The sequence below is a fragment of the Alligator mississippiensis genome, chromosome 5, assembly GCF_030867095.1.
Source record: "Alligator mississippiensis isolate rAllMis1 chromosome 5, rAllMis1, whole genome shotgun sequence".
In the NCBI taxonomy this organism is placed as follows: domain Eukaryota; kingdom Metazoa; phylum Chordata; order Crocodylia; family Alligatoridae; genus Alligator; species Alligator mississippiensis.
In genome coordinates this window covers 167,372,679-167,444,767 of record NC_081828.1, presented here as the reverse complement: position 1 = coordinate 167,444,767, position 72,089 = coordinate 167,372,679, and the positions used below count along the sequence as shown (strand labels likewise).

Genomic DNA, 72,089 nt, shown 5'->3' with positions numbered 1-72,089 from the left:
AAACACAGATACAGTAATGATGTCTAATGTATTACAGAAACTGATCCCTATTACATACCAGACAGCTAGAAAGAGCAGCTCATGCTTGTCATTAGGCGTGTCTACACGTTCATTAATGTTCAGTGATTACTGCGCATTTAATTTAGTACTTGTATAACTGAGTACTAAATAAACGTGCAGTAACCAGAGTGCCTTTTTAGTGATGCTACTGTGCAGTAGCCTAAAAATACTACACAGTAGCGTATTAGCACTGTCTGTGCTGTGACAGACTACTGCACAGCGTTATTAGGCTACTGCGCATTTATTGTCTCATATAGATGCGCCGTCTGATTATTATTAATTAATTAATTACTGTATTTGTGACTGTATACTATATAGACAAAACAGAGGTTTTAGCCAATAATGTCCCTTATTAATTAGAGACAAGCTTAGAACTTTCTATGTGGATTGACCCTCCATTTGTTATTTAGGAAAAAGGTCAGGTTAAGTGGTTTTACCTGGGAAAGATAGTAGGAAAAGGGCTGTCTTTGCAGACCACAAGATTAGTCAGAGGGATTGTTTTCAGCAGTTGATGTATATTGTTTCTGGTACTCATCATCCAAAGAACTGAGGGAAAATCCTGAGGTTAATCTTGGAGCCTCAAGCTCTTATGCCAACACAGAAGAAGTCCTTTATCTACTCAAAGAATTCTCTCTCTCTTTACAACTGAATATTAGAAAATATGATCTATCTTTGAAATCACTAACTACAATTAATATATACAGTATGATTCACTATAGAACTAAGGAAATTAGTTTGATGCTTAAGCTATTAAATCTACATTCTTTAAACCCTTATCCAATCTTTACTCCTACCCATCAGAATGTGACCTATAAACAAGAATAGCTCATGATAGGTAACTAAGTATGAAGGGACCTTTATTATGGCATTATACTTCTATTGCTCCTGATTTCAATAGAATTCTTCACTGACCTTCAATTAAAATAAAAATTATATTGTCTAACATGACAATATATTGTAGTACATCATTTGCAAAATGTCTCTTCAGGCCAGTCTGCTTCCTCAATAATTAAATAGACACCTATTGGTTAATTGAATTTTCAATAAAATATTTTGATTCCAGTGATCATAATTCAATAATGAATAGTATTTTAATAGGATCTTATTTCAAATAAGTGTAAGTAGACAATAAATTCACATATAACAAATGACACTAAGTAACACTATAATTGTAATGTAATTGTACAATGATAAGCTTTCCCAAGATGAATGACTTTTCAGATGGTGAGTTAAAAAGGAACAGCTGATTCACACTGTATTATACGTTTCTGCTGGAATTCAGCAGTACTTCAGGGTTTTTGAACACAAATATGAACTCTCTTTAACAACGTTGTTGGTGGTACTAAATATCCAAACTAAAAATGATTATTGGGAGTGGGGATAATTTAAAAAAAGAAAATTTATTTGGAAAATTGTAATTTAATCAGAGCATGAAATAAGATTTTGAAAGTTACATTATTTACAAATACACATACATGTATGTAAGTGGGGAAGCGGGAGACCTGGAGCAAGAGGAAGCAGAATGGGACAAAAGAGGAGGTGCTCTCATGCTATCTGAGAAATCAGGGCAATTGACTAGTTACCTTAGGTGCCTCTTTATGAATGCATGAAGCCTGGGAAAAAAGCAGAAACAACTGAAAGTCGTTTCACAGTTATGAAACTATGATGTGATTGGAATAACAGAGACCTGGTGGGATAGCTCGCATGACAAGAGCACTGTCATGGATGGGTATAAACTGTTCAGGAAGGACAGGCAGGGGAGCAGAGGAGGAAGGGCTGCACTTTATGTAAAAGAGCCATATGATTGCTCAGAGCTCTGGTATGAAATTGGAAATAGGCCTGTTGAAAGTCTCAGGCTTAGGGTCAGAGGGGAGGGCAACAAGGGTGATATCATGGTGGGGGTCTGCAGTAGACCCCAAACCAGGAGCAATTGGTGGATGAGGCTTTCTCAAACAGTTAGCAGAAGTTTCCTGATCATAGGCCCTGGTTATCATGGGGGACTTCAGTCACCCTGACATTCGCTTGGAGGACAATACAGTAGTGCACAGGCAATGTAGGATGTTTTTGGAGAGTGTTGGGGACAACTTCATGGTTCAAGTGCTGGAGCAACCAACTAGGGGCCATGCTCTTCTTGACCTGCTGCTCACAAACAGGGATGAATTGGTGGAGAATGTAGTAGTGGATGGCAACTTGGGCAGTAGCAACCATGAGATGATTGAATTCAATATCTTGAGGAAAGGAAGGATGGAGAACAGCAGAGTAAGAACCCTGGACTTCAGAAAAGCAGATTTCAACTCACTCAGGGAACTCATGGGCAGGATCCCCTGAGAAGTCAATCTGAAGGGGAAAGGAGTCCAGGAGTACTGTACTTTCATGGATTTCATAGACATCATAGACATTAGGGCTGGAAGGGACCTTGCGAGATCATAATGTCCAGGCCCCTGCCCAAGGAGCAGGAAGTCAGCTGAGGTGAGATCATCCCAGCAAAATAAGCACTCAAGCATTTCTTAAAGGTATCCAGAGTAGCTGATTGCACCACTTCTGGAGGGAGTCTATTCCAGACTCTGGAGACTCAGATGGCAAAGAAGTTTTTCCTTATGTCCAGTCTAAAATGGTCTTCCAGCAGTCTGTGACCGTTAGACCTTGTCTTCCCTTGGGATGCCCTGGTGAACAGATATTCTCCCAGTTCCTGATGCACATCCCTTATATACTTATAGGCTACCACCAAGTCCCCCGAGCCTTTGCTTCTCCAGGCTGAAGAGACCCATGCCTCTCAGCCTCTCCTCATAAGGCCTGCTCTCTTGTTTTCTAATCATGTGCGTAGCTCTCCTCTGGACTCTCTCAAGCTTCTCCACATCCTTTCTAAAGTGTGGAGCCCAGAATTGGATGCAGAGCTCCAGATGTGGCCTCACCAAGGCGGAGTAAAGTAGGAGGATGACTTCTTGGGTCTTGCTTGAGATGCATCAGTAGATGAAAGCCAGAGTTTAAAAAAGCCTTACTGAGAGTGCAGGAACAAACCATTCCGATGTGAAGGAAAACTAGCAAGTATGGCAGAAGACCAGCTTGGCTTAGCAAGGAACTCTTTAGTAAACTAAACCACAAAAAGGAAGTTTATAATAAGTGGAAACTTGCCCAAATAACTAGGGAAGACCATTGCTCCTATAACTATAAGAGCATTGCTCAGGCATGCAGGGATGAAGTCAGAAAAGCCAAAGCATAATTGGAGTTGCAGCTAGCAAGGGATGTGAAGGGCAACAAGAAGGGTTTCTCCAAGTATGTCCATAGCAAGAGGAAGATCAGGGAAAGTATGGGGCCCTTACTGAATGGGGGAGGCAACCTTGTGACAGAGGGTGCAGAAAAGGCTGTACTGTAGTGATCACCTAAGTCCTCACAAGCCAGGTCAGCTCCCAAACTACTGCACTGGATAGCATAGTTTGGGGAGGAGGTGAGCAGCCCTCAGTGGTGAAAGAAAAGGTTAGGGACTACTTAGAAAAGTTGAACCTGTACAATTCCATAGGGCCAGATGGGATGCACCCAGGGGTGCTAAGGGAGTTGGCTGATGAGATTGCAGAACACTGGCCATAATCTTTGAAAACACATGGCTATCAGAAGAAGTCCCAGATTGGAAAAGGGCAAACCTAGTTCCTGTATTTAAGAAAGGGAAAAAAGAGTATCCAGGGAGCTACCAGTTAGCCTCACCTCAGTGCTGGGAAAAATCATGGATAAGATCTTCAAGGAATCCATTTCTAAGCACTTGAAGGAGAAAAAGGTGATTAGGAACAGTCAGCATGGATTCACCTAGGACAAGCCATGCCTGATGAACCTGATTGCCTTCTATGACGAGGTGACTGGCTTTGAGGATGTGGGGAGACCCGTAGATGTGGTATACCTTGATTTTAGCAAGACTTTTGATACGGTCTCCTACAACATTGTCTCAAGCAAGCTAAGGAAGTATGGGTTGGATAAAAGGACTGTAAGGTGGATAGAAAACTGGCTGGAGTATCAGGCTCAGGGCATAGTAATCAATGATTCAATGTCTAATTGGCAGCCAGTATCAAGTGGAGTGCCCTAGGGGTTGGTCCTGGGGCTGGTTTTGTTCAATGTCTTCATCAACGATGTGGAAAATGGCAGAGTGCACCCTCGGCAAGTTTGTAGATGACAGGAATGTTGGGGAGTAATAGATATGCTGGAGGGTAGGGCTAGGATTTAAAGTGACCTACAGAAATTGGAGGATTGGGCCAAAAGAAATCTCATGAGGTTCAACAAGGACAAGCGCAAAGTCCTGCACTTAGGATGGAACAATCCCATGCACCAGTACAGACTGGGGGCTGACTGGCTGGACAGCAGCTCTGCAGAAAAGGACCTGGGAGTTACACTGGACAATAAGCTCAATATGAGCCAACAGTGTGCCCTTGTGAAGAAGGCTAACGGTATACTAGGCTGCATTGGTAGGTGTGTTGCCAGTAGGTCAAGGGAAGTGATTATTCCTCTCTGTTCGGTGCTGGTGAGGCCACATCTGAATTACTGAGCTCAGTTTTGGGCCCCCCACTACAGAAAGGATGTGGACAAATTGGAAAGAGTCCAGTGAAGGGCAGCAAAAATGGTTCAGGGGCTGGGGCACATTATTTATGAGGAGAGTTTGAGGGAATTGGCTTATTTAGTCTGGAGAAGAGAAGACTGGGAGGGGATTTAATAGCAGCCTTCAATTACCTGAAGGGAGATTCAAAAGAGAATAGAACTAGACCAGGGGCAGGCAATTATTTCAGCTGGAGCACTGCTTAACGAGTTTTGGTGAGCTGTCAAGGGCTGTAGCCCCGCCCCTTGACAGTTGCCCTGCCCTCTGCTTGCCATATTGGGATGGGAAGTCTTGCCCCTAACCCCTGACCTTTGTCACAGGAAGTCTCTCCCCTTGCCCCACCCCCACATACTCCTTTTGGCAGGGGGGTTGCCATCTTAAAACCAGACCTAAAATCATACACTAAAAGTCAAACATGTACTATAACATATTTTAATTTTATTACAAAAAATATTTTGATTTGTGTTTGCATAGTATATATAGAGGTAATTGCATAATAACTCAAAAATAAAGTCTTACTCTTGTATATTATATGTGGCAGGGTGGGGAGCGGTTGGGGTGTGTATATTGTGGGACATGTGTGTGTGTATGGGAGGTGTGTATGGCAGGGGTTGTGTGTGTGCATGCGTGTGTGTGTCTGTGTGTGTTGGGTGGGTGTGGGGGGCTTGTGAGGAAGTATGGCTGTGTGTGTGGGGAGGCATAGGGTATGTTGGGGTGTGCGTATATGTCAGTTGAAGTTGTGGGGGCATAGCATGCCTGCAGCTCCCACACTTGCACCAGGGGAAGCCTCATGCTGGACTCTGCGGGAAAGCAGAGGACAGGGCTCCCTTCCCTCCCAGCAAAGTCCGGGAACCTGCGCGGCAGAGGGCAGGGAAGGCAGTTGGCTCCAGTGCAGGGTTTCCCTGGTGCACATGTGGGAGCTGCAGGCATGAAACACAGAGTCTTTATAATAGAGGTGGCCAGGCAGGCTCCGCTCCTTGCTCCCACATGCTGCACTAGCTGAAACTGTGCCTCACCGGGCACCAGCACCTGCGCCGGGCACAAGTGCTTCAAGCAACCCTGCCTGTTCTGCTGCTGGCAGCAGGTGCTGCGTGCCATATGAAAGAGTGTGTGGGGGGTCCGCACACCTCCCCACCCTTCCTCACACCCACATCCTGCCCAACCAAGCTCTGTACTCCCACTGCTTCCCTGGGCACAGGCTCTGCACTGTTGTCCATGCTTTCGCCCAGCTGCAGCTTGCCAGCCCCTGCCCCCACTCCCGCTGCTTCCCTACCTGTTGCCCAGAGTGAGCTGGATGCCTGGGAAGCCAAGCAGGTTCCCATGGAGGCAGCTGCAGCAGGGGCAGCAGCAGCTGCACCAGGAAACTGTGTGCTGGCAGGGCTGGGCCAGGAATATATATCTCAGTTCTCTGAAGTAATAATAACAATCTAATAAAATTGATTAATTTCTATTTGGGTTGCTTCCACAAACTAGTATACAGAACAATTTTGATCTAAAAGCTATAAAATAACGTATTATTTTACAAGGAAACAATATAATAATAATAATAATAATAATATATAGTCAATGGAAGAATATACCTCCATTTACAGAATAAACTACAAATGTAAAAAACCAAAAGAACAGACAAAATATTATCATAGTCTTGCTATGTTTAAAGAAAATGGGAGAGGTAAGTGTCTGGTGCTGAGAAACAGGGTCTTTCATCTTTGGGTAATCCATATGGATTTGGTCTAGATCAGTAGACAGGAAAAGTTTTTACCAACTGATAAGTGTTTATTGACCTATGTGAAGTGAATTGGTTGTCTCAGTCCATTTCTCATGGAATAAAAGGTCAAATCACAAAGTCACCAGCATATTTGGCAATAATACATTGAAAATCTTGGCAGGGAGTGTGAAATAGACATGTAACTGGGTAATTTGGCAGACTGAATACTTGAGCATACCTATTAAATCCATTTCTACCTATTAAAACTGAGGGAAAAATCCATCAGTTGATTACTTTTGGTTACCGTAGATGTTTTGACATGTTCACCCATATAGCAAAAGAACCCACCAGAGCATAAGGCACAGGGACAAGCTGACTTCATGCCATACCTAAGAGGACTTTTGTAATGCAGTATGTTCATGCTGGTGCTCCTGATGCTTCATCTTCTGTTACCTTTTAACTGTCTGTTGTGGGTGCCATTTTACATGCTTCACTAATGGTTTTCAAATGATTCTGTTGGATCTGTTGGCCTGATGCCAAGATAGGATAAATCGATTTTGATGCACAAATGGTTGAATAAATTATGCGGAAGGTTATTAAACATTATGGATTGCTATGGCACCTGAGTCTGAAAAGCCAGCTGGGCACATCATAGAAGACAGACAAGGAAATTAAGATTCTGTACACTATCTGTAACTCAAGATAGTACAATAAAAATTTGGGAATAATATGTGGGAACTCACAAAAGTTCAAGCGGGTTTTCTTGCATTGGCCAGATGACATTTTACAAAGAAAACAATAGTAGGAAATATGTGACAAGCATGCCTATTCCCTTGTGGAATAATAGATCTGTTATGCTTGCAAAGTCAGTGAGAGACTGTTAGCACAAACCATGCAAACACTGGTCACGTGCAGTTTGCCCTTCTCAAGGGCTTATATAAGTCCATACAAATGTTTTTTCACCATGGGTATATACATTTTTGTCCTTTTTTAGACTTAATCCCATTACTTAAATATTTCCAAACACCCCTACAAAATTATGCTGCTGAAGGGATATGTAACAGAAAGAGACCCTTCAAAAAAAGTCCCTACATAATCCATTTGTGTGTAGATAAGTTCCATGAACATTTATAAAGCTAGAATATGCTTTTTGTTTTGTTTTTTGGACAGTACAATTCTTTTTCAACAACAACTGAATATAAATTTTATGAGACTATAATCAATGGGTCTACTCAGACATGCTATTCTATTTAAGTGAGGGTAGCACAATCCGGCCACCTCTGCAAGGTGGCTGCCAGTCCTTGAGGTTCTAACCATGGGGTTTTAACCATACATAATAGTCTGGCCTTTTAAGCGGGAACATTCAGCCTTATTGAGGAATCCTAGCTATGGGGCTTTTAGATAATGAGAGTATATCCCACTGGGAGTTTAAAATCCCCAAAAAGAAAGCAGAAGGGTAGCGAACTGTGAAGGAAGAGTTATGAGCCAAAGGCAAACTGTGAGCTGAATAAGCTTGTAACCAAGGAGGACCAGGCCTCTGGGCTGCGGCCAGAACCAAAGGGCTTGCCTCCAAGGGCCTGGAACAGAGTAGAAGGATTTGAATTTGTTTATTTGTTCATTTATTTGCTGCTCAAAGACTACGTTTTAGTTGGAGGAGTGGTTGAGGAGTTCCTCAGGGAGCAGACCTGGCTGCAGAAACCTGTAGACTAAGCATCTTGTTTACACTATAACTTATTTTTCTTCTTACTATTATAATTATTATAATTATAATAATAATAATTATTATTATCTAGCCCTTCATTCAATCAGAAAAGATATGTGTGCTGTATCTGGTTCTGCATCTAGAGCTAGTTCTGATTTCTGATTCCTTTTCTTTTTTTTTTTTGCTCATCAATATTCAACCATATGGTTTTACATATGAAAGATGAAAACACAAAAAGGTGGAGAAATATGGGCCATTTCCCTCATAAAGCACTGGCAGTACTTATTGCTGCATGTGAGTCATAGTTCATTTATAATATTAAACTTATATCGTAACTAGCATAACTTATAGCCTTTCTGCAAGTTGCATGACAGAATGTAATTATCTTGCCCATTTGTCACCTAATGCAAAACAAATGCACTCTATATAAGTCATGAATAAAAAGAAACGGAAAGGTATGCATTTCATAATGAGTGCAACAAAACTGACAGTTGTCAATAGTCGTGCAGTGTATCAGAAATACTTCAGACATGAAAGATTGATTATGTTTTATTCATGCAAAATAATTCAATGCATAGACATTATCATCAGATAGCACACAGAGATGAAATTCTCCATGGAGAAACCAAATTGAAATATTTTATTAGTCAATTCATCATAAAAGATGGCAATTTTGGAGTATCAAGAATTCTTCACAAATAAACTTTGGATGGTTCTGAATACACCTTATTAGGGTGGACCAAGTTTGCACAATGGATTTTTAATCTTGTTGTTCAGTGCAGACATTGTTCAAAGAACCATTCAGGACTGTGCCTACACAACTTTAAAAGGGTTGCTGCTGCAGGCCAGTATATTACCGATCACATTATAGGCTACAGTATAAATTTGTATTATATCTTGTGGAGCAGCCCAGGAAAAATAGATTATGACTGGGGAATGATAGTCTCTTTCAGATCTTCGTAATACAAGAAAGAGAAGACATTATGATAGGTCACACAGACACTTTCCAACATGCTGGCATAATTACTTTAATAGGTGTTTTAGTGCTGGGTGGTTGCAAGGAATTGAGGCTCAGCACACATCCAGCACAGGATAGTGTAGGAGTTCTCTAAACCATGCTTTCTATGCTATGGTGAACTAGTACAAGGCAGGAGGAGGGCCCTGCAGGATACCCTCTATTTCCCAGAACAAACACAAATAAAATACAAAGGCTAGTCAAAAATCAGTCACATTATTGTATATGACTGCTGCATATTATTGTAGATTCTGCTACAGCTGAACATCTATTATTCTTTCCACTATGAATTGATTTTCTGGTGTTTATAGGCTGCCCATAAATGTAGACTCATCATATAGCTCAGCATCTAAAGTAGGTGGCAACAACCTAGGATGATCCCATTTTTAATTTTTTAAAGGTGAAAAGAAATCTAGGCATTTTTTAAGTTCTCCCTATAAATGACAGTTATGCGTTGTCTATTACAGGGAAAAAAAGATACAAGTACATGCTAAGATTTGTTGCTAAGCTACAACTAGATGCTAAGTTGGTACCTGCCCTCCTGGTGAAGAACAATCATAACTATCATATATATATATATATATATATATATATATATATATATATATATATGTGTGTGTGTGTGTGTGTGTGTGTGTGTAAAATACATAGCGGACAAAGTGATTTATTTCTTCAGATATCTAATATGTAACTATTAGTGCTTATCCTATCAATTCAGCAGCAGCAGCAGCCATCTGTCTTGGGATACCATGGGGATTGCGCCTTTACTAGGTTACCGAGGACTACCACAGTTTCTTTGAGTGGCCGAGGAGTCCAACGAGGGACAGGCAGACCCTCCAGCAAGTTGCACATACAAATTCAGTTGCACGTACATCAATTAAAACAACAAAATAAGCAAAGGATGGCCCAAAAATCAGTTTACTTCAACTCACACCTTTTGTAGCAGTTTTGGATAAAAGAGAAAATAGTAACATGCTGCAGTGTGCCTCGAAAGTTATAGAGCTTGGGCTCCAGAGAACGACCAGAGCTAGTACCACAACAGAAGAACCTTCAAAGAGAACATGCTGCAACTCTACTGAGGGAGGTCCAGCCTATTGATGGTAATATGTTACAGGGAAAGAGGCTATCTAAACCATATATAGGGTTCTTTAATTTAAAAAAGTATTTATTGGGCATACACCCAAGTTCATGTAGAAGTATGTACTATTGTTGATGTGTCAGGTATCTGGGAGGAATATTTCATGCAGGTACACTGGTGTACAGTATTATTTCAACATATTTCTTTGAAGCGTAGAATGTAAGTTAAAACTGGTGTCTGGTTACAACAGTTGATGGCTTAAATAGGTTCCTTCCCTATAGTAAACCTTATAATGAAGGATTTCAGAAGTGATTGTGAAGTGATTCTCAACCCGAATGCCACAAGATCCTAAGGGTGCCATGGGGTGTTACACAAAATTAGTACTGTTGGATGTGCAAGAATCTACAGGTGATTCACAAGATAAACTCAGAGGCTACGTCCCCAGGAGCAGGAACGTGTGGTTTGCGGTACCATAAAACACTCGTGGCACTTGTGCATGATTCTATTTGCCATGCTGCAAATACAGGAAAATTAGATACTTGGAAATTCTGGTACCTAAAAAACCTGCAGCAGAAACAAGTGGGGTGGCACATATGGCTGCAGCACGCGCCACCCGAAACCAGAGCCTGGCCTGCCAGATCCATGCTCTGACTGCCAGCCAGGCTCTGCGCACCCAGATCGCTGCTGCTGCAGCCCTGGAACACCCCCAGGATCCCAGGTAAGGTTGCTGGGCCAGCCCGGGTGCTGGCCCCAGCCTCCCTTACCCCAGCTGAGGCAATCTGCCAGGCACCAAGAGCATGCATGCAGGGGCATGCCCGGGGACACCTAGCAGCAGCACAAATATGCTTTGCCATTTGTCCCTGGGGAAACGCATGTTCCCGTTTGTGGAGACGCGGTCTAAGATTTCAAATAGAAATCTATATTATCCAAAGCAGAGCCCTTAGAAACAGAATGGCTTCATTGTTCTTCTGTTGTCCAAGAATGAGTGAAAGCAAAAAAATTATATTTTCAGAAAGGCACCCTTTAGTCTAGCAAAGGTGCCTTGAGTGTTTCTGAGTCTTGGATGCCCAACCTGAGGCGACCTAAATGTCTGATTTTCACAGGGTAGCTACCAAGGACCCAAAACAGGAAAGCATCCCAAATCAGCAATGGCTTCCTGGAATCTGTGCCGGTAGACTTAGTGCTAAATAGCAGGATGGACCCTGACAGCATAGTAAAAATTGGCTGCCCCCCACCCACACGCACGCACACTTGGGAGCGTGCTTAGATGGGTGGCTCTCAGCCCCAGTCTCCCGGGCCACAGGCCGCCCACGTGACAGCCTGTTAAAACATTTTTTAAACCTGCGCACAGACAGTAAGCTGTCGCGGTGCGGCCCACGTAACGCGTCGAGAGCTGCAAGCATGGCCCACTGCGCTAAGGTCTGGTTTGACTATCCCGAGTGTGACACACCACTGAGATGCCAGGCGAAAGGCCTGCCTTCCCTCTACCCCGGGGCAAGGAGGTCTGTGGGCAACACCTGACTGGACCCGCCGCCCAGCAGGGACAAGCCTAGGGTGGAAACAGCTTTGTGCCGCCATAAACACGCGCTGGAGGGCGCGGAGGCCAAGCAGCCAGACACCCGCCGCCCTCAGCACGTGGCAACCGCCCCAAGCGGGGGGCTAATCCCCATTCCGGTGCGGCGGAGGCGGGCGGGGCGTGAGCGGGGATGACGTCACCCAGGCCAGGCCTGCCCCGCCCGCCCCGCCCCTGCGCGGCTTCACCTCCGCGGCCACCCCCTCCCGCGCCTGCGCACTGTGACCGCGGAGCATCCGGGCCTCGCCGCTGCGTCCCAGCGGAGCCGGGCACGGCCGTGAGTCCCCTCGGCCCCGCGCCCTCTGTCCGGCCCCTCCCTCCGTCTGCGGTGGCGGCCCAGGTGAGCTCTTGTTTACGCCCGGGGCGGGAGAGGGCAGAAGCGGGGCAGCGGCAGGTGCTGCCCCAGAGCTCGGCCGGCGGGGGTGGGGGCGGGAAGGAGCCCGGGGCCCGGGAGCAGACAGGGCGGCTTGGTAGCAACTTGGGATCAAAATGAGGGCCGGAAGGTGTAGTCCAGCCCCCTGCTCAGAGCTGGGCCAGCCCCAACTAGATCATCCCAGCCACGGCTTGGTCTAGCCGGGTCTTGGCAGGATGGACTCCGCCACCTCTCTGAGTAACTTGTGCCAGGGCTTCACTACCCTTCTCGTGAGTGAGTTTTTCCTGAAATCCAACCTAAACCTCCCTTGCTGCAACTTGAGACCACTGCTCCCTGTTATGTCATTGGCCACAGCTGAGAACAGTCCAGCTCCGTCCTCTTCAGACCCAGCTTCAGGGAGCTGAAGGCTGCTATTAAATCCCCTGTCTTCTCTCCTCCAGACCAAATAAGCCCAGTTCCCTCAGCCTCCAGCTCCCTAACCATTGTTGTTACCCTCTGCTGGACTCTCTCTTCACGTGCGCTCAGTGCAGAAGGGGCTGTTGCTCCTGGTTTGGGCTGTACAGCTGCACCCACAGGTGTTTGGGAACTGGTGCCTCCCTTGGTGCAATCCTGTTGTCTTGCAAGACAGACAGATGTCTTCTAAGCTGCCAGATGCCCCCCTGCCTTCTGCCTGACTTCAGACTAACATGGCCGATGACTTCTTTATGTGGAAATTGCTGTTCTGTAGGGAAATGGTATGGGTGTGTTAGGCCTGGGGTGGCCAACCTGTGATATAAATAGCATAGGCAGCCTCTGTGTAGGGCAGTGTTTCCCAACCAGTGTGCCATCAGAAATGAAGAGGTGTGCCGTGGAATTTTTGCCATGGCAATGAGCTACAATAGATGTGAGCATGGGGAATGCCTTAACAAATGTGTCGCAGAAAATTTGTATTAATGTAAACGTGCCTTGGGCTGGAAAAGGTTAGGAGACACTAGTGTAGAGCATGTGACAGACCAGGGGTGGGTCAGGGTGGAAGTAGGAAGCAGAGCAGCAGATCAGACAGGGAAAGCAGGTCAGAGTGGCACTTGGGCAGGGTGTGGGGCTAACTTGTGGCATGCTTACCTAAGAGGTTGGCCCCCAGTGTCTTACACAGAATCAAGCTGTGTTCTTCCCATACTTTGTTGGCCAGGTCAAACCATGTTACTGTCTTAGACTCGTATGAAAATGAGGGTTTGTAGTAAAACTAGTCTGCCAAACCCTGTTGTTATCCTTTTAGAACAGCCTTTCAAACCACTGGAAAAATCGAGTTGCTGGATCCAGATAAGGCTAACTGTAGTAGAGTATTTTAAGAAGTATGGGAGTCTAGCAAATGGGACACTTGAAAAGGAGGGAGGAGGATTATCTGTTTCAGTTTTGGCCCTGGTGGTTTGGTTGGTTTTAGGTACTTCACTTAATTTCTTCTCATCCATATCTGGGTTTTTTAAATTAAATTAATATTTTAATTCTATTTTAAAGGGTTCTCTTGGTTAAGTTTTACCACTTTTTATCTTTTGATGTTTTATTGCTGAAACTAGCTTGCACATGTATATGTTGTAGTTGAATATGAGCAAGAGGGCTGAATGAGCTATTGACACTTGTAGCACAGCGGCATCAGGGATTGACCCCAGGATTTCTGTAAATAAAAGTATGAGCACCTGTACTAAAAATCTTGGATTCTGCAGATTAAAGGTTTTAGCAAACTCAAATCTTAAGTAAGTATGGGGGCGATGGAACCACACGTAATCCTGGGTTATGTTGCACAGTAACCACAATTTATTCAACTTTGACTTTCTGTTGGCAAGTTTGTTATAAACTTGCTTATTAACTAACTTGTTTGAAGATATTTCAGCCTGCAGATTGGCTGCCACTTTTTGCAGCCTGTTACTCACAATATGTTCCGTGCAATAAATTGTTCCATTATTGGTTGACTCCCAGACCTGCATAGAATATTTCAAAATGGGAAACATGTCTCCTTTTCAAGAATTTCTTGTAGCTGAAATCTTTTTGTCAGGTGTGCCACAAATTAGCTGCGTAGCCTTCCTGAGTGCCACTCTGATTCACTTCCTGTACCAGATCTGCTCCTCACTGCTGTGCTCCTTGCCTGATGGCTGCTCTGCTTTCTGCTTTCCGTCCCTGTCACATCTGCTGCTCTACTTTCTGCTCTCAGCTCTATTTGCTACTGTGTTCCCTACTGCCTCCCTCCTCTACCATGGGCCACACAGGAGGGGCTGCCTATGCCGCTTGTGACAGATATGCCACAAGGTGGTCACCTCTGTTTTAGAGCAACTAGCTAACGTGGAAGAAAAGTGAACCACAAAAAGCTGTCAAATATAGGAGTGTATTCTTTGAACCAGAAATGGATATAAATATTTCAAGCAATATATACAGTTCTCTACCTGTTCCCAGAAACTCAAGACTAAGACAGGGGTGGGCAAAATGGCAGATCCAGCTGGTGGCTAGACTGCTTTTCCCAGCAGACCCTGCCTACATTGCTGTGGCTGGTTGCCATGGAGACCCCAGGAGCAGCAGTGCCGTGACAGTTTGGGACTAGGGTTTCCATGGAGACTGGCCCCAACAGTAGTGGCAGAGCACATGGCTGGGATCTTGTGGTGGTGACAGCATGGTCTGAAGCCAGGCAAGAGCCTGGCAGAGGCATGCAGCCAGCAAATCGTGGCTCTGCCCCGGCTCCGGACCACAGTCACCATCGCAAGATCCCTGGAGCAGCTCCCCACCCAGCTGTGTGCCCTGCCAGTAGGGCTGTCCCTGGTGGGGGTGTGAATCAGGGCAACTGCCCCAGGCCCCGCACTTTGGGGGACCTCGTGGTCTGTGCCGCAAAGGGCCAGCCACGGCTGCCACGTGCTGCCGAGCACTGCTGGCTTTGCTGCTGCTGCCAAGTGCTGCTGGCTCCAGCCACTCCCCCCGACCGTGCCCCCCCCCCCCGCCAGGATCCTGCACACCCCTAGGGACAACTCTGCCTGCCAGTGCTGCTGCAGCCAGTTGCCATGAAAACTCTGGCCCTGTGCTATCACTGCCCTGCTGCTCCTTGGGTCTCCATGGTAACCAGCTGCAGTGACACAGGCAGGGGATGCTGCCAAATGGAGTCCACCACAGGCAGGACTTTGCCTGCGCCTGCTTTAAGAGGCAGCCTTAAAAATAGTTACTATGTAAATAATTGTAACAAATAGTTAATATAAGTTCTTTTATCCTGTAAGAGAACTTTTTCACTTGAGTTTAAGCAGCTTGCTTGTATATGCATACAAATATATAGTGTGAACTGCATTTTTAATAAATGTTGACAGTGCATTGCAGCCTTTTGGATGATAGAGTACAATCTCAAAACAAACCCCTGTGGGACCAGGAGAAAAGTTCCATGAGGGCATGGGTAACTGGTGCCTCTTGAGTCAGTGGCCAGTCATCAATTGGGGGGGAGGGGTCCCCCTGTGGCTGATTGTGCCGACCCAGAAGAACCCCCCTCCCCCTCGGGGTCAGCGCAACTGGCCATGGAGGGACCACGGGGATCGCTTCTACTGGCACCCCTGCTCCCCAGCTGGCGCTTTCAGGGTGGGGGCACAAGTGCTCTTGCCTGCCCCGCCCCCCCCCCCGCTCGTCACCTAAGGAGGGAACACTGGCTGTCAGGGGGTGCACATGCACCTGCTATGCGTCACCACTGCATGGGGGGTGTTTGTTATAATAACCAATTTGATATAATGAAAAAATGGTTTCTGCTACAATAAGGTTGTACTTTAGATTTTTTTTAAAGTATTTGTCAGAAGTGAATGCAACAGGAATTCATGCTAGTTCATAGCTTGCTCCTTTTTGTCTTTGCAAGAACATAAGTCTTCTACTCCAGGGAGTGGAGTTCCTTTTTATCTTAATTTTCTTTCTCATCTCGTTGGAAATTAATGGCCAGATCCTTTGGTTTCCAACTTCTTGCTGGCTATTTTGTATCCACCGTCTTTCAGGAGTATCTCCTGTGTTTGTCTCAGCTGCTTAAAGGATTTCTGGTCAACATAAGTGTGAAAATTAATGTGTTTCTTGTCACTTCTCTTGACAAAGATTTCAGGGACAGTTGTCCACTTCAGTCTACTGTTTTGGGAGATGACAAGAGAAGGAATGGATACACTGGACTTGTCAGCCAATTTGGAAAGTTCAGTGCATCCATGGGAACAGATTCAGTGAGGGTTTTTTGCAATCATAAGGGCAGACATTTCCATAAACCATTTAAATTAAGTGTTACATTCTATCAATTTCTATAGAAACTTTGGTGATTAGATCTTTTCAGTTTGAAATTGTTTCGTTAGTTCTTGCTACAAAGACTGAAGACAGAGCTTTTCATACATGAATTCTGTGCATAGTCTTTGTCTTAAATGTTTATCGCTGAAGCATCAATAACTATTTCCAGCTATCCAATCTGGATGAGGTGGTGTGTCCAGCAGTACTAATATTGAACCTGTTCAGAACTGGGATTTTGACTAATTGAATGTTTACTTGAAAAGCAGGCTGAGGAAGTCTGCAGGTAACACTGATGTGGTAGAGAGCCAAATCATATACTTGGTTGCCTATGGGTTGGAGCATATGTTTGGGACTGCATAGTTTACTCAACCCATACCTGTGTGAAACATTCAGTGACCTGAATGAAATATGTAGAACTTATAGGCAGTCTGACTTTTATGTAGCATCAAAATATGTAGTATTATTTGGACACCAATGAAAATTACCCATGAGTTCTGAAGGTATTTTACATGGATTGCAGAACTCTTGGCAAAGGTATGTAACATATTGCTTAAATTTGTTTTGGTGCCAGAGGACGAGAGGCTTGCCAGCATAACCTCAGTCTTTAAAAAGAGCTCCAGAGGTGATCCAGGGAACTACTGATGAGTCAGATTCTACTGATTTCTTGGGAACATAAGTCAATAATAATAATGATAGAAACAGAATTAGTTGGTCTCATGGATGAATATGATATGCTGGGGTAGAGTCCGTGTGATTTTTATAAAGCTCTGTAAAATGCCTTTCCAGTCTGCTGGAATTCTTTGTGAGTGTTAACAAGCACATTGATAACTGAGATCTGGTTGACTTAAAGTGTACAGTACTTGGATTTTGACATGGTCCCTCACCAGAAGCTGTTAAAGAAACTAAGCCATCCTCATGGGGAAACCAATTCAATGCACTGAAAAGTAATTAAATTCATTCAGCAGCCTTTTACATCCTGTGGTCTGGAACAACCTGGTTTTGATCCAGTGTGGGTAAGTGGCTTCAGCAGCACACCTGCAAGGAGGTGAGGTGGGGTGGGATACCTTGCACCTGTGCTAGGGCCAGGCAGCTGGGACCTGACTTACTGCTTCTTCCAGGCCCCTACCCCCACCCCCTTTGCTCTTGACCTGGGATACAAGCATAGCTTCCAGTTGAGTCCATCTTAGTGCCACTTCTCCCTAGCCTCCTCCCTCTTCTCAGTATGGTCACAGCTGGAAATTGCATGGCTGTGGTGCAGTTTCTCATTGGCTGGAAACTGTCTACACTGAAGCTTTGGGGAGGGGAATCTGGGAGAAGCAGTGGCAGCATGTACACAGCTGGAAACTTCTGGTTCTGGCACAGCCAGAGCCATCCCTGGGGGCAGGGGGTGGGGTGGGGAAATCAGGGCAACCGCCCCGGGCCCCACGCTTTGGGGATTCCTGCAGACAGTGCTGTACAGGCCCCAAGGGTGCCACCACTCTGCATGGCCGCCGCATGCCACCAGCTTCATGCTCCAGCTGCTTACTACCCCCTTCCCAACACAGGCTGATATGCCCTGGGCCCCGTACACACTTAGGGTTGGCTCTGGGCACAGCTCCTTACTGCTCAGCCCAGGCATGGGCCCAGACAAAGCCTTCTAGCTCTTCAGGCTGGATCCGGTGGCTCCATCGGATGTGGTTGGGTGATTCCCTGGGTTAAAGGGAGAAGAAAAGATTTGGACTAAATGGTAAGCTTTCACTACAAAGAAATGTTAACAGTGGGATAACAGTTCAGTTGTTGAACATATTCATGAATTATCTGGAAAAGGGAGTTAAGTAGCAAAAAGGGCAAAATTTGTAGATAATACTACAACTTTTTCTGAGCACTCAGATCCATAACTGATAGTGGAATTATTTAAAGATCTTTCAGAACTGAGTGGGCTGCCAATAAAATAGCAAGACAACATGGAGGGAATTAATGCTAACTATATGTATACAGTAATGGAATCTTAAATTGGTCATTACCATTCAGGAATGAGAACTTCAAGTTGTTGTGACTAATTAAAAACATTGGTGCAATATGCAGCAGTGGTCAGAAAAGCAAATATGTATAAAGAATCATTAGAAAAACAATTGTAAATAATTGAAAGATACAGTACCGTTATGCCATTATAAAGTCATAATGCACCTGTGTCTTGAGGACTGTGTGTAATTGTGGTCTTTTCAGCTCAAAAACAGATACAGTCTACTGTAAGAGAGCCTGGGGCTCTCTCTCACTTAAAGTGGAAGAGCAGCCCAGCCAGGGAGCTCTGCAGGCAGGCAGGGGGCAATGGGGGGGCACTGCTAATGGGATAATTAGCCAGCACCTGCATGTGGTCAGGTGACCTGATGCAGGCAGAACCAGGGGAGCATATAAGCTCAGGGCTGGGGCTAGCAGGGGCAGTCTCTACCTGGCTTCTACCAGAGAAGGAGCTGTTGCCCAGGATGCTGGGTTAGTGAGGGTTTATATTCTTGAAGGGGCAGAAGGCTGCTACATGTTGTTTATGTTGTATCCCAGGAGCTTGTGTTTATGCTGTGTTAACCCAGTGCCTTGCAGATAAAGCTATAGGGGAGGTGGATGCCTCATTAGTGTCTGGGTGGGAGGGGAGGCACTTGACTGCCTTGAGCCCTGCCAGGGATAGGCTCAGGGCTTCAACGCTTATTGAGTGCCGAGCAGTGCCAGAGAGAGGCATAGTCATAGAGGGACCAGGGGCCACCCAAGAGGGGTGCAGTCATAGAGGGCCAGGGGCCTGGTATATAGGAACCAGGGGCTCAGTGACTAAAAGGGACAAGGGAAGCTAGTGCCTCAAAGCCAGTTTCTATTTGGTGGAGCTAGGCTAGAAGGTCTAGCTTCATTAAAGAGGCAAAGGCTAAGGCCCCAACAGAGGGAATATACTAGTAACACCTGCAAGGCATGGTAAAGCCACACAATTGGCCTATAAGGCTGTTTGGAGCTACGTAATTGGCCCGTAAGGCTTTGGGTGCCCAGGCAGCCACAGTGGACTACAGAGGCCCAGCCTTGAGCAAATGCGATGGGCGGCCTAGCAAAGATTCATGGGCAGCCTCCCTTTTATATTTATTTATGTTACCTTCAAGGCATGGCAGGAAAAATATTAAGGTGCCCTAGAAGCGGAGCAGGGCACGGTCATAGTGCCACAAGGGGGTGTCACAGCTATACCTGGGACCACGATGTGTTACATATACTTAAACAGGTAAAGCAAAGGGCAGGAAGGAAGTTTGGAGGTATGGAATAACTTCTAAGAGCCTGAAAATGCCTGAACTTTCCAGCTTGGAAAGGAGATAACTGAGGGAAGATATGATAGAGATCTGCAAAATCATGAGGAGTATAGAGAAAGTGAATGGGAAAATACTGTTCACTGTCATTTTTACTGCAAGAACTAGGGGACTATAACTTGGCAACTATCTGGGAACCAACAGAAGGAAGCTGTGTTTGTACAAAAATATGTTACTTGAACTTGTTGCTACTGGTTTTGTAGAAACTAGTAGTATAACCAGGTTTGAAGAGGAGATTAGACAAGTTTATGGAAGTATAGGTTCATCATGGGCCATAAAACAACAGTTGGGAATGTAAGTTTCTGGCTTGGGGTATCTGGAACCGTATGATTGCTGGGGACTGGGAAGGTGTGACAGGTGATAGATGCCCCATTTCTCTTACTCCAAAGCACCTGCTACTTGCTGCTGATAGAGATTGAACCTTTAGCCTGATGCCGCGTGATTCATGTTCTTGTGTACAACCTTCTCATATTCAGCAGCACTTTGGGGAAATGACTGTTTACCCTTAAGGAATTCTGCCCTTTCTGCTTGTCTTTCACTTCTTTCTTTACTAGTGTCTTTTTTTTTCCTCTTCTTGGTTTTAATTTTTGCTTGTTTTTGTTTTGTTTAATTTCTTTCCCTGCAGCAGTTTTTCATGTACCACTTTTTTGTGGGCATCCCAGTACTTTTAACTGTTTCATTGCTAGGGGAAGAGGGTTGTTTGTTTTGGGTTTTTGTTTGTTTGTTTTAAGTTAAATGTGAATCCTTTAAAACATCCAATAGTATTTTAGAGCTGATGCCCTCCTGGTTAAAGATAGTTGTTTGGAAGGAGAATTGTATGTATTAGTGCTTCTGCTCTGTCTGCAAGTTTAGGCAGATATCACTACACCAGTTAGAATTGCAAGCCTGCCTTCCTGCCTGCAGAATGCTGAGATTCTGGGCAATCTGAATGTCTTGTGGCTGTGTATCTTTTAGGCTACATTCAATACATGGGCTACTCCTCTCTTCAAAGAGGAACGCTGTTTAATTCACCTTCTTAGATCTTTGTTGTGAATACTTTATTTTCTTCCATTCTTGGATTCCTGAAGTGCTATAAGTGTGCACAGTTGTTGGGCAAAAGTCAGTGGGAGATTTACCTAGGGTGGGTATTTGACTGATCAGATATTTTAAGCATCAGTTTATTAGAACAGTGGAGATAAAGGGAATTTAATCTTCAGGAGGTTAGATACTGATGCTAATTGCAAAAAAAATTAGTCAACTGTTATTGTGAAACAAAGTTATAAAAATGTTTTAAAGAATTTTATTTCAGTCAATATTGTAATTGTAGGTAATTTGTAAATATGAATGATATCCAAAATAGAACAGTTACTCTTTACCTTAGTTTTTATCCTGAGTCCCCTGAGTGACTCAGAGTTACAAAATTACAGAAAGAAAAAAAGAAAATAAGGAGAAATTGAACACACAGAAACTACAAAAGGGACAAGTCGAGTTTTAAAATGCAGTAAAAGGCAGCAGACCAATTTGTCAAACGTTTTGTTGTTTCTATGTAGAGATGCCTGCAGTCTCCGAAGATGGACCAGTAAGGAGATGCTTTTCTGTGTTTGCTGGTTTTGTGTTTTCCCTCAGCACAGAGTAGCTTAATGCAGGGAAGGAGAAGGAGACTGGAAGAGTTCCAGAGAGGAGCAGGGCAAGGGGATGCCTGCTCCTATATGGAGTGTGGGTGCATGTGTGTTGTCCCCTGACTCCAGCAGGACTGAGGGGCAAGAAACCTTCACTCCTGCCCTTTCTAACAGATGACACTGAAATTCAATAAAGGAAACGGTATGCTGTCACCTACACAATGGTGTTTTTGGTTTCATGGTATATTTGACAATTTTTGCCTGCTGTGCTGTCAATTGTCAAATCAGCTGATGTTATTGTACCGGTCAGTTGACTGGCTCTCCATAGTTTTGCCTGAGAAATGATTGCAAGATTAACAGGCGCTCATGTGTAAAACCAGTGAACTGTTATAATAGAATGTCCTTCCTGAAGCACACTTTGTTTCTCTACCATCAGGCATGGGGAAGTCTTTTTCTCACGTGCCACTACATACGTATAAAGAAGATGGCTCTGATGGAGGAACAGGATCAGAAAATGTGAGGAATGGGTTAGTTCACTCAGAATCCCATGCTGAAGATGGAAGAAGTGGGGATGTATCACAGTTTCCATATGTGGAATTTACAGGAAGAGACAGTGTCACCTGCCCTACTTGCCAGGGAACAGGACGAATTCCACGTGGTAGGTACCGTAGATAAAAGTAAATTAAAATTACACATAAATGTAACTAAAATCGCTGTAATTCTGTAATCAAAATTACTTCTGTGTTGTTTTCATGCTTGGCCCGTCTCTTGGGAATGAATCAACCTTTTATAAATTACCCTTTTAGTCTTTTTATCTAAGAAAATAAGTGAGGAACTTTTGGCTAGATCTATTCAGATTTCTGTGTCCTTAATACTCCATCTATGTGGGTATTCTACCCCTTAAGAAATTTTTTAAAATTTCTTAGCATGGTTCTGCATGGTTACTCTTTGTTTTCTATTGCAGTAAATATTCTAATATGGTTAACAACTGTAGTGTTGTTCCTTCCTCTCCAAACACATCAAACGATTTTGAAATGGTACAACTTTTTTTCAGTCACCGAGTAGTAAATTACTGGATAGCTTTGGAAAAATATATGATAACTGACCACTTTCATTATTAGTGTATTATTCATTACCTTTGTTACTGTATTTTGGGATGCACTTTGCCATTTCTGTTCTTCCTGGGGAAAGTGCCCTTTGTTTCTGTGCTGAAGCTCCTGGAAGTATTTTTGCCCTGTATCCCAAATAGAGTAGCTGATCAATAGAATGAAAGAGAGTAGGACTTCATTGTATGCTGATGCAGTCTTTTTTCACATGACATTTCTTGGAGGTACCAGTTTTTGTTTTTGCCCCAATACTAACATCATTTGTAGGCTAAGTCTGATAATTAGCATTTTTCTCTGCATGTCTCTCTAAACAGCTGGGTGTGTACTGCTTTGATATTGGCCACTAACAGTATGCATACATTATCTGTCATAATATAATTAATTATTTTAAGCCATGTTCATTGTTGCAGTGTCTCTCAGTGCCATTTAGAAAAACTCAGTTTTAATTCCTGAAATTGGCTGTTGTTTGTCTGATTTAAACAGACTAGTAGATGCTTATGTAACAGGTAGATTTTGCTGACACGGATGCCTATTAGTTCAGTAATAGGTTTGAGGGTTTGGTTTGTTTTGTCTTTTTTTTTTTTTTTTCTCCCCCCCCCCCCCCCCCCCCCCCCCCGTTTCCTGGCAACAGTAGGCATGCTTATGAAGGAAAAAATATTTCTTCTAATGCTAGTTATATAAGGTAACATGTAACAACAGCACATGATCTGAGAAAATCTACTGAGTATGAGTAATCAATTGAGCAGGTTTAAAAGAAACTGGGTTCCCCATGTGATTCTCCCCCCCCCCCCCCCCCCCCCCCCAAAAAAAAATTGTTTTATATTGATTTCAGCATGTCAGAAGTTAAGGTGCTAATTACCTTAACTAATATAAGGTAGGATGCTAGTAATTATGTGTTAGGTATCACGCTTTTTTGTTTTTCTTATAGGAGTTAAAAAAAAGGTCAGAATTGTTTTATCTAATTCTATTCTGGTGAAGTATGTATTACTCTTCTAAAATAACATTTTTGAATAAATCAGTGGAAGGTACTTCTAACAGATGTTATAAATACATCAAATGTAATGGTTCATTGAACTTTCACAAATTCAGCTTATTGCAGCAGGAATACTTTAGTATGAACTGGCAAACTTTCAGCTGAGACACGGATTTTTTGAGGTGGTGATATGTTTTATTGAACTAAATGTATAGTTAGAAAAAATCTTAGACAAACTTTCCCAACTCTGAGAAGTGGCAGTCACCTCTTGAATTTAAATAGCAGGACAATGTTCTTTGTAAATAAAAAGTCTGTTTAAAGGAATGGAGGGGGGCTCCAAAATAGGAGGAAAGAAATGTTATCAGGAGACAAGAAGTGAAGTAAAGCAAGAGGGAAGAAGCTGAAATGCAGAGGTAGATGAAGTCAATATCTCTATCTAGCCACTAGTTTTAGTGTCTGGTCAGCTAATGAATTTGGATGATTCATGCAATAAGTTATAATTGCAAGCCTGAGTGTATTCTGTGGTGTGGTTTTGTTTTTGTTTTGTTTTTTTTAGTTCTTTGGGTGGGTTTTTTAGGTATTTCACTTGCATAACTCCTACATAGTGCAGGCCATAAGTATGCATGTTGGTGAGAACCGTGATTAGAAATGTGGCTTTGGGGATGTGGTTATATTCTGGATTTTAAGGAACTCTGTCTTGTTTAAAAAGAAAAAAAAAAACAAAAACTTCCTCTTTTAGGTGACAAGTTCTATGCATGGTTTTGTTTGTTCGGGTTTTGTTGTTTTGTTCGGGTTTTTTTTTTTTTTTTGTTTTTTTTTAAGGATGGTTTCTATGAATCCCTAACCTCTCTTCAGGAGGATACTGCAATTGGAAATGAATCTGCTTACATTACCTTTTTTGTAAATCTTTGGGCAGATATAAAATGTTCTTGTGATGGGGGAGTAGGGGATTAGTGAGAGCAGTTTCTATCAAATCTTTTCCATGCTAGCTTTCAGAACATTTGTATGAGAGAATGTTGGTGTTGGGTCCTCCTCAAGTTCTTTTTAGTAGTTGGTGACAGAGAGTTGTCACTGATGTGTGGACAGTAGAAGATGACTGTAGTCCTTACTATATTGTTGTTGAGTCTTGGGAACTGTATAGTTTGTTTGTTTTTTCCTCTGAATGAAGAAAGTTTTGGTGGACTTCACTTTAGTTGAATTTCACTGTTGGCAGCTTTTTCCCCTGAATCAGGCAATGTAATAGTGCAGTATGTGACTCCATCCACTGGGGAATGTCTAATCAGAATTTTTCTTTTTAATCTTCTCTGTTGTGGTGGGTAGGCGGTCAGAGGTAGTCCTGGTTTGGCTGTGGAAGTATTCTCTGAGATGAAGTCAGCAGAAGGATTCTTTCAGTTCTCTGTATATTAGTACCTTGTCAGGCTGTTTCTCTCGGCAGGAGTCTAGATCTCTTGGGGAGTATGGGTATTTCAGAGTGCGGGTGTGGCATAGTGATAAGTTAATGATGTTGATATTCTAGGTGGTACTGTCTTGATTCACTCCTGTTGCTGGTATACTGGCTGTGAAGTGGCCCTTGTGATGGCCGATTCAACTTCTACTATTTCATCTTAGGATGGATGCCTGTGGTCATGCTTTTTTGATAGCAACTTTGTGTCTGCTTCATAGGAACGGTTTTACAGGTTTATATTTCTTAGTTTAGTAGTTAAAGTAGTAAGGGTGCACCCTTACAAGACTTTTTGGGCTGATGGCAATAGCCAATTTTTTAATGGGTTGTATTGGCCGATACCAATCCGATTGCTGATATGCATCCTGGCAGCTTGCAGAGCAGTGCCTAGCTGGTCAGTTGGGGGGGGGGGGGGCAGGGATAGGCACTGCCCAGCCAGGACAGGGCATGGGATGGAGCCTCCAGCAGTTCATCCAGCGGGGTAGGGGAAAGTGGCTTACACCACTGGCACATCCCAGGGGAGGCATGGGGTGCACATGCTTCCTGGATCTATGCACAGGACTAGGGCAGGCTGGGGCTGGGAGTGGCCCTGAGCTCTTTCTGATGGGGGTCTGAGCTGGGGCTGCGCTCGGGGTGAGCAGCAGCACTAGAGGGGGGGGCTTGGGCAGGGGACCTATGGTGAATTGTGGGGTGGCCACAGCCCACACCAGAACTTGCCATAGCTCTCCCCACCCCAAGGAACTCCCCTCCCATTGCCACCACCTGCCCCACGCACAGCCCCAGCCCAGTACCCCCACCAAGAAGAGCCAGCGCTGCTTCCAGTTCCAGCTTGTAGCATCATCCTGCCTTTGCCCTACACACAGATCTGGGGGGGCACATACCCCTCATGCCTCCCCTGGAGTGTGCCAGGGCAGGAGCCACCCCCAGAACCCCGGATGAACTGCTCATAGTTCTGTCCTGCACCCCACCCTAGCTGGGCAGCGCCTACCCCAGGCCCAGCCCCACTCCTTCTCAAATCATGGGGGGGCCTTGATCTGCCCCATTCCCACACCCCTTCCCTGCCCCTTTTTCCCCACAGACTTACCAGCTGGGCACTGTTCTCTAAGCTGCTGGGCTGCGTGCATGCACACAGCAATTATCGGCAACATTATCAGCCAATAAAATCTGAATGCCAGTTAACATCAATTTTGCTTTTATTGGTGCCAATATGATATGAACTGGTGTATCGGTGCACTGCTATCAAGTAGGTATGTCCTGCTTTAAGTGGATCCTTTTTTGGAGTAAGACAAGCAAAGGAGAGGGTTTCACAGTTTTTCTGAGTTCTCCTGCATAGTTGTGTTGGATAATAGGACCTCTGTATATTAGGGGGTTGGAGATAGTGCCACATGCAATTTACTGACAGACATGGTGGGGGGGAAAACCCAGAGCTTTAGTTTCAGCTTGACTCATCCATGCACCAAGCACAGTACATGCCCAAAATAAGAATTGCATCAGTTTAATTCGTCTCTCCAGTGTTGGTATAGCTTGCATGCTTCAGTGGGGCTTTTTGACACTTCTCTTGCATCAGCTTTTTGGGAAGAAAGATTCTGTAACAAGACACTTAAGAAAAAGTGTTGCTTCAACTTCCTGTATTTTCTTAATAAAATTCCAAGGGTCCAGTGTTGGATTACGCTACACTCTAATTGCTTGCTCTTTGTTTTGCTTTATAAGTGTGTCTAAGTGTACCTAAAGGTATTTGAGAAGTGTTCTTGTATATTTATAGGACAAGAAAACCAGCTTGTAGCACTAATTCCATACAGTGATCAGAGACTGAGGCCAAGGAGAACGTAAGTTACAGTAAGAATTTTAATATGTGAAAGGATGTTGAAGTTGTTTGTTTTGCTGATATGGTAAATGCAATCCAATATCATTTGGAGAAGTGAAGTTTAGTGAGGATTTACGTGACATGATGGACACATCCATAAGTTTTGGGGTTTTTTTGTTTTGTTTTGTTTTTTAAACGCACTCTACCTCCTTCAAAATAGAACATTTCTGCCTGTAGACAAAGGACTGGATGCATTGCTGACTTAAGTAGATGAGTCTTAGCTTTCTAAGATAGCTATTTAAATTATCTTATGAATTTAGCCCAGGGGTTTTCAACCTCTTTTGAGCAGTGTACCTCTGGTGGCTGGTCAAGGAATGCTGGGGGTGGGGGGGGCAGTGGCGGCAGCTGCACATGGAGCAGCAACACAGCGGTGGATGGCTGCTGCATGCAGGCTTCTCCCCCTGCATCTGGCCGGTTGGGTGTCACCTGTTAAGCCTGCAGAGGGGCGTTGCTGCCCTTGCCCCGCCCCAGCCCTGCTCCTGGGAGGTGGCGGTACGGGGTGGTGGTGCTCCATCCCCACGCGTACCCCCTGGGACCTTTCAAAGTACCCCCAGGGGTACACATAACCCCTGTTGACAACCGCTAATTTAGCCTGTTAATCAAGTAATTCATTTAAAAACATAGACTTTTTTTGGAAGACCATTTGGGCTCTTACTAAGCCATGATGTAGCTTTCCCAGCATAAGTGCCATTAAAGTTGTAGGGTAAGATAAGCAGGAGGGTGGAAGGGGGGAGAAGCAAGGAGGTCAGATGGGGTATTTTTGGTGAAAATAGGGTATTGGGCCTTGGTTCAGGAACCAATCCCCCATTTATAACGTTGCTTCTTATGAGAAAATTGGTTCCGAGTGGCAACGTTTCAACTTGAGACTCGGTTTTCAGGAACCAATTGCGTCATAAGTTGGAGGACTGCCTATATAACTGGGTAGGCTGGCTTTCAAGATTTTGGTTTTATACCTAGATCACTTTAAAAAAAAAAAAATTAAACAAAAAAATTTTAAAAAATCCCAGTGCATCCCCTTAGGATTTATTGTGACAATTCTTTCCATTTATTTCTTTTTCAGGAAACCAACTGAGAAAACATTGCTCTCAAACAGGCATATAAGCTAGTTAAGCACTTCCATTTAGTTTCAGCATTTTTTTCCTAGAAGAGGTGTTATACCAGGTCCATAGGAGTTGTCCTTCTGTGTATTGACATGCTTTTTTAATATTTGATTAGTGTAGTTACCTCTGATAGACTTATGGGAAGTTCTACTCGGCCTCCCACTCCCAGAATACTTAGTTAAGTTACTCTTAAATATATTTCACTTCAAAGTTAGACTAAGATGATGAAGAACAGGACATCCATCTGTTTGAGGCTTGATACTTGTGCACAAACTCTTCCCCAGGTTATACAACTAAAGGAATTAGTGAAAGGTTGAATCAGAATAATCATTTTGATTCTTAGCACTCTTATTGCCAAGAAAAAGGAGTAATTCTCATTGCTTTAATAATGGTATACTAATAAACTTAACCTTTTATTTCTCAGAAAGCTTTACGTGACGGCTTCTGTAATTGTATGCTTACTCCTGTCTGGGCTGGCTGTCTTCTTTTTATTCCCTCGGTCCATTGATGTGGAATATGTTGGTGTGAAGTCGGTATACGTCACTTACGAACCAAGTAGACGTATTATATATCTAAATATTACGGTAAGATCATCTGTTAACAAGCATTATTGTTGAAATGTGTTGTAAACAATTTTCCTCAAATGCATAAGTTAAGCAGTAAAAATGTATGTTATAACACTTCATTATGTAAATGTCATTTTAACAGTAAGCATTTTGAAAGCATATGTTGTAGTAGCAGCTTCACATGAAGTATAAAGATATTGCATGAAGTATAAAGATTGTGGTCAGGTTCTCTTTCTGTTTCATGTCATCATATCTCCTATGCCCATGTTTGTCAGATTTTCTTCAGGTCTGGATATTTGGCAGACAACACTGATTTTGCACCCTTACCTAATTGTAAAATCTGTAAGATTTTTCTCCTCCCCTTCAGGAAAATGTGCCTAAGATCTGACAATGATGTTAGTTTTCTAGAGTTCTCAGGGGCTGTAAATAAATAATCTGTTTGTCCTGGAGGGAAAAAGCCTTTTTTTGTACTGGGATCCTACAGATATACAAGTCCGTTGTTCTGCTTCAAGTCTTTCTTGAAGTCTGCAGGATAAAATGTGGTAATGCTTTTTTCCTGGTACATTGTGTGTGGTGGTAAAACTATTGTGGGGCCCCTTGCACATGTTATAGATATTACACAGTTAGCTGGTTAATTGTGCAATTAAGTGAAACCAGCTACATATACAAAGTATTTATGCCATAAAAAGGTCCAAGTTGGGTCTCAAAAATGTGTACTAACTCTATAGCTTTACAGCTTTAATTTGCATGTGTAGCAGAGTCTCCTCTGCAGGTTGGAGCCCTGTCAGCTGTCCCTTGCACCAGCAAGCTGCCAGCATTCATAGCTGGGAGCCCTCTTAACTGAGGGGCTGTGAGCTGCAGGGGATCCCCCACTCCTCCCACAGCTGGAAGATGCGGCAATCCCCCAGCCCTGGAAGTGCCCTGGCAATAAGGCACAATGGGACTTAATGCATAGTCCCACAGTCTCGCCTCCTGCCATGCAGGTAGAGCAATTGTGTGGCTCTTGCATTGGATCCCGTTGCCTTTAACTGCATTGTATGGGTACTCTGAGGTTCACCTGACTATGTTGTGTGTTCCTGTTGGCTACCTACTGGCAAAGGCTCAGCAATACAGCTTGGAAGCATGATATGTGTAAATGATTGTGCAGTGCCTGTTTTGGTCAGGGTCAAACCCCGGGACAATCAGCAGCATCAAATGAGGCTTCTATTGACAGCCTGAATTATTGCAGTTGTCAAAGTAGTTTTGGGGGGAAATGATCCATTACATTGAGTCTTTGATGTTCAGTATTAGAATGGCCGGGGCTCAAACATGTTGTTTGAGTCAGCGATCTGGAGAGACTCTTGCGAGGGGGCTAAAACTGGGTGTGTTATGCTGATGAATTTGCCCAAAGTGTTCTACATGCAATATATGCAATACAAATCCATGGCTTCATGTCCTTTGGGAAGTTGGTTCTATTTTCCTGTTTTTTTTCTTAAAGCCTTTACTAAATTCCTTGCTGAAAACCTAATGAATTCACTTCTGTTCCACATAAGATGAGTTTCTTTTAACTCTCCATGTAAATAAAAATAACTGAACAATCCAGAAGTATGCTAGTCCCTATCCCTGCTTAACACTCTCATCTTACTGTTTAAGGCAGGGGGAGAAGAAGGGAACAATTTTATTTTGGCTGGAGGGCCACTTAACAAGTTTTGGTGAGGTATCGAGGGATGCAAGGGTAGCCCTGCCCCTTGACAGGTGCCCTCCCCCAGTCATCTTGGGACCAGAAGTCCCACCCCCTGACCTTTGCCACCAGAAGTTCCTCCCCCTGCCTGGGAAGTACTCTTTTTGGAAGTGGGTGAGGTTGCTACCTTAAAACTGGAAAAAAAAAAAAATATACTAAAAAAAAAAAAAATGAAACATCTACTATAGCATATCTTAATTTTATTTAAAAACTTTTTTTTTTGTCTTGACATGTATGTTTGTATAGTGTATCTAGAGGTGATTGCATAATAACTCAAAATAGTCTTACCCACTTCCACACAATAGACAAGAGTAAGGGGGTGTATGTGGGGAGGGTGTTTTATTGCAGAGTATGTGAGGTAGGATATGGGTATGGGGGGTGGGGTGTATGTGGGTGGGGCGGGAAGGTGTGGGTATGGGGGGAGGTGGGACTTCGGGGTTATGGTGGGAGGATGTGGGTGTGTTCGGTGGTATGGTGGGGTATGCGGGAGGGTGTTGGTATGGTGGGGGGTGGGTCCTTGGAGCTGCATGTGTGATGGCAGCAAGTGGAGCCAGGCCTGCCACCGTGCCCCGCCCCCCCCCGTCCCCAGTATGCAGGGCCAGCCCTGCTCAGCCCTGTAACATGCAGCTTCCACTTAAGTCCCTGGTTGCACATGGTGGCAGCATGCAGGGCTAGCCCCACCAAGCTGAGTAGTGCTCATGTCTGAGTCCCCAGCTGCACTTGGTGACAGCATGCGGGGCCAGTTCCATCCAGCTCCATAGTGTGCAGCTCCTTCAACATGCCGGGCCAGCCTATCCTGGCCCTGTAGCGCACAGCTCCCTGCACTCAGTCCCCTTTCCCCCAGTGGCTGTTCCTGGACCAGTAGGGCCCTTACCTAAATTTCCATTCCTATAGAGAGGGAGGGCTGGGAAACAGCCACAGGGTGGCCAGGCAAAAGCTTCTGCTAGGCAGAGGCTTCTCGTCTCTAGTGCCCTCTACCTTGGGGCTGGGGGTGGGTCAGGCCAGGCTCTATTGGGGGTTGGTTGCTTAGCAGCTGGGGCCACACTTCCTGCATGGAGGCACCAGCTTTCAGAGGAGCAGCAGGGGTCAGGGCTTAGAGGGACCCCATGGGCTGGATGGGATTGCCTGGCGGGCCAGATTAAGATCTGAAGGCCATATTTTGCCTGTCCCTTGTTTGAGGCTCTATCTAGACTACAAAAATGAGGTGCAGTTGATAAAAATGTTTTGAAATATCGTTGTCTTTGCTTGCCTCAGGTATTTTAAATCATGTTTTCACAAAAGTATGTTAGCCAATGCATTTAGAAAATGTATGGTGAGCTGGATGGATAAAGCAAAAGTCAGCTTAAGCAGCTTCTCAGCTGTGATGCAAAGTAACCATTAGAACAAGGGTGGGCAGAATGGCTAATCTGGCCAGCATCTGGACTCCATTTCCCAGCTGCCCCTGCCTGCATGGCTTATGCCAGTCTCCATGGAGACCCCAGCTGCACCTGTATTGGAAAGCTCAGGCTGGGGTTACCATGGATACTAGCCCCAGCCATGCTGGCAAGGTGTGTGAAACAGCAGGACAAGGGTCTGCTCCAGAGCCACTGGGAATTTGGGATGTGGGCAGCTTGCTGCAGAGCCTGGGAAGAGCCGCAATCTGTAGCCTGCACGCTCTGGACAGGGGCACGCAAGTAGAGGTTCACAGCTCTGCCATGGCTTCTTGCTGTGGTGACAGCCTGGCTGAGACCTAGGGCAGAGCTGCGAACCCCTGCTTGCGCACCGCTGCCCAGAGCGTGAAGGTTACAGATCGCGGCTCTTCCCTGGCTCCACAGCAAGTTGCCCCCAGCCCAAATTCCCAATGGCTCTGGAGCAGGCCTGCCCTGCTCTGCCTCTCTCACCTTGCCAACACAGCTGGGGCTAGTCTCCATGGCAACCTGAGCCTTCCCATGCAAGTGCAGCTGGAGTCTTCATGGAAACCATCACAAGCCATGCAAGCTGGGACATGGAGTCTACGGCTGACCAGATCCAGCCCATGGGCTGGACTTTGTCCATCCCTGCTTTAGACACAAGGTTGTTTAGTTTACTTTGGTTGAGTCCTGCTGCCAAGAATGGGGGGATTCATGTTTTTTGTGTTGTTTTTTTTAATGGCTCTTTTCAAAAGCATAAGTAGGATGTTTTTCCCCCAGACACAGTTTATGAATACTTTTGATTTTAGTAGGCAAGAAAATGCCTGAAATCAACAAAAACTTATTAGTTTTAATGTTTTGTAACTAAGTACTTAAATTTGCTTAAGAAATCTGATCATTTTTAAATTGTCTTCTTTTTTCAGAATGCGCTAAACATAACAAACAACAATTATTATTCTGTTGAAGTGGCAAATATTACAGCCCAAGTTCAGTTCTCAAAAACAGTTATTGGGAAGGCACGGTTAAACAACATCACCAACATTGGTCCACTGGATATGAAACAGGTGAATGTGGATATGTTTTTGAGAGAGGATGTGTTTGGTCCTGAGTTTTCTAATCATTCAATACGATGTTTTTTGGTTTTATTTTCCAGATTGATTATATGGTACCCACAGTCATACAAGATGAAATGAGCTACATGTAGTAAGTGTTTGGCTTCTAAAATAAAACCTTTTTGTACAACTTTGTACTAAACAAGCTAGGTAGCGTGATAACTAAAAATGGCCTTATTGCACTGCTATATTTTGAGTGGCATTTCCTATACCTGGTTTTAGAAGTTCTGAAAATACTTGAGTAAAGCCATTTACTGAATTATGTAAAAAAAAAAAAAAAAAAAATTAGGAACTGCTGTACTAGAACAAACAAGTGATTTGATCCAATTCAATTTTGGGGCTCTGGTATCCACTATCTGTGGTTTTAATGTACTGCTTTTTAGTCGCTTTTTCTTATTAAAAGACTTCACGAGTAGCTTTTTGACTTGCAGGCTTTCTATCCCTCACTTTTTTTTGTTTGGACAGCAGATATACTTTGGGGATTACAGTTGAACCATAACTTATAAGTATCCGTTCTTCATAACTTCTAAGCAAACTTAGTTGGTCTCTATTTCGAATTAGAACTGCTCTGTAGGATCATCAGTGGCAGAAGAATGTATTGACAGTAAGCACGTCTACATGTGCATTAATGACAGTGGTTATAAGTTTAGTACCTGTAATAAAGGGTATTAACTAAATGCACAGCAGCACTGGTGCACACATTAGGTGACACAAATGTGCAGTAGACCAATTCTGCTGTGCATTAATGCATTAGCACACACTTTTGCCTGCTGTGCTAATGGGCAGCAGGCAGTTGACCTCACACTTGCATAATACTCATGTCAAGTATATTTTTTAATACAAAATTGTTTGGAAATATTAACGTTTTAAATAGTATTAAACCCTGTAAACAAGATGACTCGTAAGAGAATGAACTCAAGACTATCTCTTGCTTCAGTGGTATTATCGCGTTGACTAAGTTCTTTGTTGTTAGAAATTTGGATTTGGGGGAATTCCAACTCCTTTTACGTTTTGAAGTACTGAAAATGCCAAACATGAAATTATTTGAATAGTAGCTGCCTTTACTATCTGGTTTCTTCCTTTTTTGTGAAGAGAAAAAGGAAACAAAAACTGATAAATTTTCATTACCTTTTTCTGTGAATTTTTTTTTTTTTTCCTCCCCTGTCTTTGACTTGAGAATATATAACTAGACCGAGTCAGAAGAGAGAACTTTTAAAGGGAGCGAGGAATGTCTGCTTAGTAAACAGGTTTATTGGGTTTTGTTTGTTTTTTCTCTTTAACTTTTTTAAAATGCTGGGTTCTAGTAAGTGGTGTCTAAAAGAAGCATGCTGTGAAACAACTGCCTATTTAAGGGACAGAAGGAGAAAGATAAATGCCTTTTACAGATTCATAGTGTTGGTAGGAATCTCCAACATTCATCTAAAAACAGTCAGCAACCTTGGTGGTTGGCAACTGAAGTAACTGAGTTGCGGGGCAGAGAAATACAGTTGCTAGATCACAGCAATTGCTGTCTCTGCTTTCCCCTGTGGTGGCAAGGGGCAAATGCCCAGTGCCTTTTGAAAGTTCACCTGTGGACTGAATCAAATGACTGCAAATCTTAGGCTGCCAACCCCTCATTCATCTAATTTAGGGATTTTCAACCTTTTTGATGCAGTGTGCCTCCACAACTGGATGTTGGGGGCAGCCACCTCATGCAAGCTTCCCCCACGTCTGGCTGGGCTGGTAGTGCCTGCGCGACAGCATGGGATAGTTCATAGCAGCACTTCATCCACACCTGCCCATGTGTACCCCCTAAGGCCTTCTCAAGTACCTCCGGGGGTACACATACCCCCTGTTGAAAACTCCTGATCTAATTTAACTCCTTGTTTAAATGCTGGTGTTGCTGTTTCTAAAACTTTTGAGCTAGACTTTTAGCTAGACTGAAAATATAAGCCCCTTTCTAGTGTTATATATGTAAAGAAGATGACTATGTACTTTGGTCTATTTGCAGTAGTTATTTAAACAAGAACACTTAATATTTCATTATGGACTACTTTTATTTATAATGATAAAGACCAAGAATGGTGTAAATAACTTTTGATTGAAGATGGTTTTTATTTGTTTTTCACTGGTTAATCTCACTTCATTTGAAGCCTAATGAGTTCTGTTTTTCTTTTGTTTTAGTGATTTCTGTACCTTAATATCTATTAAAGTTCATAACATAGTAGTCATGATGCAGTAAGTATGAATAATTTTTCATGTAATCAAAAAAAAAAAAAGTTGCTTGCAGTGCCATTTATCTACTTTTTATTAAAGTAGAAGACTTAAGACTAAACATAAATTTTTTTTTTTTCAAATGCATGGTTATGTAAACTATTAATAATTGCTTTATTAGCTTTTACATTCAATCTTTTTTTTTTTTTTTGTATAGTTGTCTTGAAAAATATTTTATTGAAATCGGTGCTTCCTTTATCAGCAGGGAACCTGGTAGTATAGGGAAATTTTGAATGATGGTCCTAGAGATAAAGTTCCCAACCACGGTACTATTTAATCTATGAGTTATGGCCAAGTTTCCTCCCTTCTTTCCCCCCCCCCCCCCCCCCCCAAAAAAAAACCCCAAAAAACAAAAAAGCTGCTTTTATGGCAGTGGTTACCAACCTTTTTCCTGTGGGCCAGCATGGGAGCAAGATGGGAGGCAGAGACACATCAGCATCCCTCCTGGGGCTGTCCTGCCCCCCAGCTTTAACCCAGCATGCCCCGAAGCTGCTTGCCTGGGGAGCTCATGCCACGACCTGGCAGCTAACCCTTCATGGCCCAGTACCAGGTCACGGCCTAGTGGTTGGGAACCTGTTTTATGAGAAGCCTGAAACTATTTTTTTCCTGTTTTTGGGTGGGTGGTGGTGGGGGGGGGTTCTTACTCCGTTTATGCATAGTGAATGCCAGTTGCTTGTTTCAGCTGACAGCAGAGGGGTGACCAATACTGAGGATGGGGGTGACTTGTATGTAAAGATGTACATATTTTGTGCAAAGAAGTGAATTATATCTTCTGTGCTGCTCCTTGGGTTGAGTACTTCCTAAGTGTTTATTTTTCCTAACATTAAACACAAAACAAATCTTATATTTGGTTTTGAAGAATATCCTGTATTTGGTTTTTATAGGCTCTGGAAAATTAAATTTGAGAGCGCCAAATAATATACTACTTTTTTCTTTCTATTGTAAGAGTGACTGTGACGACATCTTACTTTGGCCATTCTGAGCAAATATCCCAGGAAAGGTACCAATATGTAGACTGTGGAGGAAACACAACTTACCAGCTGGGCCAGTCGGAATATCTAAACGTACTTCAGCCTCCACAATAGAAGTGGCAGTGTGGATAATGTGGAAAGAAGATGACTGTTCATCCTGCCAGAGTTCATCTAAGTAGAACTGATCAGATTTGTTACTTGAAGGGGCAGGAGACTGTGGATGGGAAGTTGATTAGCAATCCTGAATGCTTATTCACTTATGAAAGGAGATGGGGATAAGATGTAAAATGTATATAGCCACAATTAATGAACATTGTGTATCCCCTTCTGTTTACTTTTATAACATACTGGCATTTCTATCAAATTGTTTTGCTAGAAAAAAAATTATGAAATGTAAGTACAGCAGTTGTCCTCTTTATAGCACAGTCAATGTTCATTATCGACACTTTCATCTATCCAGTTAGCCGTATGCATATTTGAGAAGAAGGACATCTAGAAGTTAAATTTTACTCCAGTTGTTACACTTTAGTTCTCTCTTCTTTTTTTAACTCTTGAAAAATCTGACCTGTGATATTGTTTAGTTTTAAATAGTGAGTTTCTATGCAGTACTCCATAGATTTGGAGGCTGGAAAGTTGTATTTATCTTTTTGTTTGTTTTTGGTGGGCTTTGTTTTGGTTATTTTTGTTTTGTCTGTTTTTTGGTTTTGGAATTCCATTTCTTTAGCTGTATTTCCATTAGCTTGCTGCAGTACTTATGCGCACACACAGATCTCTTGGGTGGGATAAAAGTTTTACTTGAATGTGGACTATATTATAAAGCATATAGTTACTGCTTGTTCTACCAGGGTTTTGTTCGTTTGTTTTTTTCAAAGTAAAATCTATATTATGTGTTAAACAAAATTAAACTGCAAGCAAACAAGTTAATGAGTATTAAGTATATTGGGCACATGTCTTGAAGTGTAGATTCAATTAGCAGTATTTACTGGAACCTCCTTTGAGCTCCTTCACTTTGTCAGATTTAGAGTAATTCTCTGAGAACAAAGTAATGTATTTTTCCCTGCCCTCCCCGGCCCCTTTTAAAGTGTAGGTGACTATGTAAACAGGTTACAAGAATTCCAGTGTGGTTCCTTTCTGATGAAAAATGGTACCTTCTTGCTGAGTAAATGGCTTCTGTAAATCCTCGAATGTCGGGTTTAAAACATCACATTGTGAGAAGCATAATATAATTTCAGATCTTTAATGCCTTTTGATTGGGAGGTGGAGGAAGGCAGATTCTTTGGATCTCAAGTACCAGAACCTCTTTCTTTATTCCATTTCTTAGCTAGGAATGATGACTTCTAAATTTGGCTAATTAGTAACAGATCATGTTTCTTTTGAGGTCAGTATTTTGTAACGAACAGGTGTGAAGGTTTTTATGTCACCTTCTCTTCCAGTGTAGTTTCTTAAAAAATAATGACAGTCTAGTTAGTTGGCAATGAAGTGTTAAATCTTAAAGAAGGTAATTTAGGTAACCTCTTTCTGGTAATGTCTGAAGTTTGAAAACATTGTATCTCTTTTTATTTTTTCTGTTGCAAACCTTTTGTCATACATGGAGCTAAATGTGACAAATGTGTGTTTAAGAACATGTTTTAAATTAAACATTTTGATACATCAGTATTGATGCCCCTTGATCCTGCTAGGGGTTGTGAGAGACTTCAGTTGTACCTGCATAGGTCCCTTTTCCATTTTGGAGCCAAAATGATCAGTTCTGTAAATAGTGCTGGTTAGTTTTCATTGACAGAATCAATATGTTAAGGTGTACTTTTTTTTTTTAAGTGTCTTTTGGTTCTGGAGTGGTCAAGAAGAAAGAGTGAATCTTTACAATCATAAATAAAAAGTGTATTGCAGCCTAATGCAGTGAGATGTAATTTAAATGCCCTGATTGTGGCCATCAGCAAAGTAAAATCTGGTACAGGGATGGTTCCAGCATTGGTCTTTGTTTCCTCTGATCCAGGCTGGCTGTGTTTTTTGAGGCTGAGGACAGAGATATAGGAAGTCTAGCCAAGCTTATATTGCGAGCACCAGGGAATATTGTGAAATTAGATGCTGTGCCAGGTCAGTGCCATCAGAGGAGGTCCTTATCTGGAGTAGGAGAGAGAAGCCTTCAAGATCTGGTTATGACAGATGTAGTACTACAGGTCTTCCCTGCATATGGACCCACATTTTTTCCTGAATTTTTGAAGTAGGGAGAAAATGCCCTTTAAAATTAGGTGGGTTTAGGGTTAATATAAATTGCACCCTAAAATGGGTGAAAAACTGGGATCAAGTGTACAGAATACTGATTCATTTATATAGGAACAGTATTGAAAACTGACTAAATAGAGGGCTCTTATACTGCTACATACATACTTTTTGTCACTGCACTTGCAGTTCAGGAGTACAGAAAGAGGTCAATGAAGCCTGTCCCACAGCAGTCTGGTAAACATTTGAATTAACTGAGTAAGATTTCAGGTTTAATGAGATGCCTGGACTTCTTTTAAGTTTTACCTTTTTATGAACTGCTTGGTATTAGCTACTTTGGATATGTTGACTTATGGAAAATGCTGCTTTACTAATATGTATAACTTACTGAATTCATTTGTAACATCTCTGCATTCAGTAGAATAATCCAGTTAGGAATTTGTTGGTTTAAGTGGCCAAGAACTGTTCTTCAGTTGCCTAAGGACTTGATCCTACACCTTGATAGCTGAAAAGCCCTGCAAAATCGAAGGCTTGAAGTAGTGCAAGAAATTAAGACTGGAAAGCTGCTTTTTTTTTTTTAAAGTGTACTATAAGCTGTTTTGTCTCATCTTTTTATCTTTGCAAAAATGCTGGTAATGCAGTAATGTTCAGTGAAAGATTAAAGAGGGTTAATAGCAAAACCTGTCTTCAGTTTTATCTGAAAAGAGGATATAGAACAAATGAGGCATTTCTTTGTCTCCATTGAAATGTATTTCATTTGGAATGTATGGATTATATGGATCAACCTTGGACATATCGTTTAAGAAAAAAGGCTAATATGTAAACTATAAATTACAGGGTGTAACAATTGGTACTGGAGTTCTTTAAGTAAATGTGACTTGTGCACACGCATGTATCATAAATGGATTGACTTTTTTTTTTTAACCTATAATATTCAATTATGTTAACAAGTGCAAGGTCTTCTTAAGCAGAGCTGATTAGATTGAAGAACCACTGTTTAAATTATCCTTAGGCTATGCACATTTTTGGTTTTGTTTTTAATATTTCAAGAATAAATCTGACAAGGTAGATAGTGAGTAACTGCAATTCCCCACTCATCCTAAATATTCACAACACTAAATATTTATGTATTTTTTTCCTTAAATATATATTTATAATTTGGTATGTATTACTTCAGTGTTGCACTGTTATATAAGAAATCTGTTCCTGGTGTAGCTTGTCACTTGAATTTTCATAATTGCTCTGTAGCAGGTCTGTTGCACTTTAAAAATGGAAGTTCTCTTTGTTAAAAGTATGACTGTCGAGGTGAGGTACTGTAGTGACTTGAAAGGAAAATGTGTAATGTCTCTTTTTAATACTTTCAAATATGCATATTGTAGAGACAACTAATTTTAAGGAAACTATGTATGGTGCATTAAAAAGTACATAAGGTATTAGGCACTTTGATCCATGTCCCTCAGAATTACAGCAACCTGCCTTGCCCTGCACTCCTGGGCTGACCCAAAGCAGTGTGGGGTGAGGCAGGGGCATTTTGCTACAGCAGCAATGTTCCCAAGCCTTCCCCTGTGACTGCAGCCTGCTTCGCTCAGCACTGCTCTGGGTCAGCTGGACAGTAGAGGAAGAGGGGAGTCAGGAGTTTTTAGCTCAGGAAAGCTTCTGCATGTCTGGCTCCCAGCTGTCTTGCTTCCCCTTGCCCATTGTTTAATCTTCTAAGAGAAACTCTCCCAGGGGCAGTTTTAACCCTTGTTGTTCCATGGTTTGGGGGGGGGTCCTGGAACAGCCGTTTCTGCTGTGTGAGAAACAGCTTGAATGTCTATACCTTCTTGGTTTCTATTGAGAGAACAGCGATTCTCCTGGTCAGAAATTGAACATCTGTACCTAGCTTAAAAGATTATACATAATCCTTGCTCCTCAATTTCAGAAGTATGAGTTCCCTTTCCCTGCTTCTCCTTTAATTCCCCCCGCCCCACATCTTTTCTTCATCTTAAAACTGTAACAGGTCTCATAATTACTTTTCAAAAGTGTGGTGTGGAGATCAGTATTTTTTTTTTTTAAGTAACTATTTGCTATAAAGTATAATGTTAATTTTTTTAATGCACTTCTGAAGTGTGCATGACCTTAATATTAACATGACTGTACTACATTTGTAACTTCTGTTTTAGCAACTTTGAACATATGCATTAGTTGACTCTGATACAAATTGTCCTTGGAATTCTGAAGTGAATACATCCCTAAGTTGTGGTATGCTTAAGTATATATGACTTCTGTTTTTTTGGTGTTTAAAAATGGTGTGCACATTTGGCAATTTAAGCAATTAAGTTATACAGATGTTTTGATCTCTTAAAGTTGGACGAAAACGACTGAAGTTTGTAGTTATGACAACACTCCAAATAGAAGAGGCAAGATTTCAGTTGTTAAAATAATATGCTACTCTGAAAAATAATATGCTACTCTTATTTACAATGTGTGTAACATCTAAAAATGTACATTAATTTTGTGATAAGATCTTCTTTAAAATTAACTAATTGCAATCCCTTTTGTTGTATAAAAATTGCTGTTAACTTCAGTACAGCAAAGTCCTATTTTCCAGTTCATCATGTACAGTACAGTTGCAGGATCAGGTCCTGGATTGGAACTCATATTATTTTTGCTTAACACTTCATGACAGATGCCACAAGTTTGGCAATGTTATTAGATTTACCTTTACCTTTTTTTTTTTTTAAGTGACAATTAATGCAATTTACCAAAAGTAATTTGAAATGTACAAGATTTAACAAAAAACTGGAGGTGTGGGTTGGTTTGGGGTTTTTTTTTTTGTTTGTTTGCTTGTTTTTTAAAGCACATGGGTTTAATGTGAGCAAAGCTAGGACTAATCATCCAGGTTTCTTTTCTCTTTCTTCTTTGTTAAAGCTGATCTTGAACTTCTTTATTCTCCTCTAACTGAAAGGTAACCTACTTGCTGTGTTGTTCCCTACTTGCATGATCTTGCTTTGGCACATGGATGTTCCTACCAGTTGACTCCTGATGGGCTTTTCAGGCAGGAGCAGTTTCCAGCTAGTAAGGAAAAAGTGCAGGATAGAAATCAAATATAATGGATCTGTCAAAAACAAATGTACTTTGTACAATGTGCTAAAATGCAATCTGTTTTCCATGGTAGTAGCACCATAGTGTAAGCATACTGCCATTCTTATTGTTAGTGATGGGGAACAGGCCTTAAAATTTTAGAGATGGATGTCTTATTGGCACTAAGACTTTTACAGTTAAATACTAATTTAGGTAATTCATAACATAATCTTTCCTTTTGGTTTAGGGAGACATTTTTTCCACAAATTTAACCACTGTTGGTCATTGTAGAGAAAAAATATATAATTGCTTAAGATATAGAGATGCTAATGAGTGATAACTATTTTTGTAAATTAAGAATTGTAATTGTTGCTGTGGTAACTGTGTAGCAAACTTGTATCAGTTTAATACGCATGATAAATAAAATTTCCATATATCGAAAATGTATCCTGATATGCTTTTAGTATCCAGTGTGCTTCTTAAATGTTTGCATTCCATTCGGGTAACGAATGGAATGCAAAGGACTCTGTGAAGGTAGTTCTGTACAATTTTAAAAGGAATTGTTGGCACAAGAAGACATTATTAAAATATTTTTTTTAATGAGATTTGTAATTTGTAGCATTTTGAATTTAGAGGTTTCCACAAAAGAATTTGTCATATCTCTAGCTTTCATACAGTCTTAATGGCATAAATGTAAACTTATGACACTGAAATTCTAGTTTCTTGCTGACTACTTTTATTTTTAAGGGCTGTAACTTCTAAATTGCGTTGTTTCAAACCTTAGTAGTATAAACACAACAGCTGACACTGTTAACTTATTTTCTAAATGAAAATTTTAACAACCTAACAATGGAATCCTTTTATTTAAATATTTTAATATACTACCAGTATAAGTTTTTTGGATTTTTTTTTTTATACTTATGAACAGTAGTTTTTAAGGATTTGAAGTGACACACCACTTCCTTAATTCATAAACTGAACATGTTAAACTTTATTCCAGATGCTTTGAAAACCCCTCTCTCTTTCTTAGTGTTTTCACTCACCATTAGCCCAGATATAAACAGACTGATTTGTCACCTGTACAAGGGATGAAGGATGTGCTTATGTCTGGTCTTTTTAAAATAACTTCAAGCCAAGAGTGTCCAATCTAAAGGGCTAGCAAGTGAATGCTAAAACTGCTCTTAAGCTGGAAAGCTGATTTTAAAGTTTTGCATTTGTAATATGAGGTAGGTCAATAATATGTTTTGTTCGATTCAGCTAGTAGAGGGACCCGGGGTGGGGGGGAGTGGTAGTTTTGATCTCTGGATGCGAAGTATGGATCTTGTTCCACCCCCACACCTTTCCTTAAATGGGGATTGTTGCATTTTCTTCCATATTGTCTGGAGCAATATGGTTTAGTGAAATTATCTGTATTTTAGGTAATATTAATATAAAAACAAGGCACTAATCCAGGGTGTATATGGAAGTTGCTTTTTTTTTCACCATTTAAAGTACTTTTATTGCTGTGACTTAACAGAAGTGTGTGGCTTTACAGCACTTTAGAAGTGGGTATAGCACTTTCAAATAACCTTTGTTAAATGAGGTATTAAATTTGAAGTGCTATATTTTACAGCACTTTAGCAACCTACAATGCTTTAAGTAACTTCTGTACGCTGATCAGATTTCTGACCAGTGGAGAAGTCCCAGGAGACTGTACAGTGCCCCCTGCTTCCTAGCCTGGAAAGTCCATGGAGGCTCAGAGGCTCCCCCAGCAAACATTGCACTTCTGTCATTTTTAAGAGTACTGTAACTTTTATAGTCCTATAAAAAGTGCTATAAAACATGCATGGAGTATTTACGTACACACCCATAGATTATATATCATTAATGGAAGGCAAATGTGTTTGTATATAACGTTTGCAAATATACTTTGGATCCAGTGGGATAGACTTCTAGTAGCATTCCTTACTACTCCATTTTATTTTTTCTGTCCTGAAGCTCTCTGCATACAAACGAAACGTGGCCAACATTGTCCCCACTGAGCTGGCACATGTGAATTAAATAGTGGAATGGCTGGGTTGAGCGGGCTTACTGAGCAAAAGACTTAAGGGTGGGATTTCCAAAGTACTTAGGTGTCTGGTTCCCATGGCTTTAAATCAAAGTCACTTAATGCCAATTTAATGTGTATTGTTTGTTTATTGCATTTTTAATGGTTGAACAATCGATTAGTTATTTTTCTAAAGGAGAGGTTAAAAGTACAAATGTATATCAATTAATTCCAAGCTGTTTTTAAAATGTATTTTAAAATATAATTAACTCTTAAATCAATGCACCTTTCTCTCTGGTGAAAGCAGAATACTTACAAAGTTGATTAGGTGGATTAGCAGCCACATGGATCTTTTCAGGTTCTAGCTTTTGTTTTATAGAAGGTATTTGTTCAGTTCTGCCCACTTCCCCCATATTAATTGTTTCCTCCTGTGCTCCTACAGGTGGACTGGAGAGCAGCTAAGGGCTGTTCTTTCCAGGAACAACCTTTCTGGTGTTTTGTGAGGGTTATAAAATCGTATAGTCTGAAAGGGACCTCTAGAAGTCATCTGCTCAAGCCCCTGCCTGAGGCAGGACCATCCCAAGCAAATCTTTGTCTGACCTTATTAAATCTACACACACAACCATGAACTTAACCACCATGTATAGCTTCCTCACCTGCCACAGATATAACAGGGGAACAGTGGTTCCCACTACAGGAAAATGCTCCTGCTAATCAGCTGATGGCAAAGGGAGGTTATTCTGCTGCAGCAAGACCTGTCCTTCAATCTTTTATGCCATTCCCTTGCCTCGCTACATGGATGGCATTTCAATTGGAACTCAAACCAGAAATGCATCCCACAATGCTACAACTTCAGTGTTGGAAGTGCTGCAAGCACACAACTTGAACATAGAACATCCGAGTATTTATTACACTTCCATGATATTTCACCAGGTGTTCCTCCTGTCTAGGCAGACATTTTCAGAATCAAACTGAGGGTGACTACATCTGCAAACACTGCTGGCAGAAGTAATGGAAAAGACGAAAGAACTTTTCTCTTTCCTAAAACCAATATGTTTGAAGGGAGAAATAAGACAGAAGGTGTATTGACTGAGTAGAAACTGATCCAGAAAGATGCACTGAGCTAGAGCGATGGAGCCTGCTGAAGGAAAGGGAGCTTCAGTTGGAGGAACTATGGATGAAGCTTATGAATAGTGACCACAAAAACAGAATTTGAGCTGGAGATGGAGACACTGAGAAGTTCTAGTCTTCCTGAAACAGTAAATCTAAGGTCAGGATCAGCCCAACTCTTTGGGGTAGATGGATCCTAAACTACTGCCCCTACTTAATGAGGAAAGGAAGAAGGTAGGGGGTAAGCTGAACATTAGCTAATGTCCCCACTAGTTCCTAAGCCCAGTAGAAGACTTTGGGGCAGAGTGGTAGATCCCAGGAAATCTCTCAAGTGTTTAGTGGATCCACACTTGAAAACTCCATACCCTGAGTTGATGAGGAAGGAGAGTAGATCCCAGTCAAAAGACTTGGGTGCTAAGGGAGGTCATACTTAAGAGGCCAGGAATAATGGCAAGGTGTTTTTTGGAGTGGAAGGATTTAGAAGCCCAAGTCTAATATCCAGGAAGGGATAGTCAGAAAGGAGATTTGTGTCCCTGGCAAGACAACAGCCTTTCAACAGGGGGAAGTAGAAACTGCAAATAGCAGCTAGTGCTCTGTTGGCAATAGGGCTGGTACAGAAATCCCCTTAGAAGTGTGTGTGGACATGCAATACCCCAGAAAACTATTGGGGCAACCCACCATGACAAGGACTCCAAACATAGTTTGTGAAGAAGGAGGGAAACTCAGGTTACTGATGGCCAGCAACAAGCAAAGAGTTGGTGCTGACAGCTTCCAGCAAGCAGAAGCTGCAGGGTTAACCCTGCAGGCGGAGATCACTAATTCTCTGATTGAGGATGCTGTTTATGCAGTCTTGGATCAAGTGGTTTATGCAGGAGCAGAGAGTAAATCCCTCTCCAGACAGCTTGAAGCATATCTCTGAGTTCTGACCCAGAATCCTGAAAAGTTTTCTAGTGAAGGAGTGCAGGTAGCAGGAACCCAAGCAAAAATATGTAAGTAGAGGATACTCGGGGGAACCGCTTGGAGTGCAGAACTACTGCAGCAGGAACACAATTGCCCTATTGATGGACACATGAAGACTTTCCTAGTCTCAAAGGGCACTAGCAAACCTTAGGAGAGGATGTCTGTTTACAGTTGGACTTGGGACTCTGTATTCAGAGTGTTACTGTTTAAATTGAAGCTATTTTTGAGGGTTGTCAGTCAAGGGTTGGCTGTAGTGCATAATTATCTACATCAGAGACAACGCTGTCTACAGCAGTAGCCTAGAAGAGCACCCAAGTCACAGGATTGAAGTACCAGAAAAGCATGGGTAAAAGAGTTTACTTTTCAAAGTATTTTAAAAGTTTGTTGAAATGTCAATCTAGTTTAAATGTCAAAAAGTCTTATGTTTTGAGGGCAATCAAGGTACAATGCTTAGATTAAACAAGTGTTCCAGGTCCTCCAGTTGACTGCTGCAGTGAAGAGGTTGGTAAAGTTGACTTAGATACAGAAGGAGGTATCTCCTTGCCCTGTGTATTTTCTGAAACATTGGTAGCCTTGGGCCTCTAGGCATCACAGAACTATCAGGTCCCAAAAGCAGCAAAGGCTGTCCAGGCTGCATCACACTTTATATGCTTTTGTCACCCCAGGGGAGATGGAAGTCTAGGCCTGGCAGCAGGTGACAGAGGCTAGTCCTTCACTGATTTCCCCATACCATTATATTTAGTTTTATTGGGTGACTGTTAGTCCCTGTGGTGAACACTGTATTTTTGTAACAGTTTTGTTGTGTGTGTGCCTTCCTGCTCCTTAGAGGGTTATGGAGGAGAGAAAGAGTACTGTACTGCTAGAGAGGGTACAATGGTTCCAGGGAGCTCAGAGGGAACAGGAGTTGCACAGTAAAGACTTTGTTTGTTTGTTTGGATCAGAGTCATCTACTATGCTGTCTGGGATGTCAGCACTGATACCCTTCCCTCCTGCCTTGAAAAGGAAAACACTCTTCCTTCCCAGGAGCTGACCAAAGGAGGAGGCCTCTGAGGTGAGGGTACCAAGATTTGTGGGACAAAGAAGAGTCAGGGTCTTGACCCAGAGGCTCGCCCCTCAAGAGGGCATGCTAGGACCTTACAGAAGAGGGAGAGCAGATGTGACTTTTTCTTAGGGAGCTCCAAGGCAGAGCTTCCCCTGAAAGGGGTGTGCTCCATGATAAATGAGCCTAGGTATCTGGTTACAATATGCACAAAAACTGTGTGGGTAGTAATCACAATTTTCCTGCAATCAAAAAAAATGGCCAGAATCTTAGCTCAGTTGTACACAGCAATGCATGTACTCTCCACATAACAAATTTCACCTCTATTGAAGAGAGGGTTTTAGTGGGAATATTTAAGTAGTGGTTTGAAGATGGTATATTTTTCTCTTCAGCTGTAATACATTTTAAATTAGATGGAATTTATAACTTGTCCTGTTTTCACCCTTTGTAGTACAGGTGTTTGAAGTCAAGCTACAAGTTGAAAACTATGTGATAAGTATATCCCAGATGAACATGCTTATATTTATACCCATTTAGGTTTAGATCCCAAAATATATCTTGCAGTAGAAAAGACAGAATATACTTCAGATGTTTACAAAGGCCATCTTGAATCTCAATGTTGTTTCATCCAATGTGCTTTTTATGGTACTGACGTTAAATGTACTTGACATAAATAGCTGAGTATCAAGATGAATAATATGTTATCATGTGCTGTCTGTTTCCTTGTGATTTTGACTAACTTATTCAGTTCCTCCTTCAAATAAAAGTCATGCTGCAAGACCATTCTGGGTATGGCAGAAAAATCACAGAAGTGCATAAACAGTATACCAGCCAGTACCATTCTCTCCCTTCTCTCTCCTTTTCTTATTGCCCTTCATAAATTCCCATTTCTCTCTCAAATCTTCCTGTAGTTAGGGAAGAAGAATCTAAGGCCTATCATAGCAGATCTCCAACAGAGTTCATGCAGTCAGCTTGTCTAAAAAACTCTTGGTTAGGATGATGATGATTGCCAGTATAAAACTGCATGCTGTCATTTCAATGACTGCCTTCTAGTATAGAAAGAATGTGCTTCTGTTGGCATACTCAAAATGAATTCTGAATATTTCATTTTATTTATGAACTATGCTCACAGCATCCCTTCCATTTGACCAAAAGTGGGCCACAAATCTACATTCCTTTTTCCGGTAACTGATTTAACCAGTGCTTCCTGCTTGATTTTAATACAAAGTATTTGCTGTCAGTTCAGTTCTATAGTAACAGGTGGTGTTCTGCATGTTACCAGGACAAATTTCCACAGGGGAACCACTTCTTTTACGTGAAAGTAGAATGTCTAGTACAAGAAGACCCCAAACTGGCTTGGCATATGGTGAGAATTAATACCAATAATAATGGTAGTCATCTAATTAATATATAGATATATACTTAAAAAAAAGTATGAAATAGATATTGCCTTTGGAGAATATTATGGACAGACGAATGCTATAAAGACCTGGTAAAACCACAACTCCCTTAAACTGTAAGTTCCTAATAGTAGTTGGTGAACATCTTTCACATTGAAAACATCCAAGTGGTTAGATACTACCTAATGGAAGCCTCTTGGACTGAGAAATCACCTTGCAGGTCTGGACAAAACTTCTCCTCGGAAGTTTCTAATGTTGACCCATAAATAGGTTTGACTTTTATCCTACTTTACTTTTTTGTTGCCTGTTAAAAAACAGGAAATGTGGGGGCATGGAAAAAAATACTTTAAAGTCAAGAAAATACCGCCTTTAAAAAAAAAAAAATATTCAATTGATTTTATTCTGGCTAATTTAAATACCTGACACTCTTTGTCAGAATAGTAGGATTTAAAAAGTCATTTAGCCTGCAGGAAGAGCGCTGGGGTGAGATGACCCCAGCCAGGTGCTTGTCCAGTCTCCTCTTGAAGACCCCCAAGGAAAGGGAGAGCACCACCTCCCTTGGAAGCCCATTTCAAATTCTGGCAACCCTTCCTGTGAAGAAGTTCTTCCTAATGTCCAACCTAAATCTACTCTGTCAATTTGTGGCCATTGTTCCTAGTTACTCCAGGGGGTGACCTAGTAAATAGAGTATCTCCTATTCCCTGCTGTCCTCCCCTTATGAATTTATAGGCAGCCACAAGATCACCTCTCAGCATTCTCTTGCAAAGGATGAAGAGATCGAGGTCCCTCAGTCCCTCCCCATAGGGCCTTGCTTTCAGGCCTCTGACCATATGATTGGCCTCCTCTGAAATCTCTCAAGATTCTCTACATCCCTCTTGAAGTGTGGCACCCAAAACTGGATGCAGTACTTCAACTATGAAAAACTGTGGCCTGACCAGTGCTGCACTGAGGGGAAGCATCACCTCCCTGGACCTGTTCATCATTCATCTGCTAATGCATGACAAAGTGTGGTAAGCCTTGTTGATCACTGTCATGTTGAAGGCTCATGTTCATCTTGGAGTCGAGATGACTCCAAGATCCCTTTCTACTGCTGTGCTGCTGAGGTCATCCCCCAGCCTGTAAGTGTGTCGGTGGTTCTTTTTGCCCAGGTGCAGCACTTTGCATTTGTCTTTGTTGAATTGCATCCTATTTCATTCTGGCCATTTTTCCAACCTGTCCAGATCTGCCTAGATCCATTCCCTACCCTCTGGTGTGTTAGCTTTGCATAGCCCTAAAAGTTTCGGATCGTGATTCGTATTCGGAGATGATTTGGATGATTCAGAGACTGAATACGAATCTGAATCAAATCGCTGGAAGCTTTAGGCTTTCTGAATCAATTCATAGCTTCTGAATTGATTCGGAAAATATTTGGTGATTTGGCCATAGGGTATAATGGGGAATCAATGAAATATCTATAACTTTGTTGTCTTTTGGCTGATTTAGATGAACCTTTCAGGGATGGTAGCCTCTGCTGAGAGCATGACGCGTGCCAAGTTTCAAGGTGATAGGTGCGGGGGTTTCTGGGAAACTGCCCCTTAAAGTCCTGAAAGCAAAACCTATGTCACATGTGTGTTAAGCCACAGGGGGGTGAAAACTTCAGGGGTGGCAGCTCTTGCTGAGGCCACAAAGCCTGCCAAATTTCAAGGAAATAGGCACAGGGGTTTGGGGAAACTGCCCCTCAAGCTGCGGACAAGCAAAACTCATAACGTGGGTGACACCATTTGTTAAGGCACAGCAGGGTGAAAGCTGCAGGCCTGCTAGGTCCTGCTGCAGCCACGTGTCACAACCCAGTTAATCAGTGCCCATGCCACTAGCAAGAGATACCATTCAAGTAGTCGACTAAGGGTTAAAAAAAACAAAACTCCTGAAACAAATCCTGGCGGAGAGCTGTATATAATTTATGCCCATGTCACAAACAAGAAACGAGACTTAAGACTGGTCAGGGTGAAAGGGGATAGCCCTGCCATAAATCCCTGCAATTGGTCAAGAAACAAGCGTAAGCCCCTCATCATAACCTCATATGTAACAGGCAGAAAACCTAACCCACTACCTTGTAACCTGATAGCAACCTGAGAGCACAAAGAACTGCTGCTTGCCAGAAAATTAAAGATTCCACATAACGGTTCATCATTAGGTATCTCCGTCAGACACCTCTGTCTATAAATAGTTTAGCAGTTTCCGCCCAAGGTGGAGAACCCCGGAGAAATCTCTGAGGAGAGACCTGAGTCCATCACCAGAGTATCTTGACAGCCTGATTGCTGTCAATCGCTCCCCGTCATCATTAATTTTGACGTAATAAAGCCCTGCAGGCTCGATAGTCCGTTCTCGGCACGCTTTGTTCGTCATCGCTTGATATCGTAACCTGACCTTGTTCGCTCAACTGTAATCGATGCAACTATAATGGAATAAAGGCTCAGCCTGCGTCGCATGTCACTATCTGGGCGACGTAAGTAAGCAATCTCCTGTAACCAACACGTGTCTGTGCCTGGTTAATTTCACCCCATCCATCACTACCTGCCTGTCAGGTGAAAGTTTTACTGCTCCGGTGGTGGGGGGGTCAGAAAGCAGCTGCTGGCGCTGCTCTGATCTCCAACATGGTGTCACGAACAGGATCAAGGGGAAATGTGATGGAGGTGGAATTAATTAAGAACTGTCCCTGGCGCAGTGGGGGGCGCCGCACGGATAACGCGGATTAATAATGGGCCCACATCGCTTATCACCATGTGGGCGGAGCGGAGACGGGGTGCATCAGCGGCTACTTCTCGCTGAGAGGGGAAGAGGGGGTCACCAAGGAGTGGGCAACAGACTTAACCCCTGGGGCGTTTGGCTGCATTATGGGTGGCAACCGGGTTCTATACAGGCCACGGGAGGAAACAAAAACAATCTCTCTGGCTCGAGTAAAACCGGCAGGCACAATAAATGCAACTCCTGCCCAAGAATACGCCCGCTGTATACGCCATGTGTGGGAGGGCAGGGAGCCGACGCTGGCTGAGAAGTTTAATTGCCCAACTCTGGCGCTCGGATCGCGTGGCCGTGAACTCCTAACCTAACTCTGCGAAAGTTTGGAAACCGAGGGCCGCACTGCAACAAAATGGGTGGGGCCCAAAGTGGGACAAAGGAAAGATAATAAATGTGCTATTCTGTGCCTTTACAGGTGTGTTGCGGGAAAATGCGGACTTGGAGGACCAGGTAGCCACGGCTGGGAAAGCGGCCGCGAACGCAGCAACAAAAGAAATTCCTGAGCCACTGCCCGAGAATGGCATCAGCGAAAAGAAGGGCGGAACCACAGAAGAACAGGCGGGACTCCACCTAGCAAGCCCACCCCCTGAGGTGATGTTGCTCCCAACAGCCCCACCTCCGTACCACAGGGAGGGGGCGAGTGAAAATTTATATCCAACCCTCCCACCAGATACAGTAACAACTACAGCAGCTGCTCACCCTGTAGCAATAACCAAGCAAGTAACCAACCCGCAGGGTGTAACCACCACCACCACCCTTGACGACATCGAAGCATGCGTGGAGACTTATGGAGGAGAGGACACCATCACCCTTCGCCGCCTCCTCAACCTGCTCGCTACTCAGCCAGCAGAGAATCTTTTAAGTCAACTTCCACGACTACAAGCCCTTGTGGAGTCAGTAGCTACAAACCCAGCTGGCATATCAAGCCACCTTGTTGCATACCCGGTCGGGCACCAAGGGCCAAGACATTCCCAATTCGACTCACGAAAGGAATTGAGACTGCCACCCCAGAGGACGCCGGAGAAAAGAGCCATGTTTGAGTTCCTCCTAAACCACTCTGTGCTTACCAAGCAACGGCTACGCGTCCTAAGAGATGCGGGACGACAACAACTGGCACATATACTAGGCTACCAACTTCGACCAATCCCGCCAACCGGTCCGGGCCCCAGAGGCACCCACACCTAGCAGCGCACTCTGGATAACACCGCAGCCTGCCCCAACAAGCAACTACTCGAAGGGGGCATCAACATCTTGAGAATCCCCAGTCTCAGAGCGCTCGAACTAAAAGAACAAGTGTTACAAGCTCTTCCAATCTCCGTTTCAAAAATGGATCAGCACAGACCCACACTTCGCAACACGTCTACATGGCGCTACAAGCCAATGCCAACGAAGGGGCCCCTGCGAGAAGCCCTTGTCACCCTTCTACAGCGACTCGAACAACAGGGATGCATAAAACTAGTGGCTGCCAGTACTCCACACTCCAAACAAACTAATTGTCATGAACCCAGTTACTGCTCTCGTTTTATTTTTTTCAGGTCCGGCAGTGAGCGCGACGGCCATATACAACAGCAGCCCATCACAAGAGCCACCAGAACATCGGGCTGCTCCAACCTGGCACGCACCAGACCACCATGGGGTCGTCTATCGTGCTGATCCTGTTGGGTGCTGTTGTCACCTCGGTGCCTTCTCCGGACCCTGGACCCTCCAACTCGATCCTGTCTCTCCTATCGGTTTGGGCCAATATCACTGGATCTGATAAAGAGTCGGGACTCACTGCATGCCTACGCCTTCCTCTTTGGGAGGACTTTTCTTGGCTAATGTATTTGTTAACACCCGTAATTACTTTGTTGTTACCCATTTGTTGTATGGGTATTCCCAATGTGTCCCTTCCTCTAGAACACCAAATCACGTCGATGCGAAAAATTGCAGCAAGAGCCAACAACGTCGCAGGACTAGGAAAGGGATGGTTAGCCGACCTTTTCGGCTGGATGGGATGGGATACATCATCTTGGTTAATGCATTTACTAACTCCGCTTATTACCTTGTGCTTGCCATTAATTGCGATAGCCGTAGTTGTGTGTTTAGGTTGTTGTATCTTGCAGCTCATAAAGAAACGACTAATGACGCTTTCTGCTTTTGTATACACCTGCTTGCCATTAGAGGACTCCAATGACGACGAGAATGAGCTATAGCCAAAAGTAAGTGGTCACTTGCTGTGCCATGGGCAAGGGGGCATGTCACAACCCAGCCAATCAGTGCCCATGCCACTAGCAAGAGATACCATTCAAGTAGTCAACTAAGGGTTAAAAAAAAACAACAAAAAAAAGAAACTCCTGAAACAAAATCCTGGTGGAGACCTGTATATAATTTATGCCCACGTCACAAACAAGAAACGAGACTTAAGACTGGTCAGGGTGAAAGGGGATAGCACTGCCATAAATCCCTGCAATTGGTCAAGAAACAAGCGTAAGCCCCTCATCATAACCTCATATGTAACAGGCAGAAAACCTAACCCACTACCTTGTAACCTGATAGCAACCTGAGAGCACAAAGAACTGCTGCTTGCCAGAAAATTAAAGATTCCACACAACGGTTCATCATTAGGTATCTCTGTCAGACACCTCTGTCTATAAATAGTTTAGCAGTTTCCGCCCAAGGCGGAGAACCCCGGAGAAATCTCTGAGGAGAGACCTGAGTCCATCACCAGAGTAGCTTGACAGCCTGATCGCTGTCAATCGCTACTGTCATCGTTAATTTTGATGTAATAAAGCCCTGCAGGCTCGATAGTCCGTTCTCGGCGCGCTTCGTTCGTCATCGCTTGATATCGTAACCCGACCTTGTTCGCTCAACTGTAATCGGTGCAACTATAACGGAACAAAGGCTCAGCCTGCGTCGCACGTCACTATCTGGGCGACGTAAGTAAACAATCTCCTGTAACCAACACGCGTCTGTGCCTGGTTAATTTCACCCCATCCATCACTACCTGCCTGTCAGGTGAAAGTTTTACTGCTCCGGTGGCGGGGGGGGGTCAGAAAGCAGCTGCTGGCGCTGCTCTGATCTCCAACACCACGAAACCTGCCAGCTTTCAAGGACATAAATATAGGGGCTTCTGGGCTCTGGGGCCCTGCACCTTTTGTTGTTGACAGGCAAACCTCGTGTCGTAGGTGCTTGTGCAACTGACTGTATCTGTCTTGTGAGGTGGAGGGGGGAACTACTGCAGGCCTGGCTGCTAGGCTACTGTGTTACCAGTTACTAATCAATCATGATTCACGCAGGGACCAGCTCAATACACAGTACCTAGCTACTAGATAATGAGTTAACGAGCAAGGATTAACACCTACAAAACCACAGACTAAGGAGAGGAAAGAATCAATACAGAGGATCAACTGCCCCAATAGAGACAGTCAGTTGCACAAGCACCCGTGTCACAAATTTGCCTGTAAGGAGCTAGGGGTGCAGGGCCCCAGAACCCCCCTGCACTTATCTCCTTAACAGCTGCAGCAGGGCTTAGCAGCCAGGCCTGCAGTAGTTTCCCCCCCTGCCCCCAGTGCCCCAAGACAGACACAGTTGCACAAGTGCCCATGTCACGAGTTTTGTGGGTCAGCAGCTAGCGGTGCAGGGCCCCAGAACCCAGAAGCCCTGCACCTATCTTCTTGACAGCTGGCAGGCTTCATGGCTGCAGCAGGGGCTAGCAGGCCTGCAGCTTTCACCCGGCTGCACCTTAACGCACACAGTGTCACCCATGTCATGAATTTTGCTTCTCTGCAGCTTGAGATACAGTTTTCCCCAAACCGCTGCACCCATCTCCTTGAAACTTGGCAGGCTTTATGGCCTCTGCAAGGGCTAGGATCCCTGCAGTTTTGACCCTCCTGTGGCTTAATACATACGTGACATGAGTTTTTTTGCTTTCAAGGATTTGAGGTGCAGTTTCCCCACAAACCCCTGAACCTATCTCCTTGAAAATGTGGTAGGCTTCATGCTCTCAGCAGATGGTACCACCCCTGAACGTTTCATCCAAATCAGACAAAAAACAAAGTTACAGATATTTCATTGATTTCCCCATTATACCCTATGGCCAAATCTCCGAATCAAGGTAGAAAACTGATTTGGAGCTCCGAATCTAATCGAATCGCTGGCATCTGAATCGGCCTAATCTGAACCCGAATCGAAAAGTTCCCTCCTTGCACAGGCCTATTAACTTTGCCCCATAATTTGGTATCATCTGCGAATTTGGACAGGGTGCTCTCTATTCCCTCGTCCAAGTCACTGATGAAGACCTTGAATAGCACCAGTCCAAAGACTAAGCCTTGTGGGACTCCACTGCCCACATCTTTCCCAATCGATATCGACCCATCGACCACCACTCTCTGGGTGTGACCCCCTAAGCCAATTAGCCACCCACCTGACCATGTAATCATCTACGTCACAGCCTGTCAGTTATATTTACAAGAACAAAATGAGATGCTGTATCAAAGGCCTTCTTAAAGTCTACCTCGACTCCTGAGTCTAAGCATTTTGTGACATGGTCATAAAAAGGAACAAGATTAGTCAGGCAGGATCTACCTGCAATGAATCAGTGCTGATTTCCTTTCAGCATTATTTCTGCTGCTGGGCTCCCACAAACGTGATCCTTAATGATTTTTTTTCAGAGTTTTCCCAAAGATAGAGGTGAGACTAACTGGTCTATCATTTTCCAGTTCCTCCTTCCTCCCCTTCTTGAAAATAGGGAGCACATTGGCACTCTATCAGTCATCTGGGACCTAACCAGAGCACCGTGAGTGCTTGAACCGCCGTGCCAGTGGTTCTGCTATGACACTGGCCAATTCCTTCAGCACCCTTGGATGAAGTTCATTCAGGCCCACCAATTTGAACACATCCAGCCCCTCCAACTTTCCCTTCACTAAGTTGCACTAATGGTTGGTGGGTTGGTGCCCCTTCTGTGTCTATCTGTGATGCAATTGGGAGATTTGTCTTGGTCTGTGTTTAGGAATAGAGATGAAAAGATCTCACTGAAGAGCTCTGCTTTGTGTGTGTCTTCCCCCCCTCCCATCACCAATTGCCCCAGTTTGTCCTGATTCGTGGTAGAGGTGATACCTTTTATTAGATCAACTAGATTTTTTTTAAACAAAAAATCTTTAATTGCAAGCTTTTGGTCACAAACACCCTTCTTCAGGCACAGGAGAAAAGATTTTAAAAGTTATCTTGGGTAGTAATGAAAGTTCATATTTCATAGGAGAGTTGAAGGTGTGGTAAAACCTCCTGTTTTGGAACAGCTCATCATTTTAGATGCAGATTAGGCTCAGAGAAAGATGGAATAGTCTGTTTACCTCAAAGTTGTTTAGTGGTAAGGAGAAAAATTCCACACTCACTATTCCTAGGTAAAGAAGTTTGTCCCCACCAGCCTATCCTGGTCACAGGTTCTGTTTAATACCAAAGTGTTAAGGAAACTACACATTCCACTTGCTCTTTAGTATTAGAATGACTGAAAATGGACAAGTGTGTGTGTGTGTGTCTCTGTCTGTGTGTCTGTCTTACCAAACAGAGCACAGATATGCTTCCAATATCATGTAGTGCTCCTTTCTTTCAATAGATGGTGCCATATACTTATTACATGCATTAATGCTAGCAACATTATTAATAAATGAGGGTAGTTTACATTAACTTGTTCTCTTATCCAGCAGAATGTTACATAATGTTAACAAGTTTATAGAATATTTCTTTCTTTTTTTTTTCAGGTAACCAAGAGTACTTTTTTGTTTGGAATAAGGTATGAAATACATTTGTAGATACTGAAATTACCCTCCTCATCTGTGTTGTTCTTGCTATGGTTCATCTACAATTGACAGATGGCTCTCACAACTAATCAAAAAGGTGTGTTGACAGCATTATCGATTTTTTTAAAAAAATATTAATACATTAATAATGTTACATTAAAAAATGAAGTGCTTCATGCTTCTCAGAAAAATACATTGATGCACCTAACTTCTTTATTCTTCCTCTAAATTTTCAGAATAGTAGTAGCTGATTTTGCAGTTAAGTGTCCCCATATTCATAAGTCTATTTTAAATTATAAAAAATCTGAGTGTGTTTCAACAGCTAATACTGGTGTGGTATTTCTATCTAAAGTGCTTTTTTTTTTTTATCTGAAAAGTTAAATTCTGTGCCAAAGGGCTGTAGGGATTTGTATCTGTGTCTGACTCAAGTTGTGAAATTTGCTCAGTTTGGGGGCAAAATTAGTTCCTTTTTTTCCCTTTCACACAGTGGTAGCCCTGCAAACCAAGCCCTGAGAGTCAAATCTAGTTCATTCTTGTTCATCACCAGGAATCATGACCAAACCAAGATGTATCAGTCTTTACTTGTACAACAGAAGTTTAAAGAGCAAATATGAGCCTTGCATTCTGCCCTAAAGAGATCAACAGAGGCTGGCATTAAGAGTTTCAAACAGTTTTCATGGCTTATGAAGCTTATTGTATAGCAGTATTATTGGCAATTGCATTATCTCACCATATAACTAGAGCTACTTTTTGGTACCTTTTCCCTGAATCTGATTCATGAGAATAAGGTAGATTTTAGTCCTTTTAAGTTTTATCAGCATGGCAGTTGATTTCCATTCTGATCATTCAACCTGTGATTTATTTTCCTCTGTGGCATGATCTTGCAGTTTGTGCATCAGTTGCTGTTCTGTAAAACAGGGGTAATAACACTTTCTTTTTCTCTTGTGTACTGTATTTAACTCTCTAGTTTTTGGGGTTTTTTAAGGAACATTTTTATGTATTCCAAGCCAAATCAGCCCAATTAATTCCAAAATTGAGTCATTCAAGAACCATATGTGGCCCTACTACTGGAAAACATCCTTCACGCCCCCTGGGACTTCAGATGTTTGTTAAGTCTTGCGGGACAACACTTTGTATTACTATGTGTAAAGCCTCCTATCAGAGGGCCAGTTTCTGTAGGCTGCTCTGCATGCTCATGCAGATGGAATTTCTGTTGAGCCTCTTTCACTGTATGGGAAGGTAGGCTGTATTATGTAGACATTATAATGACCTTTTCTATGACTTAAATAGCACAATGATGTTCCATAAAATACCTAGTTTATTTTTAGGGTATGAAAACAATAGGAAGGAGGAATAAACTTGCTCTGGGACAAGTATTGCTTTGGGATAAGTGAGGCCAGTAACAACAGGTACCGCATTAGCATAAACATTAAGTTGATACATGCGCATCATCTCCAGCAGATGCTGCATGCCAGATAGTTATTGCATATCAAGAGTGCACACTTCACCTAGGTTGAGGATTTGTCTGGATATCTTCTCAAAATACCACAGTTTCTATGACACACAACAATCTTGGAAAACTTACAAATTGAAAATGTGGACAGAAGCCTTGTGTTCCAGAGACTAAGAACATACCCCCTGCCACAAAAGTTTGCAGACAGTAGGATGCATGCCCAGATAGCCATTTGATTTATAATTAAATTATCATGAATGCAGACAAGGTTTTTTAATCCTGTGGATGTTGCTCAATCCTAATAAAATTATTTTATGGCAAGCATATGAAGTTTTTAAGGGTTTTGGCTTTTTTTTTTTTTTTAAGATTAAGAAATTAAAACAGGGCTTAGAGATTTACGTTTAAGCCCATTGTTTAAGAGTCAAAAGCAAGATTCAGCAGTTTCTAGTTTTCATTTCTGTTTTCAAAACTTTAGGCAACACTTCAGAATTGCAGTGGATTTCTGGAGGCAAACTTGATTTCCGTACTTTGTATATTGAGACAAACTATAGAATTAGGGTGTTGCTAACTCCATAGAGAATTTTGTTCAAATGTGTTTTGTAGACCGAATTTGGGACAGTTTGTTCAGTATATCACTACCAGCAACATTGTCTGTAAAAGATGATAAAAAAGGTAGCTTTAAAAATGCCAAAAAAATATATTCTTTTTTAAATACAATTTCTGTATTCAGATATTTTGACTGAGTTTTTTTCCAGGGGTATATTTGTAATTTTTCGTGCTGGTCCTTAGCCGGACGCTCTGATTTTCCTGGCCTGCTTGCACTATCAGCTGCCTTTCGGGTTGACGGTTTGGCCAATGGCATTGATCCTTAAAGCTACCAAGTGTTCTCACCTGCCATGTCTTTGATGAAAAATAGTTAAGGGAGGAAGATCTATCTCTACTCCTCTTCGGCTTCTTATAGGTCACACGTAGCATCATTGGGCCTGGAGGTCTGCCTCCCCTACACCCCGCCCAGCGCCAACATGATGGTGCATTGTCCCTTTGGGATTGGATTTGAAACAAAACCTATCTTGCTCATGTACCCCTTTTGCTGAAGGGGAAGCACCGAATCTATCATTCTCTATGTTCAGCTATGAAGTCCATACATGGTCTTTCTAGACCTTCTGGGTTCAGTCAACCCTGATTCACTTCTCAGGCACATCGGGGCTGAGACACACTACTAAGTGCACTCTCAAACCCTCTCTCACTCACCGTTTTGTCCTTTTATCTATTTTTTGTCCTTCAGTTTCATTATTGCTCCAGCTCTGGCCTTCTTCAGCAGGCATCCAAGTCTGTTCCACCGGTAAGTACTCCGACTCCTCCAAGTCAGCTCTGTGGCATTGCCTTTCAGAATTAGGATTCCACCATTTGCCCCTGAGGGGGCAAACGGCCTCACAGTGCAGTTTTTGCCGGTGTGGGAAACTCGCTTCCAGTCCTCCCCCCTCCCCCCTTGGTACTCCTCCATGTTGGTTTTCATAGATTCATAGATGTTAGGGTCGGAAGGGACCTCAATAGATCATCGAGTCCGAGCCCCTGCATAGGCAGGAAAGAGCGCTGGGTCTAGATGACCCCAGCTAGATGCTTATGTAACCTCCTCTTGAAGACCCCCAGGGTAGGGGAGAGCACCACCTCCCTTGGGAGCCCGTTCCAGACCTTGGCCACTCGAACTGTGAAGAAGTTCTTCCTAATGTCCAGTCTAAATCTGCTCTCTGCTAGCTTGTGGCCATTATTTCTTGTAACCCCCGGGGGCGCCTTGGTGAATAAATACTCACCAATTCCCTTCTGTGCCTCCGTGATGAACTTATAGGCAGCCACAAGGTCACCTCTCAACCTTCTCTTGCGGAGGCTGAAAAGGTCCAGGTTCTGTAGTCTCTCCTCGTAGGGCTTGGTCTGCAAGCCCTTAACCATACAAGTGGCCCTTCTCTGGACCTTCTCCAGGTTATCCTCATCCCTCTTGAATTGCGGTGCCCAGAATTGCACGCAGTACTCCAACTGCGGTCTGACCAGCGCCCGATAGAGGAGAAGTATCACCTCCTTGGACCTATTCGTCATGCATCTGCTGATGCACAATAAAGTGCCGTTGGCTTCTCTGATGGCTTCGTCACACTGCCGACTCATGTTCATCTTGGAGTCCACTAGGACTCCAAGATCCTTTTCCACTTCCATGCCACCCAGCAGGTCATTCCCTAGGCTGTAGGTGTGCTGGACATTTTTCCTCCCTAGGTGCAGCACTTTGCATTTCTCCTTGTTGAACTGCATCCTGTTGTTTTCTGCCCACTTATCTAACCTGTCCAAGTCTGCTTGCAGCTGTTCCCTGCCCTCTGGCATGTCCACTTCTCCCCATAGCTTTGTGTCATCTGCAAACTTGGACAGAGTACATTTCACTCCCTCGTCCAAGTCGCTGATGAAGACATTAAAGAGTATCGGTCCAAGGACCGAGCCCTGTGGGACCCCACTGCCCACACCCTTCCAGGTCGAAGCTGACCCATCCACCATGACTCTCTGGGTGCGACCCTCCAGCCAATTCACCATCCACCGGACTGTGTAGTCATCCAAGTCACAGCCTCTTAACTTGTTCACCAGTATGGGGTGGGATACCGTATCGAAGGCCTTCCTGAAGTCTAAGTATACGACATCCACCCCTCCTCCTGTGTCCAGGCGTTTCGTAACCTGGTCATAAAAAGAGACTAGATTGGTCAGGCACGATCTGCCTGCTACGAACCCGTGCTGCTTTCCCATCAGCATAATTTGTCCTGCCGGGTTCTCGCAAATGTGAGCCTTGATAATTTTTTCAAAGACTTTGCCAAGGGTGGAGGTGAGACTTACTGGCCTATAGTTGCCTGGGTCTTCCTTCCTCCCCTTCTTGAAATTGGGGACCACATTGGCCCTTTTCCAGTCCTCCGGGACTTGGCCCGTGCACCACGAGCGTTCAAATATTCCCACCAGTGGCTCTACAATGATATCGGCCAGTGCCTTCAGCACCCTCGGATGGAGCTCATCCCCGTGTCTTGGGTTCCGACTGACTAATCACTGCCATCACCCACTTACAAAGCACTCCCATGCCAGCACTGGATGCTCTTAAATTTGGATTGTTGATCTCGTGCCTTGTGTATGTCTTCTTTCATGGTGGCCCCTGTCTCCCTGCCACAACAATACAGTACATTAAAATAATGTACTTCAGGAGTATATTGTATTAAAAAGTATGGAGTGGTATCTAGTCTGAAGATGGGATTGGGAGTCAGTGCAAAATAGATCAGAAATCAACGTAAAAAATAGATCTCCTTGCACAATAATTGTTTTTCCGATGAGACTCGTAAAAGTAGGTTGCTGTCTTTGGATATGAGCTATATAACATACTGTCACCAGAAGAGCTAGATTTATAAACCTTTCTATTCACTTCTAAATCCATTATTCACAAATCTCCCTGTTTGTAGTCTCAAGTGGTACATGTTAGTACTGTATAATCTGAAACACAATATATATATTTAAAACTCTCACTCTGACACATTGAAATGTGTAAGGCAATGAAACCTTGAAGCAGCTTTAGCAATAGCACATGTATCTGAGATGAAATTCATAGTTATTGTTTTTCAATGCAAATTTGACTGTTTGCAACTCCTCTTACTTATTTAATAGTTTGAACTACATATCTCTCATATATAATACTGTCCTTTTACTGCACATTTACTGTTGAATATTATTCTAATTAATATATGTTGCAGTGGTGTCCTTGCCTCTTGCTGATTTACAGAAAACCTTGATTTAGCAAAGCTTTTTATACTGTTTCCCACAGTATTCTCATTAATGAACTAAGGGAATTCACACTAGATGTATCCACCTACTGTAAGGTAGATCTACAACTGGTTGGATCATTGTGCTCAATGACTGGTCATCAATAGTGTCCAATTTCACCAATTCACTGTCTAGTTGGGAAGAGGTATGGTATCAAATGGGGATCCCCAGGTGTGTCTTGGGTTCAGTATAGTTTAACATCATTGTTAATCATTTGGCTGATGGGACTGAGTGCATGCTTAGCAAATTTAGGTAGAGTAGCAGATACTCTGGACAGTAGGACTAGGATCTAGAATGGCCTGGATATATTGGGGAAAATAACCCGAAATCGACTAGATTAAATTTCAGCAAGGACAAGTGCTAAATCCTGCACTTGGGATGGAATAATCATATGCACAAATACAGGCTGGGGAATGACCACCAAAGCTACAACACTGCAAAGAAGGATGTGGGGGTTACAGTGGACCATAAACTGAGTAAGAGCCAAAAGTATAAATAACCATAGAGTATTTACTTTTTAGCAGAATAATTTTACCTTTTAGTTCAGTGATTCCTAAATTGTGGTCCAGAATCTTGGATAGTGGTTTGCAGTTGGCTCATAGGTTGCATTGAGGTCTCCCTTTCAATTTTATCTTTGGTGGTAAGAGTACATGGTGGTTCTTAAGAGGTCTTCCAGTTGACTGGTTTGTTGTCAGCATCAGCTTGTGAAAACTTGTACTCTGTATACTAATTTGAACCTTATACATTAACAAATATACTGTAACAGACTGCCAATGTGGGCTCACCAGATTGGCTTGAGATACTGATCCTGGACTAGAAACAGTGCCGGTGAACTCTGAGCAACCCCAAGGGGGAGCAGGGGAGCCCTGCCCTGTGGTAAAGGAGAAGCCAATTGAAAGAAGGGGTTTTCAATCCCCTCCTTTACACGGAAGGGGGATGGCTGGAGTTGGGGGCCAGCTACCCTGAGCCCTAGTTGGCTGGTTTGCAAACCAGGGAGGGACTGCCGGAGGGGATAAAAACAGCAGCTGAACTGGTGTGGGGGGGCTACTGACAGTGACTCCAGGGAACGATGCAGGAAGCCTAAGAAGAGCTGGGGTGAGCTGACCCAGTAGAGGGAGCAGAGCCTCTGAAAAGCCTCAAAGGCCCTGGGAGAAGGCGGCAGCGGCAGTCGGCCATGCCTCCAGCCCTGCAGCAGAGAGGGAGCAGTGGCCAGGGCTTGGGGCAGAGAGCTGGTGCCCCAAGGCCCCATCGCAGCGTGCTGGATGTGCCAGGTGTCCTGGAGGCTAGGGGTGGCAGTCAGCTCCCCACTCCACTGTGGAGAAGAAGCAGTGGCCAGGAGCACAGGCAGCATCTTATCCGGAGCAGGGAGATGGGCCAGTGAGTTGAGGAAAACTTTTACCTTCCCTGGGGAAGCAAGACAGCAGCAGGCAAGGCATTGGGATCCTGAGGAGCAGCAGAGCGCCAGAATGAGGGTCTCTGGGAGTTCAGGGTGCAGGCCGGTGCTTGGAGCGGGATTGGCGAGCTGCAAGGCATGTGGGGTGCCCAGCCAGTCATCTGGAGCAGGGGTTTAGAGCAACGACCCCTGGGAACTGCCTGTGCTGCTAACCCTCTGCCACAGACTGCCCCAGAGGGGACTCAGTCCTGTTCCTTATTCTGCAGCTGATTGTCATTGGATGGAGTCCCTGAGCTTTGTGCTTGGGTCATGCTGATTGCTGCAGGAGCCTACTTCGTTGCTTGTTGCTTGCCTTTTTGGTTGCCACGGAGGGTCACCCTTCAGCCTCTTTGAGGGGGTTGGGTTTTGATACAATTTGATTGCTGCAGACCAGAAGAGCCTACACTGTTGCAGCCAGTTACCCTACCTGTGATTCTTGAGTCAAGAGTTGACTAACGTATTCTAGTTTGTTTTGTGATTCTGGTTATGCCATTTAAGTTAACTTGTAAATAACCTTTCCTATTATTCTTGTTTTGTAAATAAAGTGTAAGTAGTTAAATCAGTTAAGTGTTACACCTTCTTGGGACCACGGGCTGCCCTGTGGGGGACAGGGGCCGGCTGGGAAGTAAATTGGAGCTGGCCAGAAGCCCTGCTCCACTCACCACACCATCCCTGATATTTGGGCAGGGGTGGCAACTATTGGGCTGCCACCCAGATTACAATATATATATATATATATATATATATATATATATATATATAAAATAATATCTATTTTGGTTAATCTAAAAGGTTCAAATCTACCCTGGTTTCTAAGCAGTTCATTGGCCTAGGAAGTTGAGGAAGCACTGCTTTGATCAATCTATAAATTTGTATGTTGGGTTTAATGGAATCAAAGGTTAATACAAGAAATAACAAAAGGCAGCTGCTGGACCCGCATGTGTTGGAAAAAATAGTTTGGCCTTCTAGGCTGAGTACAGACAGTTAAAAAGCCCAAGGCAGGATCAGGCAGGCAGGGGGAGCAGAAACCCCCACCCCAGATGCCCCCCCTTAGTTGAGGTCTGCACAGTGTGGGAGTGCTCCACAATGCAATGCTTTTCCCCTGCAACCCAGCTTTCCTCCCTGTATCCTGGCTGGGTGATTGCCCCCACACAGGACTCAGCCTCTTAGCCACAGGGAGGCAGGGGGGGAACAAAGTCTTCTACCCCAGCCCTGGTTGCCCAGCTGGGATTTGCACAAAGCAGGGGGCCTGCAATTGAGGCTTATTCCCCTGCAGCCTGGTTTTTTTTCATCCCCCTGCCCCATCTGCCTTCCCATGCTCCAGCAGGGCTGGAGCTAGGCCCATCAACCAGCCTGGCTGGAGGAGGAAAGCCAGGCTGTGTACGTGGGGGGGAAAAGTCTCTCCATTGTGAGACCTCTGCACTGTAGACCCCAACAGACTCCATTCTCTTCCTCTTCCTCTCCCTACTTCCCCTCCCTCCCCCCCCCCAGCAGCCCCCATGTGCCCCCACCAGCTGGGCTGGGCTATGGAGTGGGGGCTCTGCTGCTTCAGCTTTGCGTCACTCCAGGGACAGGGCCAGCCGGGTTCTGCTGGACCACAGTGGACAGAGGCTAGCCCACCTGCCCTGCAAGCAGAGTTTGGTGGGGGATGTGCAAAGCATCCTGGGATGCTGGGGATGCTGAGATTTAAGTTCAGACAGGAGGGGATCTGGGACAGAAGTTCAATCAACCAATTTAACCTAAATCAGTTAAGTCCATTACTGCATCTATCCAAGTTTATATTAAACTGGTTTCAGCCATTTTGAAAGTGGCTTACGTGCACTGAACTTCTGTTCTGTTATAGATTTAAACTGGTTTCTGATCACTTAAATAGGTTTACGTGTAATTTCTGTCGCTAGCCCTACCAACAGTGATTTGACTCATGATCCTTATCTTGCCTTCAACAGGTGCTATAGATTGCTGCATGGAAACAAGTAAATGCTCTTACCATCTGAAAACTGACTATCCCAAATTGTAACATCCTGATATTCTGAAATTTGGATTTTTATTAACTTTTTTTTATATGCCTTTGAGCCATTTGGTTAACAGCTAGAGCCATAATGCCACTAGCATTATAGAGCAGAACAATTGATTAAAAAGATGTATAATTTAATTTGTCCATGTAATTCGCAACTAGTGAACTGCTTTAATAAATTTGTGTTACTTGACTTTTTTGGTGTTTCTAAATGCTTTTTTAAAGCGTGATCTAGGCCAGTCTTTATACTTTATTAATACTGTGATACTGGATTACAACACTAGCTGTGAAATTTTGTGTGTGGCAATTTTGAGCAAATATACTAGATGTTTATTTGCCCCACACAAGATTTCATAGCTAGTGATATTGTAGCCATCAAAACGATATATATTTCTAGGAATTCAGATTTCCGTTATAGTGATGCCCACAAAAACACTCAACAGAAGTTAAGTAGCTCCTGTTCTAAGACCACTGCTTTTTAGACTTAAAGGCTGCTGACAGATGTGGAAAAAACAGAATGGCTCTTTACTTTCAGCTTGGCATGGTAAGAGCAGTCACTTATTTCCATGCAGGAATGTAGACAGCAGTATAAGGGGGTTCCAAGGGCAGCCTGTGGCGAGCCAGTAGGGGGCGCTCCTGCGTTGAGCCACCTACCTCACTGCGCCCGACCACCTGCCAGGCTCCGAGTGCCCTCCCTGGGGTGCCTCATGTCTGGCCCACCCCTTCCCTGGAGGACACTCGCTAGCCTGAGGTTCCCACTGCCACCATCCAAGGCTCTGGACCCAATTCTGGCTCTGCATGCCTTGGAAAACGCAGGCCTGATCGTCCAATGGGTACTAGACCCAATACAGGCACTTGGGGTACTTCCCCAAGTCAGGGGCTTATTAGAAAAAGTCTCCCTTAGTCCACAGACCTAAGGGGCCTCCTTGGCATAATTGAGACCCACCCCTCAATAAGTCTCCCACACCGGTCACAAAGGAGAACTTTATTGATTACAGGGGGTAGGGCGAAAACAGGGTAAAAGGTAGAGCAATATTAGAGGAATCCCATAGAGCAAACTAGGGTGGCTGAGGTAGCCATTCAAACACGCATCTGAGTTACTGTAAGCTAAAATATCTAGTCTGATCTCGAGTAGCATACTCACACGCATCATCCCGAGGTGGTTGGAGTTTTCCTCTGGAGGCAGGTCACTCTGAGCATGCAATTATGAGGAGAGAGCCAGTTTCAGATTCACCTGGATCACCGCATGGCTAATGGCTACCCTTTTTCCTGGCCCGGGCGTTTTATAACCTCTCTGACCTCAGCAGTCCGGTCCAATCGAAGCTGCCAGTGCTGGCCACTCGCCAACCAATCTAAAAGAGCATCACTGGCTACCTGGGCTGGTGAGTGGGGCTTTTCCCTCCCCCTCCCCGGGTGACCAGAGCATCCGCCTCCAAGGCACCAGGCTTTTGTCATTGTAGACATGGAGGCCGATCCCTCGCCCTGAGGAATTCAACACCAGCCTCTCACGCTGGCAGACAGATTTCTGAAGAGGGACACAGACGGTGGCATTTCTGCCACACAGCCACTAGGGGAATTAAGTGTGTGTGTACACACAAATGCCAGGAGCATGGGAAACAAACAGGAGGAACTAGAACTTCTGCTTGCAAGCAATAAGTTTGACCTAGTGGGACTAACTGAAACCTGGTGGGACTCTACTCATGACTGGGTGGTAGGAATAGAGGGCTATAGGTTGTATAGGAGAGAGAGAGGAGGGAAAAAAGGAGGGGGTGTTGCTCTCTATGTCAAAGAACAGTATACATCTTCCCTAATCAAACTGGGATCAGAGGATGGACAGACTCTGGGTTAGGATCCCAGGGGGTTGGGGGGAAAGGGACCTGGTGATGGGGGTCTACTACAGGCCTCTGCACCAGGAGGATGAGCTAGACGGGGAATTTTCCAGGCAGCTGTCAGAGGCTGTGTGGTCTAGAGATATGGTAGTCATGGGGGACCTTAACTACCCAGACATATGCTGGGAGGAACAGTCAGCTAGATCTAACGTCTCACACAGGTTCTTAACCTGTATCCAGGACCTCCACCTAACACGGGAGGTAAGGAGTTCCACCAGGAGTAATGCCTTGCTCAACTTGGTGCTGGCTACAGGGGATGACCTGGTGGGGGATCTGAAGATTCAAGGCAACCTAGGGGACAGTGGTCAAATGATAAAATTCACTATCCAGAGAAGGGCAGGCATTATACCCAGCAGGACACAGGTGCTAAACTTTAAAAAGGCTGTCTTTAATAGGCTCCAGGGACTGGTTAGCAGGGTGCTAGGAACCAAGAGCCTAGATGCTTTGGGGGTCCAGGATGGGTGGTCATTCTTCAAGAAAACCATCCTTTGGACTCAGAGTGAGACAATCCCATGGCAGAGAAAAGTGGGCAAAGGGGCCAGGAAGCCCCTTTGGCTAACCAGGTTCATCCAGGATATCTTTAGGGCAAAAAAAGAAGCATACAGGAAGTGGAAGCAGGGGGTAGCTAGGAAGGAAGAGTACACTTCTTTGGCCTGAGCCTGCAGGGATTCAGTCAGGAAAGCCAAGGCAACTCTAGAACTCAGGCTAGCGGCAGGGATTAAGGACAATAAAAAGTTCTTCTTTAGATACGTTGGGAGCAAAAAGAGGGTTTGGGGTAGCATAGGACCCCTACAGGATGGGCAGGGTGCTTAGTGACAGATAGCAGGGACAAGGCAGAGCTCTTCAATGAGTTCCTTGCCTCTGTCTTCTTAAATAAGAATCTAGACGAATCCTCAATATGCATCATGGACACCAACAAGGAGAACAACAGCTGACCAACAGTTAATGCAGATATGGTAAAAAGGCACTTGGAGGGACTGGATGTGTTCAAATCACTGGGATCGGAGGGACTCCGCCCATGGGTGATGAAGGAATTAGCGAGTGTCATAGCTGAACCTCTGGCAAGGATATATGAGCACTCATGGTGCTCGGGTCAGGGCCCAGAGGATTGGAAGAGGGTCAATGTCGCCCCAATCTTTAAGAAGGGAAGGAAGGAGGATCTGCAGACCAGTCAGCCTTATCCCTGAGAAAATCCTAGAAAAAATTATCAAGGAATGCATCTGTGGGAGCCTGCTGGCTAATGTGATGTGGAGGGGTAACCAACATGGGTTTATAACAGGCCGGTCCTGCTTGACTAACTTAATGTCTTTTTACGACAAGGCCACCAAATGTTTAGATGCAGAAGTCGAGGTGGATGTTATCTATCTGGACTTCAAGAGGTCCTTTGACACAGTATCCCATACCATCCTTATAAATAAACTGAGGAGATTTGTCTTGGATGATTATACAGTAGACTGGCTAGGAAACTGGGTCAAGGGTTGCACTCAGAGTGGTGGTGGATGGGTCGGTGTCAACCTGGAAAGATGTGTGCAGTGGAATCCCCCAGGGCTCAGTTCTGGGGCCGATGCTGTTCAACATCTTCGTCAGTGATCTGGATTGGGAGAGGAAGCACCCTGTCCAAATTCATGGATGACACAAAAATATGGGGTGAAGCTAACACCCTGGAGAGAAGGAACTAAATCCAGGCTGACCTAAACAGGTTGGGGAAGTGGGCAGAGAGCAACAGGATGCAATTCAATAAGGACAAGTGCAAGGTGTGGCATCTAGCAAGAAAGAACTACCATCATACCTACAGGCTGGGGGGTGACCTTCTCAGCACCACTGAGGTAGAAAGCGATCTTGGACTCACTGTTGACTCCAGGATGAACACAAGTCATCAATGCGATGAAGTAGTCAGCCAAGCCAATCGCACCTTGTCATGCATCCGTAGGCGCTTCAAAAACAGGTGATTCTCCCTCTCTCTCTCTGGCACTGGTTAAGCCACAGCTGGAGTAGTGTGTCCAGTTCCGGATGCTGCAGTTCAAGCGAGATGTGAACAACCTGGAGAGGGTCCAAAGAAGAGCCACTCGTCTGATTAGAGGCCTACAGGGAAGACCCTATGAGGAAAGGCTATGGGACCTTAACCTCTTCGGCCTCTCCATGAGAAGGCTGAGAGGGGACCTTATAGTGGTGTACAAATTCATAATAGGAGAGCAATATGAAGTAGGTGACAATCTGTTTACCAGGGCACCCCCTGGAACAATAAGGAACAATGGCCATAAGCTACTGGAGAGAAGGTTTAGGCTGGACATTAGAAAAAAGCTCTTCACGGTCAGGGTTGTCAGGATCTGGAATGGGCTTCCAGGTGGTGCTCACCCCATCCTTGGGGGTCTTCAAGAGGAGATTTGACAGGCACCTAGCTGGGTTCACATGACCCCAGGTTTGGTGACCCTTTTCTTGCCTGCCAGGGGCAGGGGGTCAGACTAGATGGCCCACTGAGGATAGTGTAGCACATGCCCATGGCATCAATTTGACCTGGCACTCCCAACATCTGTATAGATCACATGCTTCAGTGGGACTTTGTGGAGCTATTATCTATAGCTGATTGAATTAAAACACTTAGCATAATGGAGTTCTGCTGCATGATGTGGATTGGTCAAGCTACGGACATGCAATGCACTTAAGGATAATTTACCTCAAGTTTTACTCCAGAGTAAAAATACGTTGGTGTCTGAAGCAAACTGTGCAGGTCTAATTTACGCTGCCAGAATATGTAGGTTAGGGTTGTAGTTTGTGCATACTGCAACCTACTCAAAACTGAACAGAACTCTCATTTGAACTGTCAAGAAGAGAAATAACTTTATTATGCAGCTATTTTATATGATGGGTGATACAGTCATAGTGTATTTTTCTTAGTGTGGTAGTTAGGCTACTAATCCATCAGGTCTGACAATCTCACTTCTAAGTCTTTGCATATTACAGTCAGAATTAATGGATGGCACATTTATCATAAATGTAATACTTAAGCATTTTGGTGTTTTATGGTTCAAGGTTATATTTGCTTCTTTTCTAATATATATTCCATTGTTAAAATTAAAAAAACCTCTATGTCCTGGATATCTATATTTAAACTGCAAATGTGTGACCATGCTACTCTGAACTGAATTTATAGCATTACTGTGAATGAGAGAATTTTTTAGTTGTCATGCCTCAAATGTTGGCAGAGATGGCACTGAAGTGAAAAATGTGGTTCCACATCTAAAAGTATTTTGCCCTAGGATTCTGTTTTAGACTGATCGCTAGTGGATAGTTCTTTAGGCTATAATATGTTTGTGAGATGGGCCAGCCTTTGTCCTTCCTAATAATGATGCTATTTCTTATTCAGTCTACAAGTACTTGAACCTTTAGATAAAGCTGTCTGTTTTTATACATGCTTTTATATTGCTAAAAGTAGCTCAAGGAGGTTAGACTACCCCTAATTTATATGCTTGGTATATCAACTGAGGCTGATACCAGATGATCCGAGTTAGAACAGCTTCCAAGACCATTAGTGTCACTGTTGGAAGATAGCTCATACAAGTTATCTTTAATTCTTAGTTTCCCCATATTTTGTGAATAGTCTTTCTTAACAGTTTATTTAGTGTAGGTGAAACGCTCTCGTAGGAAGAGACTGTAGTAGTGTTTGCTATGTTGCAGCCATCCTCCGTTATTTTCATGGAAAGCATGAATGTAAAATACTCCAATACCTACTAACTGTATTTGTTAGCATACCAGATACAAAGTTACTGAGAAGTCTCTCTCTTATTTTCTTGGTATTTCCTGACAAGCTTTTTCTGTAGGTATGAGTCATTTTCTTATGGATCTGTTCTCTGTACCTAATTCTATGGATTATTCAATTAGATCTTGGATCTTAACAAATATGATAGATTAACTTAAAAGACTGAATAGCCAGAGAAACCTGGCAAATGTAGGGTTTTCTCTATGCCTGGTAAAATATGGCTGTTATTAAAAAAAAAAACACATAATGCCTATAATATAGGAAAATAGGAACATAGGAATGCAGGGGGCCTCCAGGGCCATTCAATACAATCCCTTGAGTTCACAGGCAATTAATTGAGGGAATCCCCAGAATTGCAACTTTAAACCCTCACCAACAACCAGAAAGAATACGTAAGACACCAAGAATACCCTAGAAATACAGGAGATGAGAGCACCAACAATACTCTGCCACTGCAACAACAGAGAACACTTGGTTCATATATACACAGAAGATCCTAGGAAAAAGGGCAATGCTACAGGAGAAGATAAAACCCCCATATTCCCTGTCAGTCTGATCTAAGAAAACAATTTATTTTTGACACCAGATTTGGCAATTGTTATGTCCCTAAGTAGAAAAGCAAGATGAAGATGCTCTAGCCAGTAGCTTTCTAAGTAGCAGTAGAAGCACCGGTGTGCATGTCTCTGTCAAAGCTCTCAATCTTAGTTGTGGCCAATGTCCCAGTACCTCAGAAGAAAATAGAGGGGGTGGGGAGAAAAGATGTCAGTCACATTTTTATGAAAAAACGAAAAATTCCTTCCTAGCCCTAGCTGGTGACCAGCAAAGCACCCAATTCCACATCACACACTGATTGGTGGGTCAGAACTCTTGTCCTGTCATACAATCCTATTCATACACTTACCCAATTCAGTATTAGAGATCTGGGTTCTTGTTCACCGCCTCTTTGCTTGGAAGCCCACTCCAAGACTTCAGTGTTTTGATAGTTAAATATATTTGAATGCCAGTTTATAGGCATTTGATCTAATGCCACTGGTGTTTTCAGCCTGAAAAGCTCTTTTTCTCCCGTAATATGCACATGACAATTGTACTTGCAAATAGTGATCATATTTCTTCTCATTCTCCAAGATTCTTTACTCTTATTTCATAATTAAAAGCTTCTATTCCCTTAATCACTTAGTAGTTGTTTTCTGAACTCATTCCAGCTTAAGTCTATCTTTCTTGAACCTTGGCCATCAGAAATGCATGCAGTATTCAAGTGGTTTTCAAGCTTTTTAAAGTCGCAGAACCCTTTCTTATTAATTGTTCTGTGTCAGAACCCCTATCCCTATCGTAAAGACTATCACAGAGCCAGGTGACCAGGCCCAGTAATGGTGGCACAGTGCCTCCCAGCCTGCTCTGCCATCATCCCCAATATCTTTATGGAGCTTCTGATGACCTATCATGGAAGCCCAAGGTTCCACAGAACAGAGTTTGAAAACTACTGCAGTAATTTAAATTGGGTCTTATCAATGCCTCCTTGTTTCTGTTTCACATACTCCTCTAATACACTCTAAGTTTGTATTCAGCCTTCTTCATTGCTTCAGCACACTGGCAACTGGTGGTCA

The 72,089-nt window shown here is 43.4% G+C and overlaps 1 protein-coding gene across 2 annotated transcripts; it reads left to right on the top strand.

Annotated features, from left to right (window-relative positions):
• The first annotated feature begins 11,926 nt into the window (after positions 1 to 11,926).
• TMEM106B (transmembrane protein 106B) lies at positions 11,927 to 41,465 on the top strand. Of its 2 annotated transcripts, none has more exons than XM_014603234.3 (8): positions 11,927 to 12,052; positions 21,682 to 21,903; positions 26,528 to 26,591; positions 28,154 to 28,313; positions 32,327 to 32,467; positions 32,557 to 32,606; positions 34,679 to 34,732; positions 35,715 to 41,465. In XM_014603234.3, exons 2-8 carry the CDS (start codon positions 21,684 to 21,686, stop codon positions 35,851 to 35,853), a joined length of 828 nt encoding a protein of 275 aa, XP_014458720.1. In that variant the 5' UTR covers positions 11,927 to 12,052; positions 21,682 to 21,683; the 3' UTR covers positions 35,854 to 41,465. The 2 variants fall into 2 exon arrangements, with proteins under 2 accessions (XP_014458720.1, XP_059584950.1); XM_059728967.1 differs by lacking the exon at positions 11,927 to 12,052 and adding an exon at positions 18,729 to 18,805.
• Positions 41,466 to 72,089: the final 30,624 nt, after the last annotated feature.

Bases quoted from the DNA above. Each gene is read 5' to 3' on its own strand.
- TMEM106B (XM_059728967.1), top strand. The intron at 28,314-32,326 runs GTAAGATCATCT...TTCTTTTTTCAG, and splicing joins TTATATATCTAAATATTACG to AATGCGCTAAACATAACAAA. The intron at 32,607-34,678 runs GTAAGTGTTTGG...CTTTTGTTTTAG, and splicing joins GATGAAATGAGCTACATGTA to TGATTTCTGTACCTTAATAT.